This window comes from Delphinus delphis, chromosome 13 (assembly GCF_949987515.2).
Source record: "Delphinus delphis chromosome 13, mDelDel1.2, whole genome shotgun sequence".
NCBI classification, from domain to species: Eukaryota; Metazoa; Chordata; class Mammalia; order Artiodactyla; family Delphinidae; genus Delphinus; species Delphinus delphis.
The window spans coordinates 18,346,086-18,415,162 of NC_082695.1; the positions used below are offsets into that span (position 1 = coordinate 18,346,086).

The following is a 69,077-nucleotide window of genomic DNA, read 5'->3' on the forward strand; positions in this document are numbered from 1 at the left end:
TCCTTATCTGTAAAGTGGGGCTAATAGTCATACCCACCTCACAGGGAGGTTGTGAGGATTAAATGAGTAAATACACATAAAGCACTTGGCATGGTGTCAGCACACAGTATGTGCTCAGTAAGTACTGTTGCTAAGACGTACATGGAGCAATGCAAACGGGGTTGCAGGGACCATAACTCTCAAAGTACAAGGGCATTCGGTCCCTACTTGCAGGACCTCACTCTCCCCTCATTGTCTCTCCCAGTGATTTCTGGAGGCCTTCCGGGCACTTCCCTTGTGTTTTGGAAGTCGTCCACCCACGTTCTCCTGCTCTGAGCCCCATGAGGACGTCCACACCCACAGGCCATTTGATTTCCCACGTCATTCCTACAGTCCACTCTCTCAGAGGTTACACATTGGCAGTCTGCACTCCGTACGTGGCTCCAAGACGTATTTGGATGGGTGGCAGGATGTTTCAAAACAATTTGAGCCAACTTCTAGAAGCCAGGAGATCTCACCTTTAAAGAAAACATATTTTCAAGAACAAAAAGGAAGCCCTAGCACATCTTCCAGAAATGCAGAAATGGGTCTACATTTCTGCTTGGCAGTGGAACTGAGTAGCTGCCACCCTACTGGGTGGTACAGTGTCCACTTGGCCCTAGTCCCCAGGGCGGTCTCTACTAACCCCCCACGCCCCCACCCCTCCAGCCCACTGAGTCCTATGACCAGCCTGGCCTCTGCAAGCATTCCTGTCCCCTGATCCATTCCTTTCTGGCCCTGCTGAATGGGTCAGGGCTGACCCCACTGTTCCCTCCCCGCGAATTCACTACCAATGACCTCTGCTCCGGCTCCCACCCCTCCTCTCGCCCTTGGAGTACTGCTTGTGAAACAGGCACAATTGATTTGCCAAGGACGGGTGATTAACTAGAAACGAGGGCTCGCAGCAGGAGAGCCTCCGAGGCTGGTTTTTTTAAAAAAATAAATTTATTTATTTATGGCTGCGTTGGGTCTTCGTTGCTGCGCGTGGGCTTTCTCTAGTCGCGGCGAGCGGGGGCTACTCTTCGTTGTGGTGTGCGGGCTTCTCATTGCGGTGGCTTCTCTTGTTGCGGAGCACGGGCTCTAGGCACGCGGGCTTCAGTAGTTGTGGCACGCGGGCTCAGTAGTTGAGGTTCACAGGCTCTAGAGCGCAGGCTCAGTAGTTATGGCGCACGGGCTTAGTTGCTCTGCGTCATGTGAGATCTTCGCGGACCAGGGCTCGAACCCGTGTCCCCTGCATTGGCAGGCGGATTCTTCACTATTGCGCCACCGGGAAAGTCCGTCTGAGGCTGTTTTGCTCTCTGAAGCCTCCTGAATTTCTCTGCCTTTGTTCTGGCCCCAGATGGGGGACTCCACAGGCAGTGGGGGGCTGCTGCCGTGCAGATGGTTTACCCTTTATGACAGCCATCGACCCCGTCTCCACCCCCTCCCCTTCTCTTCCTTCCTGAGATCTGCCCCCACGCTCTGGGGACGTGTGTGGGTGACAGCTGGAGGTGGTCACCGGACCTTTGGAGTCTGAGGGACACGTGTCCACACCTGGCAGGTGGCGAGGGTGCATTTTGTTGTTTCCCTACAGTTTGTGATCGCCTCCAGGCAATGCTCAGGGCCATCAGAGTGGTGGAGAGACGGTGGGGAGAAGCTGAGATCTGAGAGGTTCCCTCAGAGCCTCGCCACACTCCTGCAGTGAAACGAGAGCTCTTTAGAAATGCAGACTCTTGGGCCCCAACCCAGACGTGCTGAATCAGAATCTGCAGTTTAACAAGATCCGCCAGGCAATTCGTGTGACCAGAGCACTTTTCATCTTTACCTAGGCTCCGTGCTTCCGTAGTGATTCTTTTTTTAAAAATTTATTTATTGGGCTTCCCTGGTGGCGCAGTGGTTCAGAGCCCGCCTGCCGATGCAGCGGACACCGGTTCGTGCCCTGGTTTGGGAAGATCCCACATGCCGCGGAGCGGCTGGTCCCGTGAGCCATGGCCGCTGAGCCTGCACGTCCGGAGCCTGTGCTCCGCAACGGGGAGAGGCCATAACAGTGAGAGGCCCGCGTACAGCAAAAAAAAAAAAAAAATTTATTTATTGGCTGCACTGGGTCTTCGTTGCTGCACGTGGGCTTTCTCTAGTTGCAGCGAGCAGGGGCTACTCTTCACTGCGGTGAATGGACTTCTCATTGCGGTGGCTTCCCTTTTTGCGAAGCATGGGCTCTAGGTGCGTGGGCTTCAGTAGTTGTGGCACGCAGGCTCAGTAGTTGTGGTGTACGGGCTTAGTTGCTCTGCAGCATGTGGGATCTTCCCAGACCAGGGCTTGAAACCGTGTCCCCTGCATTGGCAGGCGGATTCTTAACCACTGTGCCACCAGGGAAGTCCCCGTAGTGATTCTTAAATGACAGGGGATTTGATTCTCACCATCCACCACCCTCCACCCTGCCCCCTGCCCAGCGCCTGGTGTGTGGTAGGCGCTCAGTACGTTCTTCTAGATTTGAATCCTCCATAAGGCTAGGTTCCCTATGTGGTTCTGAGCCTGGGCCACAAGTTGGACTCCTCTGGGGAGTTTTACACTTTACTGGTCACCAGACCCCACCCCCAGGGAGTCTAACTTAATAGCCTGGGCACGGCTTGCTTGTGCCTGAGCGTGGCCTGGGCTTGCAGACTTGAAAACTTCCCAGAGTTCCTGGCTGAGATCCACCATGTTGTTGCCTACGATAACAGTTCTGAGTGGTCAGAATCACTCTTTCAAATCCCACAGGGAGGCTGGTGTTGGAGACCCACGCACCATCTCTCAGTTTTTCCCCAGTGTTGGGATTGGATAGCCGTTTCCCCCACTGAAGAACAGATACACTTGCTGGCTTGCATTTAGGCTCAAGACATGAAATACGTATCTTTGAATCCAAGGATCACGCTTGGGTGATGGCACCAGGGTGAGATGCTCACTTTGGGAGGGGCACGTGGGACCTGAAAGTTCATCCACGTACATGGACACACCTGCCCTTTTATCCCTCTCTTCTCCCACCTCCCGTAGTCAACGCCTATTCCTTCTTTAGGTTGCAACTTGATGGTCACTACCTCCAGGAAGCCTTCCCTGACTACCCACAGGGTAGGCAAGTTCCTTTGTTACTTGTTTTCAAACAATGGTGCTCTTTTCAGAGCCCACTCGGCAGTCAGGCGCTCAGGTATGTGAAGTTGGGCTTCATGTCTGGCGCCCCCTTCTGGACTGGAGGCTCGCTGCCGTCCTTCCTTGTATTTCCAGTGCATATCACAGGGGCTACGTAAACACTGCAAAGAATGGCTGAATGACTGAATGAGTGAGTGAATGAATAAATGTAATTCCACATACACAGGTGGTTGAGGGCACCACAGTTGGGGGGGAGGGTTCTTCCTTTCCACATGGCTTCTATGTAGATGGGGTTTATCCAATTACCATGAGGTATTCGGTCAAACCTGTGGTGTGCGGTGAGGCATAGCTGTGTTTCTTAGGTCTATAATTTTCCAATAATTAGACTTTCAGGCACATAGGTCTAGTGGTTTGAATATAATTCAGTTATATCTCTGTTGCTACAGAAACTGCATACGTAAGCCCTCAAAAATCTGCTTTAATCGTGATGGGCTACTGTGAATTTGTGCTATTTAGGTAACTTGCAATGTACTTTCAGGACAATAAAATTACATGGCTGGGTTATTTTTAATTTCATGGGGCAGAGTTTCTTGAGCCTCAATTGTTCCAATGCCACCTTTTTTATTTTTGCCCTGCTTGTATACCACCTCTCTGGTGTCATGAATTTAATATTTTTCTTTAAATCTACTCATTAAAAAATGTGAGTAAAGTTATTCATTAAAAAATCAGTAAATGTAGCTCAAAAGGAAAATTTATATGACCACAGCAAATAGAAAACCAGTTATCACTTTCCTCGAATAGGAGGCAACCATAAAATATCGCCGCCCCCCATAAACAATAAAACAGTATCATTAAATGTTAGCTCTGGATACTGTTGCCTGTGGGCTCTGGGCCTGAGGCCTGCTCTTTCTTTGTTATAGAGGGAAATTGGCAAGTGTTGGAGAAGATGTTGAAGACCTGTTAGCACCAAATGGAGACTTTTTCCTAGGTGTCATTAGAAGGGTTGAAAGAGAATTGGAAAGAATAACTTCCTCATGTTGTGATTCCATATGTATTTTGTGCCTTTTTCATATTATCGGGTACTTTTTTATCACGTAAATTCATTTGTATGAGCTCGTAGCTTGCTCTTATAAAGTCAACAGCAAGTCCGATGCTTCAGCGTCAAGTTTATTGTAACTGATTTTGTTTTTCTCCAGGTCTTTCTTACGACATTACCAAGGTCGAGATCAGGGGGGTCTTAGGGTCTTTTGCTCTGCCTAAACAGTCAAGTTAAGAACCACCGACAGATATAGGAAACAGACTTGTGGTTGCTAAATTTGGAGAGGCGTTGGAGGAGGGATGGATTGAGAGTTTGGGATTAGCAGATGCAAACTATTATATATAGGATGGATAAACAACAAAGTCCTACTGTATAGCACAGGGAACTACATTCAATATCCTGTGACAAACCGTAACAGAAAAGAATATGAAAAAGAATATATATATGTATAACTGAATCACTTGCTGTACAGCAGAAATTAACACACTGTAAATCAACTATACTTCAATTAAAAGAAAAAAAAAGAAAAACCACTGATAAATCACAGGTACCTTGGAAGTGTAACTGACCAGGGTTGGAACCTTGGTTTTACCATTTGTTTGACCTGTGACCTTGGGCAGAGCACTTCACTTCTCTGGCCTCAATTTTCCTACCTGTACAATGTGAATAATGGGATTATTCCTCCAAGTGTTGATGTGCAAGCTTATAAAAAAAGTATTGGACATGAATCTCCCTCTGGAGCAGGAGACAGGGTCTGTTATTGGTAGTTAGGGTTGATCCTATATGCTCCGAGCAAACAGCACAGTGTGTGTCTTACTCAATGGCACAGAACCAGTGCTGGCTGATGCTCAAGAAATATCCTCACGCTTAACCAGGTTCAGGGGTGCAGAGGGTGGGGATGCCATTTGCTCACATCGCCTTCTTTGGAAAGTCTTCTTCAATTAGGTGAATTGAAAAGTGTCACTCAATTTAGAGACTGCCTTTGCGGGCAGAATGGCCCTTGAGATTCCTGGGGCAGGGGCTGTACTGGGCTGTCAGTAAGAAGAGCTTCCAGTTGTTTGTTACATGGATGGTAGAAAGAAAGATGGCAGATGTGAGACCATAGAATCACAAACCATCAGAAGTAGGACCCAGTGGCCTCATTTTACAGAGTGGGAAACTGAGACCTGGAGAGAGATGGTGACTTGCTTGACTAAGGTCATCCAGCCTGTTGGAAGCAAAGCAAGAGCTCGAACTCACATCTGTCTCCTGGTGTCCACCCAGTTCAGAGCTCTGTCCCTGACATCTGGTCCAGTCCTTATTTACCTCCTCCAGCTGTTGTCACATAACGATGATCTTGCTTGTCTTTATTCCCAGAACTCTGCAAAGCTTCTGGTCTCATCTCTCCTCTGGAAAGAAGTCCACATTCTCCGCCAGCATCTGCAGAAAGCAAGGGATGCTGGGAGCCTCCATGAGGGCACGTGTTATTCCACTCGGCCCAGCTCTGATCCCAGGGGTGTGAGTGTGCTCCCACCAGAGGGAGGGCCAGGCCAAGCATCCCCAGAAAAACATTGCCTGATGTCTTCCCTCCCGGGTGTCATCTGTTGGAATAAAAAAAAATGTCTATTCTTTAATATTATGCAACATCCATTGTGAATATGGAAAAGGAAAAAAGGTGTCAGGAAGCTTTAAAAGATTGCAATTCCACAACCTGGAGATAACCACTGCTAATACGTTGGCATATTTCCTTCTAGTCTTTTTTCTCTCCAGACCTACGCATTTCCGTTTCCCCCACCCCCTCGTGTACTCCCATCCTGTACACAGAGCTTTATATCCGCTTTTATCATGGATTTGGAGAAAATAATTTTTTATATTAAAATTAACATGGCCATATTTTGAAGTGGAAGGCAAAATGTGCTGGAATTTTGTAACTAAAATATGAAGCTTCCGAGAAAAATGTTCCAGGGGCTTAAGCTCTACCCCAGACCCTCAGAGCTGTGCATTCATTCTTCTTTACCATTTGATGGGCTGGTCTGAGAAGTTATCAGTCTGCTATTCCAAGACAGTGTTTTTATATAATATTCACCAAGCATCATTTACTTAATATATATTTACACATTACATATATATACTTAACCTATACTTATATATATTTATATTATCAATATACATTTATATGTCGTACACTTAATAAGTGATATTCATTGTGTAATAATACAAATAAAATAGCTCTGTTGAGATATAATTCACATACAGTTCGCCCCAAGTGCTTATTTCACTGGTTTTTAGTATGTTCACAAAACATACTATTTTGGTGCAACTATCACCAGAGGCGATTCTAGAACGTGTTCATTACCTCAAAAAGAAACATTGTATGCATTTGCTGTCATTCTCGGTTCTCCTCCAACCCCTGACAACCACTCATCCACTTTCTGTCTCTAGATTTGCCTTTTCTTGATATTTCATATCGATGGAATCCTACACTGTGCGGCTCTTTGTGTCTGGCTTCTCTCACTCAGCCTAATACCTTCAACGTTCATCCTCATTGTAGCCGTTATCGGTACTTCATTTCCTTTTTACGGTTAAACAATAGTCCATTGTATGGAGAGACCATATTTTGTTTGTTCTACTTTTCGGCTATTATGAATAGTGCTGCTATGAACATCTGTGTCTACGTTTTTGTGTGGACATACATTTTCATTTCTCTTGGGTGTATCGCTAGGAGTGGAATTGCTGGGTTCTATGGTTAACTCTGTTTCTCCTTTTTAGGAACTGCTAGACTATTTTCCCAAAGTAGTTGCATCATTTTATGTTCCCATCAGCAGTGTGTGAAGGTTCCTTTTTCTCCACATCCTCTGCAACACTTGTTATTACAGTCATCCTAGTGGGTGTGAAATGGTATCTCACTGTGGTTTTGATTTGCGTTTCCCTAATGACTAACAATATTGAGCATCTTTTCATGTGCTTCTTAGCCATTTGTATATCTTCTTTGGAGACGTGTCTATTTAAATCACTTGCCCATCTTTAATTTGGGTTATTGGGTTATTTGTCTTTTTATATTGAGTTATAAAATCTCTTTTAATATTCTAGATACAAGTCCCTTATCAGGTATGACTTGCAAATATTTTCTTCCATTCTGTGGGTTGTCTTCACTTTCTCGATGATATCCTTTGAAGAACAAAACTTTTTAAATTTTTATGAAGTTTCAAGAGTATTTTCAAGACATGACTTTACTTGATTTAATGTTTCATATTAATATGCTACAATTTGTTTAACACCTGCTGCTGAAGACTTGCGTTGTTTTCAGTTTCTTTGCTGTTCTTAATCATGTTAAGCTGTATGTCTCTGTGAAGAAATCTTTGTCACAATTCTGATGCTCTTCTTAGGACAAAGTCCTGGAAGGGCAACTACTCTGCCTAAGATTGTGAATGCTTTGACGCCTCTTACAAGATTGCTTTCCAAAAAAGTAATGGTCCCGTGTACCTTCCTCTGCCCACCACCCATCCCTATAATGCATACGAGTGCCTAGTCAATGCAGCCTCTGGTACTATTATTTACAAAGGAAGACTTCTTTACCGAATTCACTGAATTTTAAGATGTGTATTTTCTAGCTGGCGTGGGGGAAAAATTTTGGGGTTGATCAGAGGCAAGTCTAGGTAGAAGAGATGGCTAATTAGATCCTGGACTGTCTTCTAAGAGATGAAGTTTCATTACTTTTGCATGCAGACAACCGTCTGGGATGAGAAAGCATCTTTGCAAAGTGCCTTGGGGAACTGCTTCAGTGCTTGGAGCAGGAAATGGCAGCTCTGAGAACACTTTGCTGGCCGGCAGTGGGCACCCTTCAATGTCACTCGATGCTCATTCTTCTTTGCATCATTAATGTACCTCTCCCTTCCTGGGACAGAAAAAGAATCCATTCCAGTGATTCTCAAATTCCAGATTGGAAAATTGGAAAAATCAGATTATCAGACAGTTTGGCAACGCGTGGTTTGAAACGGTCATTCAGTGAATGATTCATTCAGCAAACGTCTCGAGCACCTGTCACGCACTGGCGACGGTACGAGACAGTAGGGACGGAGCTACGCATCAGATTTACGATCTCATATTGACAACCATTTCAGGTTCCAAATATGTTTATTTACATATTTGGAACTCTTTTGAAAATCTGATGAAAATGCTGGACAAGCACACCCCCCCAGAAAAATCTGTGCCCCCACACACGTGATTTTATGTGTTTATGTCCACCTGAGAGACCACCAGTGGATTTCCTAGGGGGGCCATGGATCCCAAGTTCAGAGTCATTGTTATATTCCAGTAAGTGAGAAAAAAAAGATGCCGTGTCATATTTGTGTTATTATAATTATGTAACACCCTGAAGCTTGACTCCGGATCAAGGATTTCCTTCCTCATACTGCCGGATTTGTAGACTTTGCCATCTGAACATCGGTTCCTATGTTCTCTGCTGGGGTCGTTCGAGATGCTCCAGCTTTAGCAGAAAGTTGGACAGACACGGCCCCAGCCCTCATGCAGCCTGCAGTCTGTGGGAGGAACTCCTGTCCTTACTTGACCTGGGCTACCCTGGGGACATTTGCCAGCAGGCTGTTTGTCCTCTGGCTCTCACTGACAGCGTGTCAGGAAGAAACAAGGGTGACAGAGCTGAAGAGGGGACATGCAGGTGGCGGTGGTGTCAGGGTGCACCAGGTATGATGACCTCCAGTCAAGGCAGGGGCTGCGGGTTGCTGAGTCCAGCCTGGTGTCTTAGATGGACATCAGAGCCCAGTTAGGGTTTTGGGAACCAACACGCCTCAAATAGTGGAAACCAAATCCAATGCGTTACATCTGTGGGCATGAAACAAAGCCAAGGAGCGTGGCCACCAAGATCCTCCAGATCTGGGAGGTCCACAAATTACTTTGTGTGCGGTTTTCCACACCACATCACCAAAATCCCGTGAAACCAATGAGGAATGGCAGGTTCTCCCGTCTGCCTCCAAAGGAGCGAATCCAGTCAGACACAGGAAGACATCTTTCTCGGGGGAATAATTCACAGGCTTTCTCTGTCAAATTCCAAATGAGCTCCTGGGCCGCCCTTTCTTTCACCCCAACATCACACAAAAGGAACACGAAGGGTTCTGAACCGGGGGCAGCCAGTTGCTTCAGAACAGGCAATAAAGCAGCCCAGAGAGAAACCTTAGTAATGAAGCCTCGACGTCTTGGTGCCCTGGAGCAGGACCGAGAACAGGCAACCCCGGGAAAATAAAGGAGGGTGTTGATTTCGACCCGGGCCAGCTCCTCCAGTGCTCACGATCCTGTGATTGTGTCCTCATGGGTCACAGGCTTTGAGTAGCCAATGAAAGCTAGGGGACCCTCTCTCCATACGTGACTACTGCGAATAACTTGATGGGGTTTTTGGACCACTGGAACCCAACCGTGGGTTGCTATGTGATCCCTGGAAAGCAAATCTTAACATGTATCGTCCCCTGAGGGAGACACAATGTATATGTACTGTAATTATTGCTGTGAAAGAAGGTATGAACGATACAAATCAGGCAAACTTTCTGTCAAAGGGCAAGACGGTAAATACTGCAGCTTTGTGAGCCATTCGGTCTCTCGCTGCAACTGCTCAGCCCTGTGGTTATAGCATCAAAGCAGCCAGAGATGATCCATAAGTGAATGGGTGTGGCTGTGTTCCAATGAATGTTTATTTACAAAAACAGACAGTGTTTTTGTAAATAAACAAAAACAAAATATGTTTATTTACATAGTTGGCTTATGGGTAATAGTTTTCTGACCCCTGATAATAATAACAGCCAGTGTTTAGGAACACTCATCGTAAGCCAAGATACAAGTATGTCTTATTATATTATAATAATATAATATATCATGGGCTATTATTATCCCTATCTTACAGATGAGAAATTAGTGTTGCAAGTTGCCCAAGGTCACTCGGCTGGTAATTGATGGAGCTAGATTCTGATTTTATTGCTTTGTTCCTAAGAGATGGTCACAAAAGGATATGAAGGATAGGAGGTAGGAGATGATGATGATGTTGATGATAATAATAGTAAACATTTATTCAGAGTCTGCTCTGTGCCAGATGCTATGCTAAGTACCTTATCTGGGTTAACATGAGTCATCCCCACCGCAACTCACTGTCACTATCATTACCCGTGAGAGGGAACTGAGGCACAGAGAGGTTAAGCCACTTGCCTTAGGTCACACAGCTCATCAGTGGTAGGGCAGGATTCAAACTCACACTGTGCTCTCAACCTCCTTCAGCTGCTGTCTCAAAGTCCTTAGGCTACGGGGTTATCTGCTCTCTCATCTGAGAGGACGTGGGCTCTGACCAATTAGAAGGCAGCCCTGAGTCAAGATTCTGGGCCCGCCGCTTGCCTGTTGTTACCCCTTTAGTTCTTGGATCAGAGGGTGGTCCTAGGAGAGGGTCCTGTGTAGCTGGGGTTTCCCAGCTGGCCAGGAAGTATTTTGATATTTACAGAACCAGCTCAAGTCATCCAGCTGTGCTCCTACAAGGTGGGCTGTTCTGAAGACGCATTCCTAGGTGGGAGTTTGTGGACGAACACAGGGAGGGAAGCCCGGGTGCTGGCCAGGAATGTCAGGGGCATCTGGGCGCCTGGAGGACATGCCAGTTGAAGGGAACCTGAGGCTGGGGCTCCTGAGGGTCAGCAGGACCCCCAGCCCATCCTCAGAGGCAGCAGACTGAGTTCTGGGCTTGCCTCTGACTCAGAGGCCCCAGGAGGAAAATAAACTTTCTGTACTAAGAGGAGGAGGGAACAGCTCCCTTTTTAAAAATAGGAGAGGCAGCCCCGTTGCTATGACGAATTTCTCGTGTTGCTCCATGTTTTTAAATTAACAAAAATTTTTTTTATGACCCACATAAAAAGGTACACACAGCCTCTTTGTAAAAATACATGGAAAAATCTTCATCTTACGCCCAATTTGAGTGAGACTCAAGGGACTGTGGACCAAGAGAGCTTGTTTTAAGGCCTCTGAAGGTTCCGGGACCTCTGACGTTACAGGGACCGCACCCCATACCAGGGCAAACCTCAAAATGTCGCTATGGATCCCATTACACATATGCATTTTTGCTAAAAGTATCTGAAAAGGTGTTAAAGTAATTCACATATACGGGGTTTATGAAGAATAATTTTTCGTGTCCTTGTGATCTGTGCTTTTCTATTTCTAAACACAAGTGCCGTTGGATAGCAGGTGACTCACTAACATGTTGTAGACATTTAATCAGACATGTATTAATTTTGAGTTTGCAGTTGCCTTTTGGTGTTCTGGGGTCGATGTGCTAGTGAGTTCAGGTTTCAAATATCTCTGTAGGCCCTTGACAGGTTTGTAGATCTCAAGGTTCTGGGCCTCTAATGTGGGACCATGGAGGTAGGGGCCGGAAGCAACTCCTTGGGTCTCAGTTTTCCCATAAGCAAAATGGGAGTGGTTCACGAAAAGATGTGCACAGAGAGAGAGAGAGGGAGGGAGAGGGAGGGAGAGAAAGGTAAAGCAAATGGGGAAAAATATAAATAATTGGAGAATCTAGGTGGAGGTATAAGGGAGTTCCTTGCACTACTGTTGCTACTTTTCTGCAGGTTTAAAAGGATATCAGAATGATGGCACATATCTGGAAAAGACACAAACCTTAGTCTGAAAAGACACATGCGCCCCAATGTTCACTGCAGCACTATTTACAGTAGCCAAGACATGGAAGCAACCTAAATGTCCATTGATAGATGAATGCATAAAGAAGATGTCGTATACACAATGGAATATTACTCAGCCATAAAAAAGAATGAAATAATGCCATTTGCAACAACATGGATGGACCTAGAGATTATCATGCTAAGTGAAGTAAGTCAACAGAGAAAGATAAATATCATACCATATCACTTATACATGGCATCTAAAAAATGATACAAATGAACTTATTTATAAAACAGAAATAGATTCATAGACATAGAAAACAAATGTACGGTTACCAAAGGGGAAAGGGCAGGTAGGGATAAATTAGGAGTTTGGGATTAACAGGAACAAACAACTATATATAAAATAGATAAATAACAAGGACCTACTGTATAGCACAGGGAACTATATTCAATATCTTGTAATAACCTATAATGGAAAAGAATCTGAAAAAGAATATATATATATGTATAACTGAATCACTTTGCTATATACCTGAAACTAACACATTCTAAATCAACTATACTTCAATTTGAAAAATGAAACATTATATCAAGATGAAAAATGAAGAAGTCCCCCCACCCAAGGTGGGAGGGGGCAGGGTCAATGGATGAAATGGAAGTTTGGGGCTGTGCTCAGATGGAGCCTGGGGACAACCAGGGAACTGAGGGGTGTGGCTCCCTGTCCCCTGACCCCTCTAGCCAAGCACGTCCATTTTCATGTGCCTTATATTTTGGGGATCCAGATTCTTCTGGAAGAAGAGGGTTCTCTAAAGAAAAAGCCAGATATCAGTGGCCGTGGAAGTGCTTGAGGACGGAGGCAGGTCTAAGGACATGAAGGATCTTGTCCAGCCATCTCGGAGGCCTTGGGTTTTCCTAACAGTGAAGGGAAAAGAGGCCAAGTCATTGGCTGTAGATTGTGGGTGAGGCAGGAGGAGGAGGTGGGCAATGGGAGGAGAAACACGTGGAAGTGGCGGAAGACGATGGTGAGCTTGAGTCTTTACCAGCCAGTGCTCAGTAGGTGCTAGGTGCTAATCTAGGTCCTTCACAAGCACTAACTCCTTTGAATCTCAGGATACCCTCCCAGGCAGGCACTGTTACCATCCCTATGTAACAGAGGAGGAACCTGAGGCTCAGAGAGGTGAAGTCACTTCCTCAAGATCACACAGCCAGGCAGTGGCAGACCCAGTGTGGCTTTACTGCTTCCCTGTTAAGAACACAGCAAGAGGGACTTCCCTGGTGGCGCAGTGGTTAAGAATTCGCCTGCCAATGCAGGGGACACAGGTTCGAGCCCTGGTCTGGGAAGATCCCACATGCCGCGAAGCAACTAAGCCCATGAGCCGTGGCCACTGAGCCTGCGCTCTAGAGCCCGTGAGCCACAACTACTGAGCCCACGTGCCACAACTACTGAAGCCCACGCACCTAGAGCCCGTTCTCCGCAACGAGAAGCCACCACAATGAGAAGCCCACACACTGCAATGAAGAGTAGCCCCTGCTCGCCGCAACTAGAGAAAGCCCGGGCAGCAACGAAGACCCAACGCAGCAGAAAAAATAAATAAATGTTCCTTTAGAAAAAAAAAAAAAAAAAGAACAGGGTCTTTGGTGAATGATGCAAGGCCAGAGCAAGGAGGGAGGATGGGGGGAAATGGGCTTCCAGAAATAACTCACAGAGTTATGGCAACACTATGTATTAAGCACTTGCTCTGAGCCCCATGCCATATATACGACATGTATCACCCCGGAGAATTCTCCCAACCAGCCCTATGAGGTGGAGATTATGTTCTCCATTTTACAGAAAGGACACGGGAAGCCCAGAGAGGGCAAGTGCCTTACCCAAGGTCACACAGCAAGGAAGTAGCAGAGATGGGATTCAAACCCAGATCTTTCTGACCTCAAAAGGTTGTGTTCCTACAACATTGTACATCAACTATACTTCAATTAAAAATAAATAAATAAAAGGCTGTGTTCCTGAACTGCCCTAATATGCCGTGGCTTTGGTGTATCTGATCTGTTTCTAGTAGCTCACGTAACAGCTGGCTTTGGGGAGGGATGGGCAGGCATGGGGGCTACCTCAATCCATCAAACATTTCCAGTAGGGGTCAGGTCTAGTGTCAGGAACTGGAGCAACAGAAGTCCAGAGGCTGAGACAGGTGTGCACATGGCAGAATGAAAAAGCAGTGTGATTTGAGAAAGGATGGATGTGTTGGCCAAGTACAGACCCACCTGGCAGAAGGAGTAATCAACTTTCCCAGGTAGGTGGGAAGAGAAGGGACAATCCTGGAAGGCTGACTGAAGGAAGGGACAATTGAGCTAGGTTTTGAAAGATGACCAGGTTACCAGGTGGCTGGGCACAGGGCGGTGAGAGAGACCATTACTGGCAGAAGGGGCAGCTCAGGCAAAGGTGCCAGGATTTGAAACTGCACGATGGGGTCAGAGTTGAAGGAGGGGAAGAGGTGGGCCATGTGGCTGGGGAGATGGGCAGGGGCAAGGTAATAGAAAACCTGTGTGTGTGTATGTGTGTGCGTGCGCACGCCATGTGTAGCACAGGTGAGAGGGTTCTCTGGGAACTGGGAAGCTTGCCTGCTCAGGACTTGCTGTGTGGCTCTGAGCAGCTGCTAACCCTCTCTGGGCCTCTGTTCTACCCCCTGGAAAATGGAAGCTTTCCCAGAATCAAGCGACATGCTGTCAGGCACCACCTGAGAGCTGGGGAACTGCAGGCAAGGGGGCTCCAAGCTTCTCCCAGCCCCATCCTGGAGAAATGGGCCGGAACAACCTTGCCGGTTCTCCCAGCCCCCCCAGGCATCCGGGGTGGTCCCCCCCACCCCCCCTCCACTGCCAGAGGCAAACTGTCTCTTCCAGCAGGAGGAGCTGGGCGGGTGGGGTCTCCATGGCTCACGGGGGAGCGGTGGGCCTTATCGACCCCTCACCAGGACAGTCCCCTCCCCTGGTCTCAGAGTTGAGGCTTCCTCATTCCTTATCCTACCCAGGCTCCACTTAGCGCTGTTAACCCTTCCCAGCTTGGATGAAAGCCCAGGGCCTGGATGCTTGCTGAGTGGACAGAAACCTGGGCTGCTAGCATCCTCCCATCTCTTCCTCCTTTTCAACCCCCCTCCAATTCAACATCTCACCTCAGACAATCTCCGACAGCTCGAGGGACCCGCCTTCACCCGAGAAGTATTAACTCTTGCTGTTACTTGAACCCAAATCAAGTTTGCAATACAATTTTTGGCTGAGGGTTTGACAAGTGTCCAGTGATACTTGGCCCAGGGCTCAACTCTCCTGTCTCGATAACTCTGCAGCCCTCTCAGTGGTTAAGAACCAGGACTTGCCTGTCAGGAAAAACTCTGGGTCCTCAGCCCAGCTGGCCTGGGCGGTTGTTGACTGGTCATCCATCTCTTCATTCATTTAACAAATCCTTATCGAGAAGGGACTACATGCCTAGCACCAGTCTCTGCCCCCATGGAGTTTACCTGTAGAGGGGGAGATGGGTGGTATATTCCCAGCACAAATGATCATCACATTACGACTGAGGTTGGTACTGCTGTGGAGGTCAGGATGCTACAAGAATGGACAACAGGGGTGCTGACCTGTCTCAGGGGGTCTGGAGAAAGTGACGTTTCAATTGACATCTGAAGGTTTGTCTCCTCAAACTCTTTTCAGCTTTGCCATCCCTTTGTTTTCTCCTTCCTGGGAGATGAGGCTGGCAGGAGCCCAGTTATGGGGGATTTTGATCAACCAGATTACAGACATTGTACTGGGGAGCCATGGAATATTGTTGAGCAGTGGAGGGACTCTGAATGAAATGGAGCATCAGGAAGGTGGCTCTAGCAGCATCCCAGGGGAGATTAGAGGGCCTGTATTTGGGAATGTAGGCCTCTTAAGGCCCAACAGAAGGGGGAAAATCCAACATTTATTGAGTGCTGTGCGCCAGACTCTGTTCTAAGCATGTGGTGTGTATCAACTGATTTCATTTTCCCTGCAGTCTGAGGTTGGTTCTTTATTACTCTCATGTGCAGAGTAGAAAGCTGAGATTCAGAGAGGTTAGGAATTGCACAAGGCCACACAGCTAGCAAGTGGAGCAGGGACTCAAGCCCAGATCTGCCTGCCACCAAGGGCAGTGTTCTGGTCTTCTCTGGAACAGCCCTTGTATTCATTTCCTATTGCCGCTTTACAAATTACCACAAATTTAGGGGTTTAAAACAGTACACATTCTCCCACAGTTCTGGAGGTCAGAAGTTCAAAATGAGTATTAAGGGGTTAGAATCCGGATGTTGGCAGGGCTGGCTCCTCCTGGAGGCTCTAGGGTAGAATCCATTCCTTGTCTCTTCCAGCACACAGGCTGCCTGCATTCCTTGGTTCGTGATCTCAGATCTCTGCTTCCTTTATCACCCTACTGCCTTCTCCTCCCTTTTATCTCCTGCCTTCCTCTTCGGAGGCCCCTTGGATTATACTGGGCCCACCCAGATAATCCAGAATAATCTTCCCATCTCCAGATTCACAATTTAATCACATCCGTAATTTAATCTCACGAGCACTGAAGGAACCAGAGAGGATAAATGACTTGCCCAAGGCCACACAGCCCAAGGCCACACAGCCCAAGGCTGAAATGGAGTTCTCATTCGGTGTGGCTTGTTCATGCCTTAAAGAAAGTCCAAAATTGGCACAGTTTGGTTTTATAGAGAATCCTGCATGTCACAGAAAGCATCTTTGAAGGCTCCCTTTGGTTTGAGAGCCTCTCTGGTGAATCTGCTTTAGCTGCTGATGATCAGGAAGATAGAGGAATCATTTAGCTTTAACTAGGATATTAGGGATCCATGAACAGTAAAGATCAATCAGAAATAAATACAAAGGAGTGTGGGAATTGAGATACAGATTAGATATACACTAGGATCTGCCAATTGCTGGAACAAATGGGGCAGAGCTGGAAGCAGCCCCTGTGCCTTCTAGTCCAATGGGATGGACTTTTGTTGGAGGACAGAGTGGGATGAGAAAGCCAATACGACCCCACCCCACTCCCGTCCAGGGCAGGCATTGTTAATCAATCACTGTGCTCTTCCCAGCCAGGCCTGGATATGGCCTCAGATTCCCTTAAACAGAGAGCTCCAGGACTCCAGAACCAACCAACTGGAGTTGGGCATCAAGATGAAGCCTGATCGGGCTTCCCTGGTGGCGCAGTGGTTGAGAGTCCGCCTGCCGATGCAGGGCACACGGGTTCGTGCCCTGGTTCGGGAAGATCCCACATGCCGCGGAGCGGCTGGGCCCGTGAGCCATGGCCGCTGAGCCTGTGCTCCGCAACGGGAGGGGCCACAACAGTGAGAGGCCCGCGTACCGCAAAAAAAAAAAAAAAAAAAAAAAAAAAAAGATGAAGCCTGATCTGCATGCACCCCTATGTTCATAGCAGCACTAGTCACAATAGCCAAGGCATAGAAACAACCTAAATGTCCCTTGACAGATGACTGGATAAAGAAGATGTGGTGTATATATACAAGGGAATAGTACTCAGCCATAGAAAAGAATGAAATAATGCCATTTGCAGCAACATGGATGGACCTAGAGATTATAGTAAGTGAAGTAAGTCAGAAAGAGAAAGACAAATACCATATATCACTTATATGTCGAATCTAAAATATGACACAAATGAACTTATCTATGAAACAGAAACAGACTCACAGACATAGAGAACAGACTTGTGGTTGCCAGTGGGGAGGGGGTTGGGGGAGGGAAGTATTGGGAGTTTGGGATTAGCAGATGCAAACTATTATATATAGAATGGATAAACAACAAGGTCCCACTGCACAGGGAACTATATTCAATATCCTGTGATAAACCGTAATGGAAAAGAATATGAAAAAGAATATATATGTATGTATAACTGAATCACTTGGCTGTACAGCATAAATTAACACAATATTGTAAATCAACTAGACTTCAATAAAAAAAAAAAAATGAAGCCTGATCTGCCACCTTGGAACGACACAGTTTCTATGGGAATAAACAGAGGCATCTTTGCAGGCCCTGAAGAGCACCACGTCTCTCTCAGGCCCCAGTATTCCTATATCAGGCCTTAGATTTCAGAATTCTTTTTAAAAAAAAACACCAAAAAGTCAAAAAACTCACCGAAAGGCTTTTCACTCCAAGGAAGAAAACGCCAAACTTTGCCGCCATGTTCAGAATGGTGGCCCAAGACTGTGGCTTCTGATTGGTCGGAGCAGCGCGACTCCGCCTGTTCCTCGCCGGGCCGGGTGGGGCTGTGAGCTCCGACTTCCACCTCTGGGCCTCCGGCCTCCGGCCTCCCAGGCCTGGCTGGCTGGGAGCCCAGCGTCCTCCCTCAGCCTGGTGTGGCTCCCAGCTGATAACACCTGAGCCTCATCATTATAGCCTTGGGTTGGCTCGGGAGGCGTGAGGCCTCCGGGGGGGCCTGCAGTAGCGGCACCCAAGGAAGGAGGAAAAGGCAATATCCATTAATCCATCCAGAGGCCGGATTCTCCCAGCTCCCCTTTCAGTATCTCCCCTCCCCCACCCCCAGTGTGCTCCATCTTCCTGGAAGGCTGCTTCCTCCCTCTCCTTCCCCCCTCCATCCTCTACTTCCTCCCCCTTCCTTCTCTGACCCCCGCCCCCCCACCCCCGTCCCCTGCTCCCTCATCCAGAACAGATGAGGAAACTGAGGCTCAGCGAGGTGAAAGGACTTGCCCACACAGCTTCCAGGGGTGGAGACAGGGATTCAATCAAATCGGGTCTGTCTGATCCCAAGGTCTCTGTTCGTAACTACGATTCTGTGGATTGACAAGGTGACCTGTCCTGGGATCCAGAATGTATTCTTAGTGGCTTTTCCATTAAGAATACAGACAGGGCTTCCCTGGTGGCGCAGTGGTTGAGAGTCCGCCTGCCGATGCAGGGGACACGGGTTCGTGCCCCGGTCCGGGAAGATCCCACGTGCCGCGGAGCGGCTGGGCCCGTGAGCCATGGCCGCTGAGCTCTGCGCGTCCGGAGCCTGTGCTCCGCAACGGGAGAGACCACAACAGTGAGAGGCCCAAAAAAGAATACAGACGTTTTCTGTATCAGTGGTTTTTAAACTTGAGCCAGTGTCAGAATCCCTTGGTGGCTTGTTAAGAGCCTGCATTTCTAACAAGTTGCCAGGCAAGGCTGCTGCTGCTGGTCCAGAATCCATGCTTTGAGTACCACTGGTCTGTTAACAAACCTTTAGATGGTGATGTATAGGATCCCCCTTGCATGGTGGAAATGTCCTCTCCTTTGGACCAGGAGACTTGGTTGGGGCTGCTGCTCTACTGCTAACTGTTGGGTGACCTTGGGTGGGTCCCTTGCGTTCTCTGGATCCAATGTTCCCATCTGTACAGTAAGGATTTGCGTGGGCAAGCCTGGCAGAGTGGGGAGGAGAGGAGTTTGGAGTCAGGCTGGGTCTGACTTCTGACCCTAGGAAGCTGTGTGACTTTGGGCAAGTGACTTAACCTCTCTGTGCTTCCAGTTATTATCTCTGAAATGAAAGCATTAAACCAGATAGTTTCTAAGTGTAAATCTCACTGAATTAAGGGTTGAGGATGGTGGGGAGAGAAGATGAGGTTCTCGGGCTGGTCATATGGTGAAGGACATGTTTCCCCACTTGCCAAAGTTCTGGAGGCCCAAGAAGAGCAGATGCCCCTTCTTCCCCCTCCCTCCCTCCTTTCCTCCCTCCCCCTTCCTTCTTTCTTTTTTCCCTCTCTCCCTCCCTTCCTTCCTTTTTTCCTTTCCTTCTTTCCTATGCCCCCTCCTTCCCTTTTTCTCTGTTACCTTTTCTCATCCCCTCCCCTCCCCCTCCCCTTCTCTTTTCCTTTTTTCACAGGTTATTTTCAGCAGCCCCAGCTTTGGAATCAGACAGACCTGGGTTCAGTCATGCCTCTGTTGGCATGATCTGGGCGCCCTTGGCAAAACGACTTTCTGTCCGTGGCCCCAGAATCCTCATCCGTAAGGTGGGCAAGTGTCACCTCCTGCAGCGTTGTTGGTTCACTACTTACTCCACGGAAAGCACCTGGCACAGGGCAATGCACACAGTGGGCCCTTCTGTTCGTTCTTTAGTTTGGAGGCTAAAGGCGGGGCTCTGGAGCCAGGTGGCCTGGTTGGAATCCCAGCTGTGCCACCTACTAGCTGTGTGGCCTTGGGCAAGCGACTTAACCTTTCTGTGTCCCAATTTTCTCATCGCAAAATGGGGGCAGAAACAGTGCCTGCTTCCTTCCTTCAGAAGGATTAAGTACCAAGTTTCTAGCACACTGCCTGGCTGTCAGCTATTTAGATAATTCACTGATGATGGTGATGTCGCCAGGCACCATGCTTAGCGCTGGGGATAGAGCAGGGGACAAAACACAGACCCTTCCTCAAGGAGTTCCTAGTGCAAGGAAAAGAGACACCCTAACAAGCTGGGACAACATTGCGTCAGTGCTGTGATGGGGGGAGCCCAGAGCCGTCCCCCAAGGGGCAGGGAAGTCTTACCTGGGAGGTGGCCCCAAGCTGAGACATGAAGAGAGAGTGGGCGACTCTTTGAGTAATAAACATGTTCATAGGAAATTTGTATAATAAAGTAATTGGACAAGTGTGCAATGGCGTGCTCACTATAGTCGAAAAGTTGAAAGTAACCTAATCATCCACCCTCAGAGTATTGTATTGATTAAATAAACTACGGTACATTGAGTAAATGAAATAATTAGCAACTTTTAAAATATGGTAAGGTATATATACATATACACATATATTTTATATATGTAATCATTGACTGCAAAAGCAGGTTACAATATGGTACACAGAGCATGACTGAGCCATTTTACATTTATATATAAAATATATATGTGCATGTGCTCAAACCAACATGTTAATGATATTTATCTCTGGGGAGCTGGGTTTAGGATGAAAGCAGAATTTATATTTAAACAACACAAGGTCTGAACATCGTTAAAGGTTTGACGTAGTTTGTTAGTTTTCTAGAAGTGGTACATGAATGTATGTGTATTCCAATGATGGATAAGAATTTTGCTTCCCTGTAACATTTACTAAAATCAAATATTACAGAACATTTTAATCTTTGTTCATTTGATACTTAAAAAAAAAACCACATTGCTATTTTAATTTAAACCCCCCCCCCCCAAAATAAAAGGAAGCAGGAGGTCATCAGGCCACGAATAGGGGCAGGAAGCAGGAAGGGCATCCAGGTGGAATGATGTACAAACGCCTGGGGTGAGGAGGTGACCCAAGGTGGTGGGATATCCGGCAGCTAGTCTTGCTTGTACATAGTCTGTCTGGAGCTCCGGAGGCCCTTGCTGGGAGCAGACGTGCTTCCCACAGCTGCCCGGGGCCCACATGTGCTCCTGGTTTGTGCTCAGACGGTGAGCACAGCTCCCAGCTCCCAGAGGGGCGGGTCGTCCCCAGCAGGCCTCGCCATCAGCCACCACCCACGACAGGCAGGCTCCCCTGACAGCCCCGCTCCACGCAGCTGGCCGCCCCCGCCCTCCGGTCAGCCCGGTTTCCTGCCCCTCCCTCTCTCCTCCCTCCAGCTGTTTCTCTGGCAGAGGCCTGTCCCATTCAGGACAGCAGCCCTGGTGAGCAAAGAGCGCAGGAGCCTCCGGGGGATGAGAATGTTCTAGGGGGGCTGAACTCTGGGCTATTTGAGGGGCCCTTGAATGAATGGATGCACTGCTTTCTGGGCAAACGGCCACAGCCAAAGGACAGTGTGATTTCAAGAAAGAAGTTGGGGAACACGGGTCTCCTGCACAACCTCGAGTGGTCTGAAGTCACCGAACGCTTGGGAACACCTGGGCAGAGGAGACCGGCCACAAGGTATCACGCTCCGCTCTGACATCACCCAGAGGCGCCAGGAAAGGGGAAATGGTAATAGAGAGAGAAGTTCTTTGGTTCTTGGTAAAATGTAATTTTTGTCAAAATGGAAGTAGCTTTATTATGATTTTTAGATTTCCAAAGTAATGCATGCTAATTGTAAAAAACCAGCGAGGCCACCATAGTCGTAAGAGCAGCGAGCTCAGTGTTTCCCTTCGGTTGATGCTCACAACCACCCTACAAGGGAGGTGCTTTCATTGTCCACATCTTATAGGTGAAGAAACTGAGAGTCAGGTTGGGGGGTGCGGGGCTGGGCGCTGAGATCCAAGTGACATGAGAGTCTGCATAGCCCACCTTCTTAGCTGCTGGACTGTCCTACCGCTCAGCTATGGAGAGGAAAGAAGGGGTTCCTATCCCAGAGGTGAACCTTCGGGTGCCCCTCTGTAGAACTCTCACTCACCCTCTCACTACTTGACCTATGATGTTTGTTGAGTGCTTACAGTGTACCAGACACATAGGGGTATCTAGATGTGGACACACCCATGCTTTTCCAACATCTCGTTTCGTACCTTACCTTGTCCTTAACCACGGATCATGAACCTGCCTCTGTATTTTCTATGTTCCTCCAATATACATTTTAATGGCTGCACAGAGAGGGCGAGTTGGGATTTATTAATCATTCCTCCATGTGGTTGCTTCTTCTTCCTCTTTTTTTTTTTTTCATTATTATAAACAGCACTGCAAAGGCTGCTCCTAGGACATCATCTCTGCGTGTTTGGGCCTATGGATACGTTTCCTAAGGTGAATTCGCTGGCTCACATGTTTGCGTGTTTTTAAGTCTTTTGAGGCTATCGCCCTGGAAGGTTGTGCCGGCTTGCACTCCCCCGGCACAGTATTGGGGTGTGAGTTCTCACAGCCTCACCCACACTGGTTGCTACCCATCTCCTAAAACTTCCCTGACGGGAAAGGTGAGAATAACATCTGGCTGCTTGACTTTGCACTCCTTCATTCATGCTGAATAACCTTTATAATCTTATTGTTCATTTTATGACTATCCTGCTCAAGTCTATTCCCATTTGTTCCTTGCTGGCATGTTTGTCTCCTTTCTTATTGATATTTAAGAGTTCTTTGTATATGAAGGATATGAACCCTTTGCCAGTGGTATCTGTTGAAAATATTCCACTCCCCTCTCTGCTTTCAAATTAGCACATTTTAAATGGGTGAGCCATTTGGACCAGCGTTTGGCAAAGTTACGAGCAAACAGCACATCATTATACTCAAGTAACTGTTACTTTATGTCAGTCTGATCATTCAGACCTATGTGGTTCAGAGAGGCCAGCGAGCAAGTGGCTGAGCCGTGGGCCTACCTTCTCTCTCCATGCAAGGGCCCAGCCCCCAGCTTCCTTTTTGTCATCCCTGACCTCCTTTTCAAGACCTGTAGTTCTTGCTGTCGAATTACACTGAGTCGAATTAGACTCAGGACTTCTCAAAGGGCAATCCTGGGACCACGAGCATCAGTTTTTTGAGTCAGAATCTCTGAGGATGGGGTATAGGAGTCTGCATTTTGAATCAGCACCCCCAGTGATTTTGACACACCCTAAAATCTGAGAACAACTGAGCTAAGTGTCTTTTCTTTTTGTCCTTTGTCCAAGTTTCTGGGTTCTTTGTTGCACACTGAGGCTTCTCTTTTTCCTTTCTAAGCAAATATCTATGCTCTTCTGCGAGTCTGCATGCCCTGTGTCAGCAGCTGAGGCCAGGAGACAATGGTGGAGAAGAAGCAAAACTTGGTCTTGTACCACAGAAAGTCAGACCACATCATCCAGCATTCGGGCTTTGATGTTAGTTTAAGCCACAGAGCCCTTTCTTCTGATGAAAATATATGGAGAAGTGCAATTTGAAGACAGATAAAAGTGATGTTTTTCTAGTAGAAACAGAAGTGGAGGACTCCAGACGGCAGCTCACTGAACCTCACCCTCACTGCCGAAGGGCCTCTCGGAATCCTCATGGCTCTCGGGGGCAGGTTGAAAACTGCAAAATCTACTCCAAATTGTTCAGACACCAAAGTTCTTAACCATTGCTGAATTTGCTGTGTGACCTCAGGCAAGGTACTCTCATTCTCTGGCCCTAATCGTCTCATTTGTAAATAAGGAGGTTGAATGTTGTATTAGGGCAGTAGGTGCAGGAACAAATAGACCCAAGCACGTATAATGGCTCAAACAAAACAGACGTTTGTTGTAAGGCAGGTATTTGTGAGTGGAGGGTTGTCCTCTTCCACACGGTGATTCAGTGAGCCATCTCACATTCCGACTAGCCCTTGGACATCATCGCCAAGGAAGGAAAGCATGGAGGGGGCATGTTTGCTTCTTAACTGTTTTCTGCCACACACGAGAACTAGTCATGTGACCAATCTAGTTGCAAAGGAGGCTGTGAAATGCAGCTCTTGGCAAGGGTGGCTCTTTCCCATCTATGGCTGTGTACTGTGGAAGGGAGAACGAATTTTTGTGGACAGCTAGCTGTCTCTGCCACAAATACGGTGACCTCTTGGGTCTCTTCCAGTCTCCGATTCTAAATTTTCATTCGTTAATCTTAAAGTTAACATGGTGATGTTGGACCCACAAATACTTTCCTATCCTCAAAATAATCCCCATCAAATAGACTGAGTAAATTCCCACATTCCAGGCCCGCTAAACATGGATTTCCTTGAAACCTAGGCAACTGCCATTCTCTTTCCCTCCTAGAGAAACGAAACAAAAATAACAATGTTGTTGAGCAAATCACATGGATGAACCAAAGGTTTTTGTATCCACTATCTCATTGAATCTCCCTATAACACTACATGGAAAGGCTTCATGATTAGCATTCCCCTTTTATAAAGGAAGAAAATGAGTCTCAGAGAGGTAAAGGGACTTGCCCAAAGTCACACAGCTCATAAGCAAAAGAACTGGGATTTGAACTCAGAAAATCCAACTTCTGTCCTAGGGTCCTGCTGCACATTGGAGTGCATGTGTGCAAGGCTGCGTGTGTGTGTGCCAGTGCATGTGTGCGGTTAGGGTAGGGGTTTTCCTCGGGCTGTATTTCCCCAGGGCTGGGTATAAGGAAGTGGAAGTGAAGGAATCATTGTCCAAGTGCCCAGAATGGGCCAAGCTTGCTGTTTAGAAGGCAGCCGGGGCGTTGTCTTGGGCCGAGGAAGCCCACTGTGACTAAGTATTATAGTCACTGGCCAGAAAAAAGAGAAGGGGGTGGCGTGTGAGGACACAGCTGAGGCTGTGTGTGGGTCCTGGACGCCACCGAGGCCTTAACTGGGCCAGGCACATAGCAGGTGCTTGTGGACGATTTCCTGCGTGAATAAACCCACCGAGGAGCGAAAGCTGTACCTGTGCGAGAACCTAAGATGGGTCAGCCCAGTCCCTGTTTTTAAGGCCTTTGGGGGAGGGGAGGCAAACTTGTCACATAGACTTTTATTCAGTCACTCAACAAACATTTATGACCCCCTGCTCTGTGTCTGGCACTCCACAAGGCAGGGTGATGAAAAAGACAGGATTCCTGCCCTCGTGGGACTGTGGAGGGGCTGTGAGGGTAGTTACATTGGCCCCCATATTAGATCTGAGGGAAGTGAGGCCCTGATTGGTTGAGCGACATTCCCAAGGTCACTTGGTAGGATTAAGACCCGGGGCTCTGGTTCCCAGGTCAGGACTCCTTATGTGCCCCTGGCTGAGGGCGAGGCCCTAGCTTCGGGCCTGGGATGCAGGGTTGGTTTCTGGCTCCCAGGACGTGCTGTTTTCAGGCAAAATTAGGACACCAGTTAATTTACAATACTTCTCTTTTGGAACCTCTATATTTTTGCAGCGTTGGGCACAAGCATGATAGAGGAAGAGTAGAATTTCTTGCCCTGCTGGGTGGAAGCCAGAGGCCATGTTAATTCTACACGGTGCTGTCAAAGAAAGAAACATTAATGTCAGGCTGCCATCGGCTGACAGCATGACATGGCATGAACTCCACAGCCACCTGCTCTAGGGTTCAGACCCCGTCTCTGCCCTCTAACCTCCCTCCCCCTCTGAGTCGTCATCTCTAAGGGGGGGATACTCTCAGGGTCTACCACTTCACAGCGTTGTTGGGGGTTAAACGAGTTAATATACGTAAAAATATACACGAGCACAGCACATGGCCAGCTCACTGAAGGCGCTTCTATTTTAATTCCCGGGGAAGTGGGCACTGATATTCACGTTTGTACACAGGGGGTGATGTGGGCATCTTGTGCCCTGTGACCTCGGGTTCCCAGGACAGGAAAGGTCATTTCAGTCAGTCTCCTGGCTTCATGCCTTGCCCCATGGGGGAGTCCTGGGCTCCGTGGGCAGTTGTCCCACCCACCATAGACACACTCTGGCAACCTTGAAAGTATCAGCAGCTGACTCAGCAGAAGGGTCAGCTGCTATCCACGCAGAATGTCAGAATCGGTTCTGCTTTCTTGGGGTATGTGACTTGGGTCCTCTGATCTTGGCCCTGGGATCCCACTGAGAGCAGCTCTTGTGCAAGGAGGTGGATTGGGTGGGTGGGGGGTGGGGCATCTGGTGCAAGAAACAGTGGCTAGCGTGCTCAGTATTTCCTCCTGGAGCTCAGGGGTCAGAGACACAGGAGGCCTGGTGGGGTGTAGCCAGGCAGACCTGGGTTCTGGTCTCTGAGCCTCAGTTTCCTCTTGTTTCAGAGTTGTTGAGTTCTTCAGTGTTCAGTCAGTGATCTGGGGGTGGTGATTAGGGCCAGGGGACATTAAAAATATGCCCATCCCTTGTTATCAGAATTTGTTTGAACAGTTTCCAGAATCTATGAATTCCGGGGTGTGGGATGAACGAATTGCTCAGATAGTCAGTGTATGAGCCTGTTGCTGCTATAACAACCGCTGCAAACTTTGTGGCTTAAAACCATACACACTTATGATCATACCTTTCTGGAGGGCAGAAGTCTCAAATGAGTTTCACCTGGGCCTTTCTGACCAAGGCCTTTTCGATTGTTGAAGACACTCCCATCAGTGCCTGCCTGGTGCATTCAGCGCCCGAACTACCACGGGAGCAAAGAGGGGGTAGCTTTGATCGGGGCAGTCAGGAAATAGTGTCTGGAGAAGGGAGCATGCACCTGGGCTGGTTCCAAGGATGACTGGCCTCGAGCGCCTGGAGGAAAACTTGGCCAGAAATAAAAGATATTTCTGGCTGGGAGAGCAACGTGAGCAGCTTGACGAGCGAGGAACATCTGATGGGGCGAATGGAAGCGGGGAACGGCCGGAGGGAGCCTGGATGGTCTGCAGGGCCTTGAAGGTCCCATGCAACTTGCTGCGTGGTCCAGTACGCCCCATCTCACCGGAACAGCATCTTGTTGTCCCCAGACCTTGCCCTCTCCAAACTTGGTGCTTAAACTTGAACATTTGGACGAGTGAAGATTCCAGACAATCTCAAGTGAATTGAGTTTGAAATTCCAACTTGGCAGAAGTGGCTTCATCTCCTGGATTGTCTGGTCCAGAAACCAGGTCGGAGGAGAGAATATTTCTTTGCATTGGTGGCTTTCTCGGCCACCCAATGTTGGGTCTCTTCTCCTAGCACAGCCAGGACCTGCTGACAGCTGTAGGCACGGAACTTGGGAGAAACGAGGTGTTTCCTTCAGGGTTAAAGAGAGTTGACATAGGGTGGCACCTGTGGCCAGCCCGGGATATGTTTACTGCGGGGAGAAGGACTTGGCCGCTGCCCGCTGGAGCCAGATGAACCGGGCTGGGCATTGAAGGGCCTGCTGGCCCCTGCCATCGCCTGGGGGTAGAGCTGACTGATGTCAAGAGCAGGTCTTCGGGGAGTTCGGGCAATTTTCAGTCTCTTTTATGACAGATGCGACTCACAGGGGGCCTTCTTCAATGGTCAGGGATCTGGGTCAGGAAGAAAAACGACATCCCTTGAGTAAGAAAGAAACGGCCACCCGGGGTAGAAGTGGGACTCTGCCAGCTCACGGACCTGTTTTTTTTTTTTTTTCACGGACCTGTTTTGAAACCCACCTCTGCCCTCGCTGGCTGTGAGACCTCGGAGAGGACACTTAACTTCTCTGAGCCTCAGTCTGCTCCACTGTAAATTGGGGGTGATTAAAGGGTTTTCCTCACGGGGTGGAGGGTGTTGGCTGGCTTACGTGAGATGCAGAGTGGCACAGAGCTGGGGCTGAAGACCAGCTGTGGCCTGAGCATGAAGGGCTGCCTCAGGTGGTGGGCGGAGCAGCGGGGGTCCTGAGCTGTGAGAGGCTAGAAATGCCAGGTGTGGACGGTGCCAGGGTCGGAGCTTCACCCCAAGCTTCCCCTCCGCTTCCCGGCTTGGCCTGAAAACACGGCGGGGTCCGGGTAGAGACCCCAGATCACAGGTCTTTCTTTTCCTGGGACCAGTGGGGCCTGACTGGCTTAAATGGGCCTTTCTTTTTCTGTGTTTCCCTGTCCTCCTGTGAAAAACCTCTGACATGAGGGAAATCAGAACCCGGGCCCTGGGGAAGGGTAGGGCAGCTTCCCTGAGCCTGGCTGGGCGATGCTGCTCATCTGCCCCGTCCCACTGGCCTGGCCCTGGCTCCACGCATCCTGTCTGCTCCATAATCTCGGCCCTCTCCCAGCTCTGGCAGCTCACACTTTCCAGGGGGCTGGGAAGCCAGCAGCGCCCCCAAATTCCTCCTTCCAAGAGCTTTTTGTATTGTTTCCACTGCCTGAAGGGACAGGTAGCTTTCATTCGCCGAGACCACGCTGGACTTCTGCCCAACCCTGCTTCCCACCGCCAAGATCCTCTTCGGGGGCCAGTCATTCCTCTGCTGGTGTCACACAGACCCATCAGAAATGTGGGAGATGGGGCAAACTGTCCCATTTTACAGCCGAGGAAACTGAGGCCTGGAGAAAACATGTGTGCTCACCCCTCATCCATTCCCTAATTCACAGCCTCCCTCTCTGCCTTGGGAACACGTCCCACCTCCAGTGGCCCTGGCTTTTTGTGCTTTGATGGGGCCCTCAAAGTAATGGTTCGGTTTGGAGTAAGGCAGACCTGGGTTCGAATCCTGAGTCGCTTGATGACCAGCTGGGTGATCTCGGGTCGGTTCCTCTCTCTCAGCCTCAGTTTCCCCACTTGTAAAGGAGAGTGTTGGCAGGTTCTGCCCTGAGTTGTGTGGTGAGAATTAAAGGAGATAATCCATGTAAAGGGCTTAGCACTGGGTCCCGCACTTAGTGGGTCCCTGCAAAGACTTCTGGGCCCTGAAAATGGGGTACGTGGCAGGTCCTTGGTAAATACTTCCTGAAATGAGATTGAATTCTTTAATCACCCCCTTCTGCTCCAACCCCCAGACTGTTGGCAGTCATTTCTTTCCTGTGAAGGATGAGGCTCAGAGATTGAGGCTCAGAGAGGTTAATTGGCTCCCTAAGGCCACACAGCTCACAGCGAAAGGAGTCAGGCTCCTGAGCCTTGCCCTTCGTTTACCTGGACACCACAAGGGCTGTTCCTATTCTCCTGGTCCCTTCTCCAGAGCTCACCTACCCGCCTCCTCTGTGATTTCCAGGCCTTTCCGCTGATGCCACAGACTCTCCCTCCACCAGTCAGGGTTATCTCATTCATCTTTGATAGCTCGATCAACACATGAGTCTCATGCCCCATCCCTCAGAAGACTCTTCTCCTCCAGACGTTCCACTGAAAACCAAAGGGATCAACTCCTTCACGCTGAGGCGTTTGCAGCCGGTGACAGCTCGCAGGAGAGGGGTTTGTGAGGCTGGTGCCTTAAGCCAGCACAGCGTGTCCACAGTGGTGGACCCTCTGGCTTTTGGACACGGGGGAGGGGAGCCTTTGGCCTGGGATCTTCCTGGAGGTCAGTAAGCGGCAGCCTCCCCTGCTTCAGGAACCTGAGGACAGGCAGTGACTGAGTCAGTTCCATAGACGTCTGTGTTACCACTTCCTCATACCTCCACTGGGACCTCTCTGTTCCTCCCTTTTCTTGTAGAATTGCGTTGACTTTTTTTTTTTTTTTTTTTTATAATGGGACAAAGCTGCATATCAGCGGAGCTCAGAGAAACCGAACAGGCCTGGGCGGCCGCGAGGGTGAGTGTTGCAATCTTGGCACACCCACGTCTACACTGCCTGCCTGCCTGCCTGCGGCCTTCTGCCAGAGCCCACAGGCCGCGGTGACTGAGGGTGGTTAAGGCTGTGTCCTGTGACCTGGATGAAGAGGCTGGGGTCCCTCTCACCTTCTGCTGAACTGGTAAAACTGTTCCCTCACTCGGGCATCCTTCCTTCCCTGTGTGGGCATTGGAGCCGGTGCCGGGAGACCAGGGGGAGAAGCATGGCTCGTCAAAGTGTGTTTGGAGAGGCAGGATGGCACGATGGTCAGAGCTTCTGGAATCCGACTGCTTGGCTTCAAATTCCTCGCCTTCCTAGTTCTGCAGCCTTGGTTTCCTCATCTGTGAAATGGGAACAACACTGCCTCACAGGGCCTTTGGTGGGGGGGACATGGATCTAGGGGAGGGCACATTTTATTTTTTTATTTATTTATTTTTTGTGGTACACGGGCCTCTCACTGTTGTGGCCTCTCCCGCTGCGAAGCACAGGCTCCGGACGCGCAGGCTCAGCGGCCATGGCTCACGGGCCCAGCCGCTCCGTGGCATGTGGGATCTTCCCGGACCGGGGCACGAACCCGTGTCCCCTGCATCGGCAGGCGGACTCTCAACCACTGTGCCACCAGGGAAGCCCTATTTTATTTTTTATCTTTGTTATTTTGGTATTTGCCGTGCCATTTGTTTAAAGGAAAGAACCTGGGGTTGGGGAACTTGGAATTGGGCGTTCATGTGGGGGACGCACTTAGCTGGGGTCCCAGAACTCGGTAAGCGTGTGGCGTTCACGACTCTGTCTCTAGGTGTCCATGTCCCCGGCGATGGGGCAGATTTAGTGAGAAGCTCTGCCCCTTTCTGCTTTCTCGCCGTGGCGCTTTGGCAAGTTGCTGTGCCTCGCTGAGAGCCGTGTTCTTGAAAACTGGGGCTGCGTCAGCTCCATCTCTGGTGGTTGTAAGGATGCAGGGCTGACATCAAAGGCGGCCCTGGCCCTGGGGCAGCCATCAGTTCTGGAAGCGCCTGAAAGGCCTCTTCGGGTGTCATCTGGCTCCCCCGGGGCGGGGGCGGCAGTGGTCTCCGGCTGGTTTCTCCCCTAGGATGTCATATGGAAATGCTGGGGGCACCCCAGACACTCAAGTTCCTTAGGGGGCTCTGAAGCTCATGGGGTGCGGAGCAGGGCCACCGTGGGGAGCTGAGTAGAAGGCCAGCTGCCTGGCCCCTGCCTTCTCAATGCACCTCCTGCTCCCGGGACCCCTCCACCCCTTCTGGCTCTCCCTCCACTCCTCTCCCCTTCCCCCTCCTTTTTTCGGCAGCCAGTGCTCTGAGCCAACCGACATCTTCCAGAGCTGGAGTGGATGGAGCATCTTTGGTCAAAACCAAGCACTTACCTGCACCCTGAATCATGGGCCCTCGTTAACCCTTAGTGAGGGAATGAACACATGAGCCGCAACAGCAGAGGGCCAACCCCTGATATTTTGGGGGACAGCATCTGGGGCATCACTTGAAGTCCCCTCTTTCCCTTACGCAAAACCAACCCTCACTAAAGTTATTTTGAGGTCGTGTGCCTTATTTTTAAAACACACATAATTCCTTTGAGGGCATACGCTTTGTAAAAAAGAAAGCATGGGACTTTTGTGTTCAACACCGTAATATTCCCGTCCATTTAAAGACCAAAATTGTGTCCCTTGGAAATCTTTGGCTCATCTCCAGGGAGAGGCCCCTCACCTGATTCCTATCTCTGTAGTTCATTTGGAGAAACTTGGGGTAGAGAATGCATGGATCGTCAGGTCTGACGGGGGACACTCACAGACAATTTAGTCCTCTTCCCTTGCTTCTCCACTGTGTAGGTGAGGAAACAGAGGCACAGAGAGGTTAAGTGACTTGCCCAAGTTCACACAGCTGGTAAAGGCAGAGCCAGAGTTTGAACCCAGATAGCATTAACCACAACACTTGCATTCCCAGAAGAGGAAACTGAGGCCCAAACGTGATGTCAGAGAAAGAAGCCTGGGTGTCCAGGCCATTTCTTCAGCCGTGCTGGCTCCTGAGCTCAGGCAGGGTCTGAGCCCCATGTCCTCAGTGCTGGACCAGAGGGCATCTTCAGGGTCATCTGAAATATCTACAGGTTCGAGGCTCAGAGAGGGGAAGAGATTTGTGCAGATTCTTTGAAAATTAGGAGCAGAGTTGGGCCTGGAACTCAGGCCACCTACCTCAGCGTGGTTTCCCTCCGGGGAAGATTCAAGGATGTGGGTTTGGACGGGAAGACAGAGCTGCTCTGTGGGTCTCAGTTTCCCCTGATGTCAAAAGGGGGGTTGAGAACCCCGGCCCACTGGAACCTGTCTGTGGCCAAGTTTTTACCAGCCTGCAGAGAAATGAAAAGAGAGAACACAGACAATCGAGTGATTGTTTTATTCATAAAGTGAAGTATTTTCAGCTGAGAAGGATGAGTCCATGTCTCATCGATTTTTGTCAGTATTAACATACTGTTTGTTTTCTGAAATGGTGAAGATGGTCAAAGACAGTTTTAATTCTGCCGTGCCCTTACTTGGCAAACCTAGAAAAGTGGTAAGTCTAGGACAGTCTCAGAAGCGTTTGGGAAATGTAACTGGTTCAGGAGTTCGCTTGAGCTCAGAGGGTCTCTTGGGCTCCTTTGAGGTGAGGGAGGGCACGGGTGCAGCTGAGGTGGGGCGCCCAGAAAGAACTGAGAAATTGGGCGTGGAGATGAAGGCTCTGGCTGCCAGTGCCAGGGCTGGACTTCCAGAGAGGAGGACGTACCTGGCACACCATGGTTTCCCCACAGGGGCAACAGGATGCAATGGTTGCATGTGAGGCCTCCGTCACGACTCAGAGTCCAGGCAGTGGGCGGGGAGGGAGAGGACTGGGGGAGAGAGAATGAAAGGGGGAGATGCTGATCATGGGTCAGAAGGACACAGGAGGGGGCTGGGAAGGGGCGCAGGGAGCCTGCTCTGGCTGGGACAGAGGGCGAGATTTTGGTGGGAAGGGGGTTGAGTGGGGAGGAGTTGAGAGGGGGTCGTAGGGCCTCTGTCGAGGTGGTGGATACACAGGAGAGGAATGAGTAAAAGACAGTCCCAAGAGGCTTGTTGTGGCTTCTGAGCTGGATATCTGTCTTAGGCAGGGGCTCCCCAGAAGCAGAGCCTGAGGTGAGGATTTGGTGAATGGGAGGTGGTGAGGGTGTGTCTCAGGCAGGGCTGGGATTTGGTGAGGGAAGGGAGGCAGGGTCATGCCATTTCAGGGTTGGATCTCATCGTTATTGAACATTTTGATATTTTGCTCATCGTGCCTTTTGTGCATTCGCTTCGATTTTTCAATGCTGCATGAAAGTCTTATTTATCCTGATTAGTGGGTTTTGGGGGGCACACCCTTAAATGTGCATTCAAGGGTCGGGCACAGGGAGGATGTCAGCAAGAATATGGTCTCAGGTGGAGACTAGCCTCAGCCTGATCCCGGGGGGTGGGTGGACTCTGGAGCCTGAATTGTACCCCATGGCAGTCGGGGAGAAGCAGCTCCTGCTGGGCTGAGGGCAGTTCTCAGGAGAAGGGGGCAGCAGTGAGCTGTGCTATCGAGCATTCTCTACAGCTGTGGGATGGGTGTCCCCCTCTGGTAAAGGGGATCTGGGCCACCAACACCTACTACAATATTCTTTGTGGTTCTTTGAGAGATGGCAGTACAATTTGAATTATTTATAAGTGCTTATGGCTGCTGGACTGTTTCTTTGAATGTGACTGTGCTAGAGCTTCCAGGGCACAGCTTCTATTCCTGTTATAGAATGGATGAATGAATGAATGCTTGCAGCAGGGAGGGTGTCCGGGCTTGGGGAGAGGGGAGCAGGATGGTGGGCGGAGCTAGTGTGGCTGTGGCCCTCCCCTGAGGGGTGGACTCATTTCAAGTTGCTCGTTCATTTCCTTAGAAGGTGGGAGCTGGGGAGAGGAAGGCCAGAGTGGAGTAAGTATCTATGATTCTGGCCATGGAAAGAGGAGCAGAGGGAGGAGGAACCTGGCTTTGGGTTTCTTAGGACTTGGAATTACATCTTTGTATTCCGAGCTGCTTGCCTGCTACCTGGCAGATAATATGGGCTCCGTGAGGTTTCCTGAATGTATGAATGAGAAATATGTAATCTGTGAGCAGGTATTTACACCTCAGTGTGAAAGAAGCTCTGAGAGGAGGTTTTTTACACTCACACTCCCTTACGGCTGTACCACATTCAGGTCTGGGGCAATGCCAGGCAATCGTACGAATCGTAGTCATACCTGACGACACTAATAATAGAAACAGTGATAGATTCTTTACTGAGAACTTAACGTGGACCAGGCATTGTTCTGGATGCTCTGTATTCCTTCTCTTATTTAATTCTAATACCAACTCTGTGAGGTATGTACTATCACTGTTCAATCTTGCAGATCGGGAAACTGAGGCACAGAGAATTTAAGCGACAAAGAAGTCTCACAAGTCGTCAGTGGCAGAACTGGGATTTGAACTTGGATGGCCCAGCTCCAGAGCCTGCCCTCTTCGCTATCACGCTGAGCACGGCTTTGGGTTCAAGTCCTGGTTCCTCCGTTTTTTAACTGTGTGACCTTGGGCAAGTTGCTTGACCCCCTCTGAGCTTTAGTTTCCTCAGTTGTGAAGGGAGGGTAGTGTCAGGGCTCTTGGGAGGCTAGAGCAACGTGAGGGATGGGAAGGATCCTGAGGGCTCACGGTGATGGTTCCCACGGCTCAGCAACACGGTGGTTTCAAGGGTCCCCACTTGTGGCTACAAACTGCGGGGGCCCTTGGAAACCTACACCAGTGAGACGTTGCCAGGATTCTTGGCAGGAGGGTGAGGAAGAGGGATGAGGGAGACAAAGGCTCTTCTGTCAGCCACTTGGGGCCCGTCCCAAGTTGGGAAGATGTGAGTCCTATAAGGGAGAGATGAGGAGTGCCTGGGCGTGGGGTGGGCACTCTGTTGCCCGCCAAGATTTGCTCTTCATGAGAAATGGGTGGAAAATTATTTTGGATCCTTTCCTGAGGGGCGGGGATGGCCAGGGCCCATGCATGGAGGGGAGAGGTTTCTCCACACCCCGGGAATGCGATCACGGCCATATCTTAAAACAGGATGAAAGCAGAAAACAGCTTCAAGCCGGCATCTGCTGTGGGCTGCTCAAGGCGGCCAAGCCAGCTCCAGAAAATGGCTTCCCATGGGCTCAGGCTCCAGGCTCTGAGCTCGGGGTCGACCCCAGAAATCTGCTGACTGGTCCATCACTACCCTGTTCTGTGCCTCCTCCAGCCTGAGTGCCTTCTTCTCTGGGAACCTACAAGCTCCAGATCTACCCTTTGGGGTTGTTGAGGGCGCCTCGGGCCTAAATCTGTCTCCCACACTCTGCAGATAGTTTCATACACTGCAGCATTCATTTCTGATCCCAGTCTACATGGCTCTGAAGCTTTTTTTTTTTTTTTTTTGATGGATTAAATCACAGCACAGCCAGTGAAAAGGAAGGGCTTAAGACTTGTTTTCTCATCATAAAAGAAAGGGTTTGAGAGCCCCAGACACTATTAAGAGTAAGTGGGGAATCACACACACACACACACACACACACACACACACACACTGATTTCATGTAATACTGTAACACATACATGATGATGAACTCTAACAGTAAGAGACTGGAAACAAGCCAAGTGCCCGTGCCCAGGAGACTGGATAAGTAAATGAAGGCAAATCCAATAATGGAATACTATGCAGCCATCAAAAGGATGGGTGCTTTTTACACACTGATATGAAATCATCTCCAAGGTACATTGTTAGGTAAGAAAGATAAGTTGCAAAATAGTGTGTGTAACAGACCAACTTTCATGTAAAACAGGGAAGAACTTGGAATATATATTTGTATTTGTTTAAAGACACTCTGGAAGGAGACATAAGAAACAAAAGGATTTGGGTGCAGTGGGGACTGGGTGTATGGTGGCAGGATAGAATGAGGATTTGCATTCTAACCTTTTTATAATTTTAGATAGTTTTGAACATCACCAATTCGATGGAGTTGTGTAGCCTAGTCAAAAATTTAAATTAAAAAAGCCAACTTAGAATTGTGAATGGATGCCCATTAGGCTAAAGCAAGTGTCACTGTGAAGAGATATTATAAATGCTAATGTCCGTGGCTTTCATCACCGTTACCTCTTTGGCCACCACAGGAACATATTTGGGATTTTAAGTCTACTCTACCTGACTCCAGCTTCCTCAATGTCACAAGGAGAAAGTTCCTCCTGGTCTCCTTGAACCTGGCTTGAGAGGGTCCTGTTTGAGGTTTATGTAGGACCCACTCTTTCTTCGGCATCCGTGTCATCCTGGTGGCTGACATGTGCTCCCAGTGGCCCCCTGTGGCCACGGCCGGTCCAGCCGATGTCTCACTGTGGATTTGCCATCTCATTCCAAGAGAATCCTTGACCCCTCGATGAAGTGTCTGTAGGAAAGAAATATGTCCTCATGGGCTAATATTCAGTGGACACAGAGATCCTCTGGAGAAGGTAATGACTGAAAACCCATGCTTGTAGGAGTCGTGAGTGTCCTTGTCAGCATCCTTTTACCATAGAACAGGGTAACAGACAAGCAAGCCCAGGGCAGTGAGCGTCACGACACCCCAGGCCCGTCTCCAGCTGGTGGAGAGCGTGGCTGGGTTCTAGCATTTGTCACAGAGAATAATGTCCTGCTCTCCGCTGCCTATAGTATCAAGACATCAGTTCAGAGAAACGGCATCAGCGAGAATGCCTTGAGGGCCACACACTTCAGGCCCTTTCCCAGACATTCTAGAAATTTCTTCCCATTAAGCCAGCAATGCATAACCCTGGATGTCTAGACCAAAGCAAATAGTCACTCCTTCCCTGGCACGTCTGGGGAAAGCAGCTCCTACTGAATGGCCTTTTGGGGCAGAGCTGCCAGCTTACAGGAGAGGGTATTGTATTCAGGCAGCCAGTGTTTGGAAGCCTCTCCTGAAACATCTGGAACCTCAAGCCTGCATCTACCGTCAGCACATCTCTGAGGATGCTGGCCTGCACGTCATGCTGTGTCCTCTCTACACGGAACTCTGGACAAGGTCCTTCTGTTCCTGGTCCCCGAAGGTTTTGCCTTCCCCGAAGTAGGTTTGTTTTGAGCCAAGGGGCACGTGACTCCTGTAACTGGTTTTTCTTTTCCAGACTAGCAGTCTGTGAGTCCACTGTGTGGCCCACCCAGGCTAAGTATTTAGGACATTACTTATTGTCTGCATTTTTCCCCTCAGCCCTGGCTCCGTTTTCTGTCTCCACCCGTTTCCTTTCCTCCTTTCACTCTCACTTTTAATTTACGTTCCCTCGGATACCTGAGCCTCTTCGGAGCTTTATCCCACCCTTGGGACCAAGCCGGTACCTAAGCAAACAAAAAATTTGACAAACCTGCAAGCAAAAGCAGCCTGTGAACACCCCTCCCCCTGCCCGGGGAAAGAGCAGTCCCAGCTGTAGGGACCAGCAGGTAAGGGGTTAAGAATGATGCAGAGGAAGTGCTGGCCAAGGTTAAAGTGAGGAAGTGGCCGCTGCCAGGGGAAGGAGGTGGCCGGCTTATCCTGTGTGACTCCAGGGGGCTGACCCAGGCTGAGGGGAATGTGGCAAGTTGCTGGAGTTCAGTTTAGTAAAAAAAAGGAAGAGCTTTCTAATGACTTGATGGGTTTTTCTAGAAGTTCTGCTGTGGGGATGGGGGAAGAGAGAGAAGGGCAACCTTCTCTGGAAAATGGCAGAACCCAGGGAGAGTTTTTTTTCTGATGATTTTATTTCTGAGTGATGACTCGAGGGCCTAGGCGATGCCCAAGAGGAGGTTCTAAGTGGATGGTCCCCCATTTTGAGGTGAAACCAAGCCTCAGAAACCAAGCAACTTACCAGGAGGGCTCCCCTTCCTGCTGCCTGTGTGATGATGTCTTGTGTCTTTCTACGCTCTACCAGGCACCGGTTTTTGCCCACTCTGCTCTCTATAGCATCCCCACGCCTAGCACAGTGCCTGGCAGAGATCTGTCAAATTTAACTGAATGAAAAAAATAAAAGTTTTTTTTTTTTTAAATGATGACAGAGCTAGAATAACAAAGTCGATGTTATCTGACTCCAGAAGTAGCTTCCTTTAAACATCACCGCCACGGGGTGTGTTTGTTGGGGCCGGGATTTTCACATAGGCAGGGCCACCTGCCTGTCCTGATTTGCCTGGAACGTTCTGGTTTTAGCACCAAAAGCCCCATTTCTCAGGACACCCCCAAACTGGGATGACTGGTCAACCTATACACCCTGCATTTGTGATCCCATGTAAGCTTTACACTGGCCCGCTTTGCAGATGAAGAGACTGAGTCATGGCCTGAGATCTCAGGGGTCAGGCTGGCCTCGGCACCTGGCTTTGCTGCAGCTGTGTGAGGCTTAAGGCCTCCGCTGCCCTGAGCCAGTTTCCTTTTTCTGTAGCATGGGGGTGGCAGACCCCTCGAGCCTATAGCCTCTCCAGCAGTGGCTTTTAAGGATTCTGACATTTCCTCTGGGCTTCAACTGTCTGTTTTTTCCACTGAGGGTGGGGGGCAGTTTTCCCAGTGAGACCCTTTCTCGGGCAAGGCTGAGTTTCTCCCTGGGAAAAGGTGACAGCACGGTTATAGGGTCAAGGGGGAGGGCAGCCTGTCCCTCCTCCCCCCAAGCCTGGGAACAGGGTGGGATCTCCTACATACTCCACCAATGCCAGCCCTTCCGTCAGCTGCCTGGGCTGGAGCCAGGCAATTCCAGGGGGCCAGAGCCTGCCTGAGTGCCCCGGGGGCCCTGTGCCTGGTGTTGGCAGCCTGGGCGGGGCGCGGCTGGGGCGGCTCAGGCCTGCAGGATCTCCCAGGGGTCCTCCCGGCTGGACGTGCCTCTGCAGCCCCCTGCCTGCTCTGGAGCCTGGTGTGTGGCGACTGCACTGGCCAGAGGTGGGTAAGTCGGGTCACTGAAGGCTCTCTGAGGTGGGGTTGTGGGTATGTGAGACACGGCTCCCCTGCCTGCCCTGTGCATGGGGGAGTCAGCGGGTGCAAGAACAGAGGGCCTTGCACACAGTGGAGTCCCCAGCCAGCAAGTCGCAGGACATCAAGGGCAGTCACGGTGACTGAAGGTGTGGGCCCCCGTGTCAGAACAGCCCAGGTTCAAATCTTACCTCTGCCTCTTGCTAGGTGTGGGATCTTGGGCTAGTGGCTTTGCTTTTCTGTGCCTCAGTTTCCACATCTGCAAAATGGGAATGAAAATACCCACCTTAAAGGTTTGTTCTGAGTAGAGGCACTGGGTACACAGTTGGCGCCTGACAAGTAAGGGCCACTGTTATCACCACCTCCCACCCCCAGCCTCTCAGTGGTTTAGATTCCTCCCCTACCAGGGCTGCACCTGGGAACCCGGGGAAGAAGGAGGGAGAGGAAGGAATGCGGCCTGAAGGCTTGTCACGGCCTAGCCGTGAAAGAGGCCAGCTTCTAAGGACGCTTAGAAGCGCTGTGATAAGGGCAGGAGAACATTTTCAACAGCTGTGTGGGTTGCAGCTGGGGTGCCCTGGAGCACAGGCTCTGGAGACCACAGATCCAAGTTCAAGTCCTGGCTCCACCAGGGCTGTCTGGTGATCCTGACCAGGTTCCTTTCAGAGCCTCAGTTTCAACACCTGTTAAGTGGGGATAATAACCATCCCCGTCTTGGGCGGGGAGCTGGTCAGGCTACGGGGAGATAAGGAAGGCAAAGCATCCAGCCAGACGTCTGGCACATGCCAGCAGGATCATTCTCTGTCTTCTTACCATTTGCTCTCCGTTCTGCCTGTCTTTTTGTCCAGTGCGTAGCGAGGCTGGGGGGAGCAGGACAGGAAAAGGTTCCTCTGACCCCCAGCACAGCAACCTGTAAGAGCAAATGCCCAGAGGCCTTGACCGCCACGCATTCAAGGGGCACTGGGCTCCTGGGGGCACAAGTGAGTGGGTCGTCTTCGAAGGACTTGGGGTCCAAGGTTCCCCCTGTGGCCCCTCCCTGAACCCAGCCGGCGGTTTCCCACGAACCCTGCCGCCCTGTCCTGGGTGGGTGCGTGCATGTCGCTGACCTCCCTCGGGCTGGCGAAGGGGAACAGAGCTCAGTGCTCACAGCCAGGGGCCCTCCCTTCCTCTTTTTTGCAGCTTATCTCCACCCAGCCTCCTGATCTGGGCTGCCTTTTCCCCTTAACATCCCTTCCCTGAAACTTAGTAACGTCAGGATCAGGCAGGCGCGCACGCGCACATGCCCCCACGTAGATGCTTTTAGCCTTGTTTCATCAATAGTGAGATAACAAGAAACAGGATCTATGCTATGCGCTCTACGTATGTCAAGTTATTTAATCCCAGAATAGTTCAGTGCAAGAGGTATTACAATTTTCCCCACTTTGCAAATAGGAAGACTGAGGCAGAGGGCAGGTAAGTGATCCTCCACTGCTGAGATTAACCCCAGGCAGCCTGGCTCCCCAGCTGGGCACTCAGCCCCTCCACCATTCGGCCTCAGTGAGAGCCTGAGCTTGATGAGCTGGATGTCTAACCTTCCCCCACATCCTATCTCAAGGAATAGCTAATGATTACATAATAGCAACATTTCTGCCTTTTGTCTTTCAAAGCTCTGCAACCCCCATAATTCCTCCACACTGCACCCCTTTCTTTGCTTTCGTACTCTCTCTTTCCTCCACTCCAAAGTCTTCCTCTCTCAGTCCAACCTGTCCGTTTTAGAGATGTGGAAACTGAGGCCTGATCAGAGAGGGAAAGTGCTTGCCTAAAGTCACACAGCAAACCAGGGACACGATGGGAGGTTCTGTCAGTTTGTTCTCTAAGCTCAGCCCTCAATGCCCTCCTCAGGTTTGCTGGAGTGGAAGACAGGGAGGGGGGGGATCAGGTTGCATCCTTGAGATGTCCCCGCCACCCCCATCATGTAGCATAAACTATTCTCTCCCTGGCTTCTCTCCACACCCACAGCTGCTCCAGCCTTGCCCCCAACCAGCCTGAGCCAGTGAATGGTGGTGGTGGTGGGAGTGTTGGCCCCCAGGCCATTATTACTTTTACTGCAGTTAATTGTGGGGGAGTTAAAAGTAGAACTCTAATGGTGGAATTCAAGGCCTAGCAACAGGGTTTACCAGGCATCAATTTTGGGGTAGGGGATGCCTTTCTGAACCCAAAAATCAGACCCCAGAGGCTGCTCTTTCATCTGCACCCGTGTTCTTCACTTACCTGCCTCTCACACCCATCCTAGGATTAGCATACCTTGTAAACTACTGGTCTGGCTGCCCCTTGGCATTTCCTCCCTCCTGTCTCTCCCCATCCCCAGTGACACCCAAGGATGGGGAATCAGTGTTGCCATGGTGACTAGATTTCGTCTGTGGCATCAGGGATTCTCGGGCTGGGGTTGGGTCTCAGCCCCTGGGACTGGCCAGTGTGACCTGGCTTCTTCCATGAAGACTCATTTTGGTGTATCCTGTCCCTACTCCTCTGCTCATCCAAGATTTTTCTTGGAGCATTGGCAGTTGCCATGGAAACGGCTCTTGAGGCAAACGTGCCCATGCCGGCTGAGGAAGAATTCCCTCAAGAAAATGGGGAGATTGCCAGACTCCCCGGCTCTGTGATGGGGCCCTTGATTTCTGAAGCCTCCAAAAACTGCCACTTCTGAGTGGACCTGGAGCTGGTGGGGGATTCTCACTCAGTTCATCAGGTCTTTTGCTAGCCTCTTGCCTCCAGTCTCCCCTCTTCCAATGCAGTCTCCGTATGAGCCACCTGGGCTAGAGCTGGGGTTGTTTAGAAAAATGGACACCCCTCTGCTTAAAAACCACCCATGGCTCCCTATTGCCCACAGGATAAATTTGGTACCTTGCAGGAGGTCTCATAATCTGAACCCCTCTTCTTTTCTCAGCCACGTCTCCTGCCATCCCCCCAAAATTCCCGCCCCACACACACACAGACACACATGCACAGACACCCACACACAATCTAACCTCACGTTACCCAGCCTCTGTACCTTTGCACACAGTTTCCTCTGCGGAGATGCCTTCTCCCTCCACTGCTCCATTAAGCAAAGGCGTTGTACCCCTCAAGCCTCAGCTCAAATGTCACTTCCTCCCAGAAGCCTCTCCTGATTTCCCTGGCTACCTTCCCTTTGCTTTGTACAGAGCCAGGGCCACAAACTCAGCCAGCAACAAGGTCAGGCAGGAGACACCGTCGGAACATTCTCCACTTCCACAAAGAAATCCACACTCTCCCATTAAAGCTGAAAGTGAGAGTGACTGTTCATCTTTCTCTTATCTTGCTCTTGTTTCGACAACAGTAGAGAGCCAGGGCAAGCTCCATGGTGAATCACAGCAGACTCATTGCCCCAGAGTCAAGGGGTTGAACATAGGGAGGCTGCCAAGAACCCCATCCTGTCTGTGATGCAGGCCCAATAGGGCTGGTTTGCTGGAAGTCTGGATTTTAGGTGACATCTCAGAGCACTGACTATGCCATGGTCCTGCACCCACCTCCCTTACTTGGGGGCACAGACTCCCACAGTCTCCAACAAGGAGTGTGACACTTAGAAGGTATTCACTAGCTGCTTATTGAATGGATGTTTGAATGAATGGATTCACGCTGTTTCTTGAACCTGCTGAACCTGCTCCTGCCTCAGGGCCTTTGCACTTACCCTTCCCCCTGCCTGAAGTGCTCTTCCATCAGATAGTGATATGTCTCCCTCTCCCTGTATTCAAGTCTGCTCAAAGGTCTCCGTATCAGAGAGGGCTTCTCGGAACACTCTGCCTAAAATAGCACCCCGCCCCCATCTCTATGCCCCACTCCTCTTTATATTTTAGTTCATAGCATATATCATCATCTGTTATTTTCGTTTCATTTTTCCAGCACTTACATACTGCTTCCAATGAACCAGGCATGCTTCTAAACATTACCAACGTAAACTCATTTAATCCTCGTAACAACCCTCTGAGGAAAGAGCTATCACCCCCATTTTTCAGATGAGGAAACTGAGGCACAGAGAGGTGTGGTGACTTGCCCACAGTAACGCAGCTGGTGAATGGCAGGGCGGGGGTTCAAACCCAGGCAGTTTGGCTCTAGAGGTGTTTGTCCTCTTTATTACAAATGTGTTTATCTGTTTGTTACCCAATCCTCACCCTCGAGAATGCCAGCCCCTCCAGGGAAGCAATGTGTCCATTTTGTTCCCTGCTGTAGCCCCTGGATCTGGATCTGGGCTTGGCACACAATAGGTGTTTAATAAATATTTCTTGGAAGGATGGAGGAAGGGAGAGAGGAGGATCAGAGAATTGGAGGGAAGAATCCTTGGCCTTCTGAGCTTTCCATTAGCCCAATGTCAAGGCCATCTTCTTGGAAGTTTCTCAGCCTCCTGGAGGGTTTGAGTCAGCCTGTCTGGAAGGGACCGCACCTCGCCCTCCCTTCCCCTCCCTCACCCTCCAAGAGGGCTTCTGTTTTCTGACCTCTCCCAGGCAAAGGTGCCAAACCGCACTCCTGGAACCCCAGGCCCACGCTGCGCACACTTCCTCCCGTGACAGGGCCATGGAGGAGAACGTTCCAGGCCAGAGGCAGGAAGTCTCCGAAACAAAGTGGCCTGGAGTGAACAGGGCTGTTGGGCAGACAGTGAGGGGCCTGGGCGGGGCTGCTCTCGTCTAGATGTGCTGGGGCCTCAGGGCTGCTCAGGCGACAAGCAGATGGGACATGGGAGAAGGCTGGAAAGGGGTCTGTGACCTGACGCTGCAGCCTCCTGGTGTCTCCAATTTACCCAATGTTCCCTGACATTCTGGGAATTCTAGAAAAGGCTGTGTCCTGCCAAGTTCTCCTTGGATCCTAAAATAAAGGACCCCACCAAGAGGGTGGAAACATATTTTCCAGTTTTACCGCTGTGAGATAAATCCCCCCCCTTTCCTGTAATATTACTAATTACTGGTATTAATAGTATTGGTAACTGTGATCATGGCAGGCACAAGGCCAAGCACTTTACCAGCCTTGTCTTATTGCATCCTCACAACTCCTAGAGAAAGATGCTATGGATGAGGCGCCTGAGGCTCAGAGAGGTGAAGCAACCTATACAAGGTCACACAGCCTCTAAGTGCTGGAGGTGGAATTGAAATCTAGTTCTAAGTCATATGGAAAATGATTCCAGGGAAAACCAGGAGAGGAGAAGCCCAAAGTCCAGCCTAGAGCTCCTGGTTATACCCATTGCTCAGTTTCTGGGTAACTTTGGGAAAGATCATGAAACTTGTTTGAATCTCAGTTTTCTTATCTGTTAAATGGGCATAAGGGGGAATTGGCATCGTCTGAGGCCCTACGAGCGGCTGGCTGTTTTGCTAGGTGCTTCATATAATCATTTTCCTTCATCTTCACAGTATGTTGGGCCATCTGTATGTGCCAGGTTAGAAACGGAAGGTTGGAGATGTGGAGAATGGGCCCGAGGCCACATAGCCTGGGCACCTCCTTGTTATGCTTTAATGCCCTGTGCAGCCGGAAGTGGGACAATGCTTGTTTTAACCGAGGGACTATAGTCAAGTTGAAAAATGCTTTGCAGAAGCTCTGGCAGAGGATGTGGGGATGCCAGGAAAGGAGAAGGGGCCGAGACGGGGAGGGAATGGCAGTAGCCACCGTTTCCTCATCCGGCCCCGGGCGGCATCTGGTCTGGAAGGAGGAGGCTGAGAGCAACCGCTGGCTGGCTCCCAGCCCTCCTCTACTTCCAGACACCATCCAGGCTCATCTTTGAGCTCTGTGAGTTTCCTGGTAACACAGCCCTTTGCGTTGGTTCAGAATCTGCAAACTGGATATTTGGCCTGGCTTTCTCCCCTCCCTCCATGAGACAGGGATGCTACCGGATCTCACAGGCACGTCACCATCTGATTTTTCTATACAAACGTTTGCTGAGCACCTGCTGCGCACCAGATACCACGTTCACCTCGTCATTTTGTGATATGCTCACGGTAACCCTAGGAGGGAGGTAATAATATCAGCCCCATTTTACCAATGAGCACACTGAGGCTTGGAGAAGAGAGGTAATATGTCCACAGTCACTGAATGAGGAAGGGCCTTGAAACCTGGTCTGGCTGACTTTCAAGTATGGGCTTTTAGCCACTGTGCAGCTGGGAAGGGGGAGGGGGGCGAGTCTGAGACAACACTGTCACAGTCAGTAAGGACCCCAGACTTGGGGTCTTGGTGGTGGGGACGCTTGTAAATTAACCTTTAACTTCCATCCCAGAGATCTTAATCCTGCAAGGGGTCCCAAGAGCTCGCTTCATCCAGATCCCTGGATTTTCTGAAAGGAAGGTTTTATTATTGCCATTTTATAGGCAACCCTACTATAGCTCAGAGAAGTAAAGCAACTTGTCTGGGGTCACACAGCGTGGAGCTGAGCCATGCTGTCTTTTTATGGGCACAAGGCTAGGAATAGACAGACACTTGGCCCATTCAATTATGGCATATTTTAAAGCTGGAAGAGAGCCTTTGATGCCATCAGCTCCAACCTCCTTGTTTTATAGTTGGGGAAACCAAGGCCCCAAATGGTCAGGGATTAATCTAAAGACATTTGCCAAGTAGATCCTGTAAGGTATAAAAGAAAGAGCACTGTATTCTTAATCTGGGTTCAAATCCTACCTCTGCCTCTCACTAGCCATGTGACTCTGGGTAAGACCCTTAACCTCTCTGGCCTTGGCTTCCTCAACTCTAAAATGGCCATAATAATCCCCCTGGGTTTGTGTGAGATGATACACATAAGGTGCTTCTCAATGTCCTGGCATATATAGTAGGTGCTCAATAAAATATTGATATTTTGGTGATTATTATAATATTTAACCCTGGCATTCTAGGGTCAAAAGCTCTTTACCAGAATGTCCAGGAGTGACTTTCAGGGGCCTGGTAAGGTTCTCAGAGTAACAGAGAGAGAGGGAGGGGCTGCAAAGAAGGGCTGCAGAAGCAGATGAGGCCGGTCTTCAGCTTCCTCGCCCTTCTCTCCCACAGCAGGTTGGGGCACTAAAGATGGGGACCGTTCCTTTGGCTGCTCCCTTCCACGCATCTCAAGGTACCCAGAGGAGAAGCCATGCTCTGGGGCGGTATCAGATGCAGCCTGGCCCTCAGGGCTGAAGGTGGGCTGTGCTGGCCTGGATTTAGGGGGACAGGGGCTGGAACTATGACAACTCGCAGGGCACCCAGGAGCCACTCAGAGTCTGGGCTCCAAGCCCACGCCATGAGCAGAACACTGAGGGCATTGCCAGCACGGGGGAGACGGCGACCACCACTGGCAGCCTCCTCCGACCACATCCTGAGCGGCTCACGTAAAACCCCTGTGCCTGCTGCCTTCCAGATACTCTGTGTACACAGCTTGGGGACTATTGACGTGAGTAGACTCAAGGCTGACTTCAGGGGATTAAGCGAACGGGATGCCGGGCCTCCCAGTCCAGTGGGTTATAAGCATGGGAGAAAATCTGTTTACAGGCCACCTCCAGGGGCTGGGGCACTGTTTACGGGGGAGAGACCCAGGCTATTTCCCTGACCGCTTTGGATGTAAGCTGAGTGGCCGGGAGAATTCATAGTGTTTGTGCATTGGACCCACGGTGGGGGCCAGAGTAGCCTTTTGGCCTGGAAAGAGAGACATATGTCCAAACAAAGAGAGACATACGTCCAAACAACATACGTCCAAACAATCTTGGACATATGTCCAAAGAGACACATCCATCCAAACAATCTTGGGGGTCTTTTGTGGCTGGAATAGCTGCTGGGTCTGCAGTAAAATAGTGGGGCTGGGTTTGCAAGGAAGAGTCCGCCCTCTACCTGGGCCAGGAATCTGCTTCCGAGTCAGGATTCTCTCTGGGGCTGGCGTCCAGCCTCCGCTCAGTCCTAGGGTAGGCAGGGGCCAGACTGCTTGGGCCTCCGGGACACCGGTAAGGAGTTAGCATTGTTCTAAGAACAAAGGGGAGCTGCCAGGGGCTTTTAAGCGGGGAGAGCTGTGATGCGGTTTGCATTTTGACATGGTCTCTCCAGCTACTAGGTGGAAAATGAAATTATAGTGCAAGTGACATGCTGGTTAGGGATCTCTAGCACTCACCCAGGCGGGCAGAAATGATGGACAGATTTGTGAGCTGTTTAGGAAACAGACGTGTGGGTGTCGGAGGGGGAGACACGGAGAGTCTGGATTCTGGGTCAGGGTCTCAGCGGGAAACAGATGACCCACTCACATGAGGACTTGATGAGTTCTTAGGCAAGGGAGGACTTAGAAAGTGTGGACAGTCTAAATGATGTATCCTTGTATCTTAGACCCCAGGTCCCTTCCTGCCCTTAGGTCGAGGGGTCAGGGAGGGACTGCTTCCTGGGACCCAGGTTGTGTAGCTGTGACCGACTCATGGAGACCCTGCAGGGAGGGCACTGGGACAATAAACACCCGACCTGCTTTCTTCCTGTCCTGCAGCCCCTGCTGGGCCTTCACGGATGGAGTCAACTGGAGGTCAGAGGGCAGGGAGTTAATAATATTATTCCTACAGCTCAGCCTGCAGGGCACAGAGCAGGGAGCAGTGAATTTGAGGACAGCACATTGGGGAGAAGGCATGGATCATTCTAATGGGGGGGGATCCAGGCAGCGGAGTGGACATTTGGCGGTGGCGGGGGTGGGGGGCAGTCTTCCTGCTTCAGTGCTCCCATCAGGCACTGGAGGTTTACTGGGGCCTCTGGGCAAGCAGGTTGCCCACGTCGAAGGGCATAAGCTCCTTGCTTTTTCCCGCCGCTGCAGAGTCCTAAGCCCAAACGCAGCCCCAGCCCGACCCCAAGAAAATGGGGCAGGTTGTTAGGCAGCCAGCACCTTCGATCCCCACTACGGTGACTCAGCCAGAGCTCCCGGGTGTGGGCGTGGGACCAGGGAGGAAATTTTCTCCCAACACAGAGCTAATTCTGTCCCAGCGCTGGCAGCCAGGGCTGTGGCTGGAACAGCTGCTGCTGTGTGGTTTCGAGATTCCTGAGCCCCTCGGGGCTAGGGATCCAGGGCTGGTAACCCCTGAATCTCTCTTGGAGCCGGCTGTGGGGCTCGAGGCCCCCCCCCCTCAGCCCTGAAGGATGAGGGACTGGTGGATGGGACCAGACAGAGGACTGTGGCAGAGGCCAAGGCATCAGGACCAAAGCTGGCTGGCAGGGCCTGGGGGAGGTGGGGACACTGCCGAGGAGGGACATTTGTGACCGGGAGAGTGGTGCCTGGAAGGCCCCATTATGTTTCACCTGCTGGCTGAGGCTGTGATCTTGGGCAAGTAGAAAGAGCCAAGGTTTGGGGGTCAGAGGGTCCTTGGTTCAAACCCTGGGCTGATGCTTAAAGGCTGTGTGAGCTGGGGTGAGTCACTTCACCTCTCTGAGTGAGGCTTCATTCGCAAATCTATGTCACAAGCTGAGGGCCTGAGGGCGGAGTGGTGAGGCATAAGGTGTGTCGAGCACCAGGCTGGCTTCTAGGCTCTGGGATACATCACGGGCAAGACAGGCTAAGGCCCTCTTCTCTGAGGCTTAGGGAGGGTCAGTCCCTCTCCTGGACCTCCGTTTCCCCGGCTACAAAACAGAATGCCCTCTGAGGGGCCTCCCGGCTCCTGAGAGCCTGTTGGAGGCTCTGAAAGCTGGAGGAGAGGCATCCGGGGCCGCCCGGCCCGGACTGTCAGGGTGGGCCATGGGGGAGGTGGGAGACGCGGACAGGAGCCAGGGCAAACATGGGGGGAAGAGTTTCCAGTTTCCCCCATGGGCTCCCACGCCCACGGGCCCTGATAAAGCCCCTGCACTCGGCCTGGGGCCTGCAGCCAGGAGACGGTTAGCCATAGGCTGGAGACGCAGCAGCCGGAAGGCAGCGGGCTGGGAGACAGGGTGGCAGCCTGCGGTGTAGCCCGCTAGGCACATAGGTGAGTGATGCCGGAAGGTGAAGGGTGGCTTGGCCTCTCAGGCGGGAGGGTGGGGAGAGAGGGAGGGAACAGGGAGACAAAGAGAAGACAGGGAGACTGCACAGAGAAGTGAGAGGCAGGGCGAGACACAGAGACAGGGACAGACAGAGAATACAAGATGAGACAAAGGGAGAGAGACCAAGACAGAGACTGACGACGGAGAAGCAAGCAGGGAGAGACCAGACTCGGAAAGAAAGGGAGCAAGTCCTTTGCAGAGTCTGGCAGAGGGGCGTGGCAACGACACGGAGAGGAAGCTGAAGGCCACATCTGCCACCCAGATGGCTCTCAGCCCTGCTGCCCCCTGAGCCCAGGGGACACAGGCTAGCAGGTGGCAGCTGGAGGAGGTGGGGCCCTGGATTCCTAAGGACCTGTGTTCAAATCCCTGCACTGCCACTAACCAGGTGTGTGACTGCAGGCAGATGACCCTTCTCCCACTGCTGCCTGGCCTCAGACATCCCCTCGGTAAATCAGGACGGATGACAGTGACCTTGCAGGGTTAGGGGGAGGTCCAGGTGGGAAGAGCTGTGCCCATGGCACCCTGGCCTCCTCTCCAGGGCCAGGGGGCAGCAGGCTCCACACATCCTTGAAGAATGGATGAATGAATGCGCCCCCCTCCGAAGGGCTTTTCCTGCAGCACCTGGGATGTGACATGCTCCCCTTAGGGCCATTACCTAGAGGCACGGGGGCTTGGGGGAAACCCAGGGGAGCCTCGTCTTGCCCCACCTGGAAAATGCACACCCTGACCTCGTGGGGACTCTTGGGAGGTTCCACTGGGGCAATGACTAGAGGATTCTGGAATGTCCCGAGGAGGTGAGGCAGTGGACAAGGAAGGAGAGTGGGTTCGGCAATTCATCGGGCTCTGAGCTTCCTCCTGTCTGGAATGACGAATTTGACCTATCTTGCTTACCTGAGCTATCTGTGTGACCCTGGGCACTTAACCTCTCTGGCACAATGTCCTCTTCTGTAATAGTGCTTAGAACCATGCCTGGAATTTGGTGAGGGCTCTATACACGTTTGCTTCATAAAAACTAAGCAAAGAACATCTGTCTGAGGTTTCTGCTGTCTGTGGTGGGAGGAACCAGATGTGGCCTTGAGCTCTCCCACCTCTTCCCCAGCAAAGGTCTGTCTGCCCTGGCCAGGTGGGCAGGGCAGGACCATCTGTGCAGGGTCTTCTGCCTGGTCTCTCTGGTCTCCGGCAGGAGGAATCGGGCCTTGGCCGCCGCACAGCCACCTCTGACGGGGTTGATGCTGTTCCCTTTGTGGGCTCATCCACGTTCATTCCCAGCCTGATGGAGAAGGCTGGCAGGGCGGGGCTCTCAAGGCCCCGGGCAGGGACAAGGCTGCTTGTTTGGTCCTTCCCCTGCCCAATGTGGCTTTATGAGGGATTCAGTGACCCAGGCACGGGCTGGTCACTGCCCAAGCCTGAACCCCGGGGGCAGGAATTTGGGGTGTGTGTTTGTTTGCTTTGGGTTTTTCTGGACCTCAGGAGGGGAGGGAAGGCTGACATATGACACCCCTCCACCCATCCCCATCTGCCTCAGAGGCCTCTGAAGCCCCCGCCCTTGTCTTATTTTCATTCTTCTCTGCATTCATTTCCTTTTTCCCCTTTTCCTTCTCCCTCTCCCTCCCACCCCCGCTCCCAAGGAGCTATTCTAATCTGTTCAGCGTGTATCTCGTTATTTGGCCCTGTTCTTGCAGAACGTGTGTTACTGCTCTTGGAGGCTTGTTTTCAGTGTACTTACGTGCTATTTGGGTAGGTGGTTTTAAATAGCTGTGCTCTTTCCCTGTGTGTACACTCGCTAATCTGTTGCCTCTAACAGCTGCGTAGCTCTTTGCCTCTCCCACACCGGACGTAAGCAGCTTCCAGCTTCCAGCCGTCAGCAGACACCCCTGCGCTGCCCGAGACGCCTGGCTCTTTGACCGTTTGGGGGCACACAGCCTCCCCGTGGGCTCTCGCTACTGACAGCCCGCACCTGTGGCTCTTTGTCGGAGGACTGCCCTCGGGCACTGGGAGGGCCTGGGACTGCGCCCCTCCTAGGACAGGATGGAGGGATATATATAGCCTCCTGGAATTCAACCTCCATTGTTCCCTGACCCCGGCATGAACCAAGCCACCTTCCCCAGGGATTTTGCCTGGCGTTGCCCCCTTGTCGGACCTCCTCCCTTTCCTAATCCTACTTCTCCACTCCCTTACTGGGTTTTCCTGGAACACTTCCTTAATAATCACCTTTGCAGGAAGGCTTACATGAGGTTTGCTTCTGGAGAACCAATGCTAAGGCATGCCCCTCCAAACACCGCACATGAGCTGGGGGTCACGCAGGGGTTCACGGGTACCCGCAGCAAGGCATGAAGCCTGTGCCAGCCCCAGGGGGTCTCCATCCCAGCTTTCTAGAACCTTTCCACAGTTCTCATTCACATGTCTTTGATGATCAGTTTGTCTAATACCCCGGTTTGGAGGTTTCCCTCCTGTAAATTACCTGTTTATATCATTAGCCCATTTTTCTGCTGGGGTTGCTGTGTTTTCGGATTTGCAGGAAGGCGTTCCCTGTACATTCCAGGTGGCAATCCCAGTGCAGAGGGAGCGATCTGGAGGAACAGCAAATAGCAATGTTAAGTTCTAACAATAATGACAACTATGTAGGTGTTATGGGCTGAATTGTGTCCCCTCCCCCAAATTCATATGCTGAGTCCTCAATCCCAGTACTTTGGGAATGTGACTGTATTTGGAACAGGGCTTTTAAGTGGTGATTAGGGAAAAGTGAGGTCATTAGGGTGGACCCTAACCCAATCTGCCTGATGTCCTTATATGAAGAGGTGATTAGGACACGCACACGCACACAGGGAAGACCATGTGAGGACACAGCAATATCCCGAGGACCCACTTGGTGCCCGCATCCTGCTCTGACCTGAGATACGGAGCCTGAATAAGACCCAGTCCTCCCCCTCAGGTAGCTTGCAATCTAGTCAGATGTGTGAAGCCAGTAATAATCATGTAAATACCGCGTGCCCCGCAGTGGGGAGCAGGGTGCCGCGGAGCCAGAACGGAGGGTGTATTAGTGTCCTAGGGCTGCTGTAACAAATGACTGCACACCGGGTGGCTTAACACGATAGAAATGTAGATTCTCTCGTGGTTCTGGAGGCCAGAAGTCTGAAAACAAGCCATCGCAGGCTGTGCTCCCTCTGAAGGCTCTAGGGGAGGCCCCTTCCTCGTGCCTTCCAGCTTCTGGGGCTCTGGGTGTTCCTTGGCTCGTGGCTGCATCCCTCCAGGCCCCACCTCCCTCTTCACATGGCCTTCTCTGTTTCTGTGTCAAACCTCCTTCTGTCATTTCCTCTTATAGGGACACTTGTCATTGGATTTAGAGTCCACCTTAATCCAAGATGATCTCATCTTGAGATCCTTATGTTAATTACATCTGCAAAGACCCTTTTTTCCAAATAAGGTCACATTTGCAGGTTCTGGTGAACGTATCTTTTTTTTTTTTTTTTTGAGATGAGTTTGAACTTGTAGAGGAAATTTAAAAGGGAATAGAAACTCTTACACTCTGAAAAAATGAGTGATTTTGATTGTTGGCAGATGCCACGTAGCAAATGTGTTACTTCGCTTCGGGAAGCTTTGTCTCTCCACAAAGTGGAGCTCTCAGACCTCCCAGGGCCTTGACTCACATTGGGTCTTTCTCCATCATCCTCACCAAGCCTGGGACAAGCTGAAGGGCCTTAATGCGTGCTCCCAGCGGCCCTGAGAAGTAAGCAGGGTAGGGGTTATCATTCCCATTTTGCAGATGGCACAACCGAGGCTCAGAGATGGGGAAGAAACTTGCTCCGGTGTCATAGCGGGTCTTCTGCCTCCCCTACCACCTCTTCCCTGGCATCCCCTTCTGGGGACCTATGGGAACTGTCCCAAAGAAAGGACTGCCAAGACGGGCTTGGGGAGTCTGTCTCAGGAGCCTCAGAGCAGATCAGCTCTAGGTCCTGGTTCCAAATGGGTGTGAGTTTGGGATCACACGAAGACTCCGGGAGCCGCGTCAGGACAGCTCATCTGTCCCCTGGGCTCCCTGGGGAGCCGAGGGCAGAAAGAAGGACAGTCTGGCTACAGGCTCGCTTGCCCGCCTGGGCTGTGATGGACAGTGTCAGCTTTGGCAAACGATTCCCATCTGTGCCCCAGACCTTAGCCAAATTGTCCTGAAAACTGGGGAACATGGGTTCCTTGAGGAGCTAAGAAAGGGGAGCAAAGAGGAGGTTTCCCGGGAGGGTGGAGCTGGGGACCCTGGGGCATCAGCAAGGGTGTGAACAGACATGGAAAGATGTGCTCCACTTTCTGGAAAGCAGGATGGTTAAGAGCAGGGCACAGAGTCCCAGCAACCTGGGTGTGAACTGGCTGCTAGCTGACTGTGCCTTAGCCTCACTTCCTTACCTTTACCTTGGGAGTAACAGCAGTACTACTGCTGGGGTTTGTTGGGGACGTATGAGCGAATGCCACTAAAAAGCTTGGTACAATGTTTGGGCTAGAGTGTGCCCCGATTTATCTATCACAAGGAACTAAAACCAACATAAAGTATAGCTAGATGTAGACATCAGAGCCAACCCAAACCAACGCAGGAATTGCAGACCAGCAGGACGAATGGGCTTGCTGCCTCTGACCTGCAGATGTGACTCTGAGCTTCCTTATGGCCACATCAAAAAGGGAAACGTGATCCTTTGTAGAACTTTGTTTATTAAGATTGAGGAAGCAGCCTAGTTCCTCAGAGGAAATAATGTTTTTCCTTACCTTGAATTCTCCAGGGCATTTCTCACTGGGCAGGGAACTTCATAAAGGGCACCTCGAGAGAGGTAGTGGGTAGCATCACTGTCCAGGACTAATACAGCATCACAGATGTGATTTCCCTGTGGTAGCTGCTTGTAGGGACCTTGAAGGCAAGGCAAAGGGAAACCGGGGAAGGCAGCTCCATGGGAGGATCAAGAATGTGATGAAGGTCTGGGCTCTCAGGGTTCAAAGCTGAGGCTTAGAGAGCTCAGAGAGGTGGGATTGGGACTCCTAATCTCTCAGGGAAGCAGGGGGAACCCAAGAGACTTTTCACTTGGGATCCTTGGAAGTCAGGCTCTGGAGTCAGATTTCCCAGCTGTGTGGCTTCGGGCAAGTTGCTTCACCTCTCTGAACCTCAGTTTTCTTAACTGCAAGCTAATGTATCCTTGTAAGGCTATGGCAGAGCACAATAGCATATAAGGAGTGCTCAAATAAATGTTAGCCATACACATATTATGTATGTATACTTATACCCTTTTTTCCTATAGAGGGTTTAAGGAATCTGAACAATGAGAATTTTACAGCTCTTTACCATTGGCAAAGGAGTCATTGTCATTTCTTATGACCCTTCCAACAGCAATGAGGGAAGGGTTCTTACCCCTCTGGAGAGGTGAGGAGACTGGAGCTTAGAGAAGCAAATTCTTGCCTGTATCGCCCTTGACCTGCCCTTGAACCCAGAGCTGGGGAGACAAGTGGGCAAGATGCACAGGTCCTCTGGCCTTCCTGGCTCCTCCCGCCATTTTAGAATGGCAAAGGCCATTTTAGAAGGGAGTTAAGAGTAGAAGACTGAGGGGGAAAAATGATGATAATAATAACAACAGTAATAATGACAGTAAAAACATAGTGCTTACCCCATAAGAGACCCTGTTCTCAGTACTTTGCATGTGACATTTAATCCTCTCAACCATTTGAACTATTACGATTATACCCATTTTATAGATAAGACAACTGAGGCACAGAGAAGATACCTGAGCGGCTCAAGGTCACAGGGAGTTCATGAAGGAGGAGGATTTGGATGCTGGTAGCTAGGCTGGGCCCCAGGGTCTGTGTCCTTGACTGCTCTGCTCTACTGCCCAGGCTGGGGGCAGTACAGGACAGGAGGGATGTACGTCGGGATAGAGCAGAGGCCGAGGCTGAGGGCAAACCTGTGACTGGTGCCCCCGTGCAGGGAGATCCCAGGGGCTCAGGCAGGGGGGAGTGGAGGGGAAGGGCACACACCTATGGGGGACACTGACATTCCTTGGGGGATGAGGGGTGAGGAGTAGTCGGACAGACATGCCGGGGGATGTCAGCACCGCCCTGTGCAGGCCCAGCCTGGCCTCCACCCTGCTCAAAGATGAAAAGACCTGTGATCTCCGACCCCGAGCTGCTTCCAGCCCAGCGGGAGAGCCAGACGTGATGTCACATTTCTGCAGCTGCTTCAGTGCCAATTGCTGGGTCCTGAGACCTTGCTACTCTTCGCCCTCCTCTGGGGGCTCAGATACCGCCCCCCCCCCGCCCGCTAATGAGGGGGGAATGCGGGGGCGGGGGAGACGGCCTGGCATGCCCTCCTTCCTCCCTCCTTCCTGTCTTAACTCACAACTGCCCTTTAAAACTCAGCCCCATACGGGTTTCCCTGGTGGCGCAGTGGTTGAGAGTCCGCCTGCCGATGCAGGGGACACGGGTTCGTGCCCTGGTCCAGGAAGATCCCACGTGCCGCGGAGTGGCTGGGCCCGTGAGCCATGGCCGCTGAGCCTGCGCGTCTGGAGCCTGTACGCCGCAACGGGAGAGGCCACAACAGTGAGAGGCCCGCGTACTGCCAAAAAAAAAAAAAAAAAAAAACAAACCTCAGCCCATAGCCCACCTGCCACAGGAAGCCTCCGATGCCCAGGTTAGGGGATGCCCCTCCGCGGGGCTCCCTGGGGGCAGCCTGGCCTTGCTCAGGACACAGCACCACCTCTGTCTTGTCCCTTGTGACTGACCGTGAGCCCCTGTGGAAAAGCAACGTGGGAAGCCACGGCCTCGTCCCTGGATCCTGCACAGCCCGGAACAGGGAACGCGGACATGCTCATTCCTTCCTCAAGGACACACTCGGTGGCTGTCATGAGATCACGATTTCGCAGCGTGGAGTGGCGGGCAAGATCCCACATTCTGCAGACCTGGTTCAAATCCAGGCTCTCCCACCCCCTGCCCAGATGTCTTGGGCAAGGGTCTTCATCTCCTTCAGCCTCGCTGTGGCCCCTCCTGGGTCAAAGTGAGACCATCTGAATCACATGCTCAGCACATACATTATTATCGTGAGCACCTGTCACGTTTCCCCCAGTTGTGGGAGTCGGGGGAGGGGACAGCTGCTGCCTCCTCGTCTTCTCTCCGCGTCCCACAGGAAGTCCTTGGGGACCCCTGATTGGACACTTCTGGATTCTTCTCCCAGGCTGCAGAGTGGGATGATGCCCACTCCTTTGAGCCCAGAGTCCTCAATGGAAATTTCCAAGTGGCTTTTATTTAATAAAAAGCGAAAGATGACTTTTATGCAATAAAATACCACCTCGAGCCCATCAAGCAGCAATGATGAATTTATATGGAGAAGGGCTGGACTTATTGATAATGAAGTGTCGATTGCCAGTGTCGCCAGGCTGAAACATCTTGTTTAGAGCCCATTTGTCAGACGGGGAGAACATGGGTGGTGGAAAGTGCATGGGCTCTGGGTTGTCAGCGCCCTGGGTTCAGATTCCAGCTCAGAATTCAGCTGTTTACCCTTGGGTTGCAATGTAATCGCTAATATTGAGTGTGCCAGCACTGGGCCAAACTCTCCACATTCCTGATCGCCTGTGATTCTTACATCCTTTCTGTGAAGTAGTGAGTATTCCCATCTTACTGATGAGGAAACCGAGGCTCAGAGAGGAGAAGTCGTGTGTCCAAAGCCACGGAGCTGGCAGGTGGCCAAGGCTGGGTGTGAACGGTGCGTGAGACCACCTCCTCCAAGACCTCCCAAGCTTGCGAACTCTCCAATCTTTGTTCCTTCTTCCATAAATTGGGAAAATACCCAACAAGGTTGTTATGGGGATTGTATGAAGTACCAGTTCAGCTGTCTGGCATATAGTAGATGCTCAGGGAATGTATTTGTGTCTGTCTCATCGGACCGTTGTGACACCAGGGCCCAATTCTTGGTAACAGAGGGCCCAGAAGATGCCCGGTGAGAAGGATGCTTCTCTCTGAGCCTCAGTTTCCACAGCTCCAAACCAAGAGTAGTATCACCTGCCTGGAAGAACCTCTGGGAGGATTTAATGTGATGAGGAAATTATAGTTCTTGGCACAGAGTAGGTGCTCTGGGCAGTTCCTCTTCTTGTCTCCTGTGTCCCCAACACTGCCTGAAATGGTGTTTTCTGGGTCCTGCCCTGGCAGTGGATTTGTATCAAGCCATCCATACTCTCTCCCCTGCACCCATCCCTGAATCGGGCTCTCGTCTCTGGATGTGCTGGGATGGGGGGGTCGGTGGAGATGGGGGTTGGGATGAAGGGTTCAGCTGTTGACCTGGGTTCAGGGGGCTCCACCACTTCCCAGCTGGGTAACCTCGGGCACATCACTTAGCTTCTCTGAGCCTCTGCTTCCTCCTCTGGAAAGTGGGAGTAACAGCGATACATTCAACCTCTGGCTCTGGGTCCACCCAAACCTCTGGTTCTTAGATCCAGAGCCAACTGCTCTTCCTCATTCTTCCCTGCAGGTGTTTCCAGCTGTGTTTGGGAACTGATTGGCTAAGGACCCACATTGGAGAGCTTTGGGCATCGTAACAGTGAACGGTAAGGGACACGGGATCTGAACTCATCTCTCCAAAGGGCATCAGTGTGGGACGAGGATGAGGTGGGTGCACTGTCAGTGCAGCTGTCCCTGGGTTTTGGAAATATGGTCGGAACCAAGTTCGCAGCACTACGCACCTCTCCTTTATTGCGCTTAGCATTGTTGCGATTTGTCCATGATTTGAGGAGTTTTTTGATGAATAGTTGTCTCCCACTAGACTGTAAGGGAAAGGGGAGGGTCCCAGAGAGGCAGCAAAAACATGGTGGTCCAGAGGGACCATAGACTCTGAAGCTGGGGCCTGACTCCTGGCTCTGCCTCTTCCCAGCTGTATGACTTTGGGCACATGACTCAAGCTCTCTGTGCCTCAGTTTCCTCATCTGTAAAATGGGGTTTGTAACAACCTTCATTGAGTTATTATGAGGATGAAAAGAGTTTACATACCTCAACCCTTTAGAATAGTACCCGATATACAGGAGGTACCTGAGAGGTGTTAGTCCAGTAAATAAAATAGCAAAGCCACCCGACTGGCCTTGCTCACAGCCAGGGAGGACACGGTCAGTCGCACTGGCTTTAAGGTCAACCTCTTAAAGCCAGTTCTCATCAAGTTCCCCTAATGACCCCTGCCTAATGACCCCTAATCACCCCTGCCTAATGACCCCTAATGACCCCTGCCTAATGACCCCTAATGACCCCTGCCTCCGCTTGCAGAGAATGGCGGATGAGGATAACATCACCTCCCTCACCTATGAGTACGTGTACTCTGATGACTTCGACCCCATCGTGGTGTTGGAGGAGTTCTCTCCCCTGGAAGGCAGGGTGGTCAGGATCTTCCTGGTGGTGGTCTACAGCATCATCTGTTTCCTCGGGATCCTGGGCAACGGCTTGGTGATCATCATCGCCACCTGCAAGATGAAGAAGACGGTGAACACCGTCTGGTTCCTCAATCTGGCCGTCGCGGATTTCCTGTTCAACGTCTTCCTCCCCATCCACATCACCTACGCCGCCATGGACTACCACTGGGTGTTCGGCACAGCCATGTGCAAGATCAGCAACTTCCTGCTCATCCACAACATGTACACCAGCGTCTTCCTGCTCACTGTCATCAGCTCCGACCGCTGCATCTCCGTGCTCCTCCCCGTCTGGTCCCAGAACCACCGCAGCGTCCGGCTGGCTTACATGGCCTGCATGGTCATCTGGGTCCTGGCTTTCTTCTTGAGTTCCCCATCCCTCGTCTTCCGGGACACAGCCCACGTGCACGGGAAAATATCCTGCTTTAACAACTTCAGCCTGTCTGCCACCAGCTCTTCCTCGTGGCCCACTCATCCCCAAGTGGACGCTGTGGGCTTTGGCCGGCACGTGGCGGTGACCATCACCCGCTTCCTCTGTGGCTTCCTGACCCCGATGCTCGTCATCACCGCCTGCTACGTCACCATCGTCTGCAAGCTGCGGCGCAACCGCCTGGCCAAGACTAAGAAGCCCTTCAAGGTCATCGTGACCATCATTATCACCTTCTTCCTCTGCTGGTGCCCCTACCACACGCTGTACCTTCTGGAGCTCCATCACAGCGCCATGCCTGGCTCCGTCTTCAGCCTGGGTGTGCCCCTGGCCACTGCCATCGCCATTGCCAACAGCTGCATGAATCCCATTCTCTACGTCTTCGTGGGTCAGGACTTCAAGAAGTTCAAGGTGGCCCTCTTCTCCCGTCTGGTCCATGCTCTGAGTGAGGACACAGGCCACTCCTCCTATCCCAGCCACAGAAGTTTCACCAAGATGTCATCCATGAACGAGAGGGAGACCAGCATGCTCTGAGCCTCGCCTGGAACACCCCCGCCCCCCGTGGATACTCCCAACCTTGGAGGCTCAAAGCTATGCCTTCTCGAGACCACGGCAAGAACATCTTGGGCACCCACAGATGCCCGCTGTATTTTGCATGGGGCTGAACTGTGTTTTGAACTGGGAATCCAGGGCTCAGAACTCCTTTCTTCCAGGGGCACGGCGGACAGAGCAGGCTACGGCGCTCAGCCTTGGAAGAGGCTGGAAGATCCCGTGCATCCTGGGAGACCAGCCTTGACTGGTGCAAAGCAAAAAAGGGAGCATTCTCAAAAGCACTGCTATGAACTGGGATGGGCATAAGACAGAGGGATCAGTTACCTACCTGAGTGCTTCCCAGGAATGACAGAAACGCTTTTCAAGGTCCATTCCTGGTGTGAGCAGAGGAGGTCAGAGCAAACCCAGTGTGATGTAGGTCACGCCTCGCTCATATCCCTCTGTCAATAGCTGGCCAGAAATCCTGCCACTCAAGCCATTCCTCTGGGTTAGGGTGTGTGGAAATGCACACACCTTCTCCAGGTTCCCTGGGAAGAGAAGGTGACATGTGAGCACAGGAACTCCCGGGACCATGCATTTGACTTTCAGATCGGCTGAAAAGACAGGCAACAGGTCCTGAGGAGCCATGGGGCTCTTTGTGAGGGCAAGAGAAGCAGGGCTGTGATGAGGACTCAGGGGTTTGGGGGAAGGAATGAAGAAAAAAAAGACCTTTCAAAGGGTGCATGACATGTATCAACTCACCCTCGAACCTCCCAGGGCGATGGTGCTTTGGGCCGTAGCTATTTTGGGGGTGGGGGTGATGCCAGCCCCTTGCCCCAAGCCCTGTTCTTACTTTGCATTTGTTACCCTGGGCTGGTTCGAGGTGGGCAGCTTCACCAGCAGCCTCTACCCCATCACAGGGATTCCTCCCTCTTCCCTGATCCACTGGTTCTTGCTGGAGATGCTCAGAAGAAAACACTCCAGGGCAGGAGGCAGATGGGAGGATGGTGGGGGACATCTACTCCTTCCCAACTTCCTCAAAGCCTGGCTGGAGGCTAGTCCAAAATCAGCTGCAGGAAGCAACCTCGGAGCACCTCACGGGCTGAAGCTGAGTCCGAGGGCTCAGTCCCCGAGCTTGAAGCAGAATCTGGAGCCTGGCTCACTGGACTGTGCTCCTGACACGCAGGGCCGAGGGGGGCCCACAGGCCTAGGGCCCCTCGTATGTGCAGTCACATTGTCTTTTCTGGGGCCCACACCTCCCTGTGCTGCAGTGTCATCGTCCCATTTACAAACGACACAGCTGAGGCTCAGAGAAGGGAAGTTACACACCCAACGTCACACAGCTAGCCAGGGGCCCAGTTACCCGTCTGAACCCAGCTCCGTCTGGTCCCAGAAACTGTTCTTTTATGGAGAATGTATCTACTGAGAATATTCTAGACTATCCTGGTAACCTACATTTATTTAGCACGTCTATGTTAAGCACTTTACATGTGTATCTCATTTATCCCTCACAGCAGCCCTGAGTTAAGTACAATCATCCCTTCCCTTTTACGGATGAGGCGTCTGGGGCTCAGAGTTTGAGTAACTCGCCCGAGGGCACCCAGCAGGTCTCTGTTAGAGTCTGGCTAGGTTTGAACCTAGGTCTGTCTGGCTCAAATAAGTCGGCAGAGGCTTGGGGTTTTGACCATAAATATATATGCATCCCTCAGCAGATGAATGTAAACATCTTAAGGGCTTTAAAGGCAGCTTTGCAAATAGTTTTCAAAAACGATCCAACGTGGCAAAGAAAATGTACTTGGCTCCCAGCTCCCTGGGCATCCGTTCACAGCCACCCACCCTGGCTCCTACCTCCTGTGTCCCCCCCCAGCTCTCCGGGGGAGGGCAGTGGGGAGAGAGGCCTGACGGGAGGGCCCTTTGGCCTCCAAGTGTCCATATTCTGCTCTCTTCCAAGTTTCTTTGGTGCGAAGCCACTTCAACAAGATACAGTGAACAGATGTAACGTCAACACAGCACGGGCCGCGAGTTCCCGAGGCCATGGGCTGTTTGGAATCACACCTCATTAAGAGACAAACTGTTCCTTCCCTTGTTGGGTCAGTGTGTTGGTGAGGCAGCTCTGAACTGACCCCGCTGGGGCCTCCGATGGTTTTGAGCAATCTGAACTTAGCTTGAGCTAAGGGAGCTTTAAATATTGCCCAGCGCCCCCTGTCACCCCCTTTCCCAACTTCACAGGGGAAGCATCCAGGGCGCAGGATGGAGTGGGACGTGTTCCAGGCCCCAGAGACAGTCACCAGCCACTCGGGGAGGACCGCGCTGTTCCCTGGGGCTCAGTTTCTCGTTCCTTCCGGGCTGCGTGCAGGTCAGGCCAGGCTGGGGAAGCCAGGAAATCATTTTGTCATTGGAAAAGCTGATGAACAGGAACAAAATGAAAGCCAGCTGTTTTCCTCCTCGGAGCCAGGGTTCGCTCTTTCTGGCTGCCCCACCAAGTCTTCCTGTTCTGATTGTAGTTCCCCATCAAATGCTTAAGTGCAACCATAACACCCTTTTCAACCTTGTCCCTACAGCTTCTGAGGACCCCACAGGTCACACATACAAAGGCCCTGCAGTTCACAAAGCACGTGCATCTGAATTACTCCACAGGCAGCCAACACGCTTTGTGCCCGAGAGCCCTCCCTCCAGGGCCAGGACCTGCCAGTGGAGCCTCCGTGCTGCTTCCTGGGTTTGGTGGGTGGGTGGAGGGGGCACGGGGCTGTGGGCAGAGGGACAAGCAGAGAAGATGCTGTTTGAGGGTGGGGGAGAGGGAGGGAGGAGGGAAGCACAAAGGAAACAGAGAAGGACAATGAAGAAAAGAGATCTGGCATTTATCAAGCATCTACCATGTGTCAGGCACAAAATCTCATCAAACCCTCAAAAACGGTCCTGTGAGAAGAGAACCATCAGACCCGCCTTGGGGGGTGCAGAAAGGGAGGGTCAGATTGTGGACCTCACTTGTTCAGGGTCACACAGTAGTAAACGGAACTGGGTCTGCTGCCTGAATTCCCAGCTTCTTCAGCCCTTGGGAGGATGGAGAGGGAGGGGGGAGGGGAAGGGAGAGAAGAAGTAGGAGCAAGACAAGAGGGAGGGGCTCAGAAGGGGGGACCCACCCAGGCGCTGTCTGAGGGAGGAGTTTGCCTTAAGCCCTTAAGCTTGGAGGGCTTAGGGGCCAGGATGGGTGGGAGAAGAGAGCATCCAATCATGAGAGCCACAGGGCCATTCAAACTCAAACCACCCAGGTATTTCCCATTTTACAGATGAGGGAACTGAGGTCCTAAGAGCTGCCCTTCGAGAAATCTGCAAAATTAGGTGGTGCTGGCTTGGATGGAGTGGTCATTTATTCCCCAACTCCTGCCTCTGGCCTCCGTCTCCCATTCCTTCCTGACATGCTGTGATGCTCTGGCTTTGGAAAATTGCTACTGGGGCTGGTATCCAAGACCAGGGGAACCAGGAAGCTGCTCGTCAGACCTTGAGGTAGGGGGCTCGCTTGCTTCCCCTCTCTGAGGACAACATTTCTCTTAAATAAAGAAACTGAAGCAAGCCTGGGGCTCCATGCTGGGGGGTTCTGACCCTTGCCTTCCCCGCGCAACTCGTGGAATACCACCTGAGGCTCAGAGAGGTGACATGTCCTGTCCAAAGTCACACAGCTATGTTGTGAGACAGCAGGAGAAGCCCTGAAATTCCCGACCTCCCATTCCCCAAATTTTGAACTTCAAGAAATCCACATCTCGAAAAATATTCCCTCCAACTCATGTAATTTTCCTAGAAACCAAGGATATGAGACAGGTAGTGACTTACCCAAGACAAAATGGCAAGCCATGGCAGAGAAGGGACTGAAACCCAGGACTCCTTACTCCTAAGTCCATGCATCGGGCCACCCAAGGACAGATGCTGCCATTTACACATTCATCTAGCCATCCTTTCACGCACCCATCCATTTCCATAACCACCTGTTTATAAATCCACCCATTCATCCACTCCACAAGCATCTATGTAATACGTCCTCTTTGCGAGGCCCTGCAGGCACTGGAAATGCGCGGGATGATCAGTACATACACCATCTCTGTCCTCCTGCGCACATTCATTGGCCAGTGGTGACAGCCAATTAAAAAATATATACCCCAAATGGAAAACAACCATAGTAAATGCTACCCACATATTATAGAGGGATGTGACCCTGTCCAAAGGCCAAGGAAATTTCCTGGGGGAAGCGACACCTGAGATGTGAAGGGTGGGTAGACACTGATTCAGTGGGTAGGTGATGGAGAGTGTTTCAGGTGGAGGAAACAGCATGGGCAATGGCATCGATGTGGGAGGGAGCAGAATGGCTCTGAGCGATTGAAAGGGGATGGAGGCTGCAGCAGAGCGAGTAGAATGAATAGGGACCAGATAGGATGGAGAGGAGACAGGGCCAGACGGTGGGATGGGGGTGAAGGGGAAGCCATGTTTAAGGGAGTAATGTGCTCAGACCTGCCTATTAAAAGGATGCCCGATGCCCAGGGCTGCTCTGGGGGACAAGCTAGAGAGGGGCGAGAGGGGAAGCGGGAGACTGCTGCGGCATCCAGGTGAATGCCCTGGTGCCTGAACTTTGGAAGCCAAGGTGGAGCTTGAGAGAAATGGACTATTCCAAAGCTAGTTAAAAGCTACCCAAGCTTTCTCCAGGGACCGGTTAGCGGGAAACCAACCCAGGGCTCGTTTCAGCTGCACAGAGACCTCGGTGCATTGCTTTATTGATGGAAATTAATTGTAAATATTATTCAAATGTACCTCCCAATGCACACTTATATTTCTCAGGGGAGCCCTCTGAGCAGTTAATAAAGCCCTATAAATAATACATATATTAACCTAAGAGGAATGGAAGCATATTAATGCAGCAATTGTGGGTGGTGGCTGAGGGGAATTTAAGCAGACAACACTCCCAGTGCTTGAACTTGGGGTTTAACCTTGGAGGTCACCGAGTTCTGCCCTGGGGGATCCTCCAGACGCCCTGCAAGCACTTTCCTGTCATTAACTCATGGAATCCTTACAGCGATCTTTGTGGTAAGGACCATTACCATCTGCCTGTACAGATGAGGAAACTGAGGTTCAGAGAGGTGAAGTGACTTGCCCAGTGTCACACAGCTAGTAAGTGGTAGAGCTAGAATTCAAACCCCAGTCTCTTTGGATCCTAAAGCAACTTGCAAACATAAACTGTCCTCTGAAGAGACTCCTCCCTGGAGAACGATGGCAAGCATGTGCTCTCTCTCCACTGTCAGATTTTGAGGCGGTGAGAGTGGGGGAATCTGAGAGATAGGTTTTTCGTTTGGAGGGAGGAAGTGGTGTCTGGGTGGCTTTGTCACTTCCTCCTGAGCCTGAGAATCTTAGGGTTGTTGAGTTTGGAAGGAACTCTGCTTCATCAAGTTCATCCCTTCCCATCCCCCCATTTTGCAGATGGTGAAACTGAGGCTTTTTTGTAATAATATTGGGACCTCCTTCCTACCTCACTGACTGCTGTGAAATGAGATGTGTGTGGAAATGCTCATGTGGATCATTTTTAAATACCATTATTCTACAGACCTGGACATTCACCAAGCTACCCTCTTCACTCTTAGTTTGTTGACAAGGGCTTTGGTGCTGGTCTGCCCTGCAGGACCCCTGCCTAAGATCTGGGAGTCACTGGGAGTTTCCAGCAGAGTCTTCCTTCCAGGGGAAACAGGAGATCTTGGAAAAACCTGGTACAGGGCAGAGACATGCTGTGTTTGGGGCATAAACTTTACCCTTCAAAATTGTCCTGGGTATGGGTGAGAAATGTTCTCTATCTTGAGGTAGATGGTGGTTCCATGGCTGTCTTCATATGTAAAAACCCATTTATCTGTACATATAAGACTAATGCACTTCACAGTAATTAAGTTATGCCTCAATTAAAAGTATTTTTAAAAATAAAATAAAATAATTCATGGCGTCTGCAGGAATGACTTCCCACTTGCATTGGCAGCATAGACAGACCCAGGTTTGGGGGCTTCCCTCTGATTCAAGGGAGCAACTCAGAGGGGGGTAATCCCTGCAGGGTCTATCCAAAGAGGCAGGACCTTAGGAAAGACTGAGCATACCCTGCCCAGCTCTGTCCCCTGACTCAAAGGGCTTCTGATGGTTAAGGTCCAGGATCACATGGGCTCAGGAGTCAGACTGAGTGGGTTGGAACCTCAGCTCCACCATTTACATCAGCTAGGGTTAGGGCTAAGGTTAAGGCTCTATGACCTTGGGCAAGCTACTCAACATCTCCAAAGCCTCAGTTTTCTCATCTGTACAATGGGTATAATAGGAACTTGCAGCTCACGGGGTTGCTATGGGGATTAAAGGAGATGTGGCATGTAAGCATTTAGCAGGTGTTGGGCTCACACTCACTGCCCTCTTTCATCTAGACATGCATCCACCCCATCATTGGTCTCCCCACTTCCAGCCTTGCCCCCCGACAACCAATCACTGCAAAGCAGCCAGAGTTAGCATCCATCCGTCACGGAGTACAATAATCCAAACCTTTTACTGTGGCTTACGAGGCCCTAGAGGACTGACATCACCTCCTCCATCTTTATCTCGTGATGCTCCCCAGTCAGGCATTCCTCTCTGCGTCCCCAAAACAAAAGAGGCAGGTTAACAACGGCAACAATGCTAACACATCCGAGGCTGTTCCCACTTCTGGCCTTCGTGTCTGCTATCCTGGGACCTCTGTTTGCATGACTGGTTCCTCCACCCCCTCCAGATCTCAGCTCCAGTGTCACCTCCTGAGAGAGGTCCTTCCTGACCCCTTCCCCCACTTAAAGTAGCCTCCATCCCCATTCACTGTCTATCAGATCTCTTGTTTCATTTTCATCATGGTACCTCCTGTCATCCGGATTGATTTGATTTATTTGTTTAGCTGCCTTAAGACTGTCCCCCTACTGGGCAGTGAGCTCCATCAGGGCAAGGACCGTGCCCATCTTGCCCACCTGTGTATCCCCAGTGCCCAGAGTGGTGCTTAGCACAGAAAAAGTGCTCACAGGATTTTGTTGAACAGATGAAAAAATAACATAAGCTGATGTTATTTTTATCATCATCATCATCTAATTTCATGACAATCATGATTACATCATTTCCAAAGTACTTTCACATTTTTTCCCATATTGATGGAACTTGGAAAGGGTAGGACTATCCCCCATTTCACAGACATGGAAACTGAGGCCCCAGGTCACCTAGTTTGGAAGTGGAGAAGCCACGGTTCTTTCCCTTGTACCATTAGGAGCGGTCACAAATGAAGGAGGCTTCCATGGAGTGCTTCTACCTCCCTTGGTTTTTTCCCTTCCCTTTTGTCTGATTAATTGCAGCCTGAAACTAAAGGAACCAGATGCCTCCCTCCTCCTCTTTCCCCTCCTCCTACTGTTTTGTAGTTCTTTTCCGGACCAGGACTCTGTTAAGGATTTGGCTGGTACAACCATGACCACAAGCTTCCACTTAGAAATCATGGATAGAGCAATCAACTGGGCCCCAGGTCTGTGTTGGGCACTGGGTGATACTACAGCAGGAAGCACAGCCAGATAATGACTCCCTGATGCCCAAGTGTCCCTGGAGCCCAGATGTCTAGCTTTGGGAGAGGTGGATCTGGATTATCTTCTCCCTGGCTTCCATCATACAGATGTTTGACACACCTATAGAGTAAACATCTGGATAATAGAATGAGTTTCTGGTTGGCTCCCAGATGCTGGTGCCACAGAGCAGGGACACACACAGGGAGGTGGGAAAGGGGGCTCTCAGCCTTGGCTTGTGGCTGCTAACAGCCTATGAGCCCCTGGTTCACGGCAGGCAGTTTACGATGCTCAGGGTCCAGCGCTTTACTGGGAAGGTTTGACTCATGACGGGATTTTAGGCAATTCCACATCCATCATCCCATTTCATCCTCATTAGGAGCCTGAAGCGTAAAAGCGTCTTAACTTTGGAGATGAAGAAGCTGAAACTCAAGAGCTCAAGTTTCCTAGAACCACACGGATATCCATTAGGGTACTTATTGCCATCTGGAATCATTTCATTTATTTCTGTGTCTAACTGCCTTAAGGCTGTTGCCCTGCTGGGCGGTGAGCTCCATGAAGGCAAGGATTGGTGTATATCTTGCCCACCTCTGTATCCCCAGCACTCAGAGCTGTGCTTAGTACACAAAAAGTGCTCACACTATTTTTGTGGAATGAATGAAGAAATAAGCACAAGCTGATGTTATTTTTATCATCATCATCATCATCATCGAGTTTATGACAATGGCTATTACAATTCACCATTTCCAAATTGTTTTCACCTTTTTTTCTATATTGATGAAACTTGGGAAGTTTCATTGATTTTTATTGAGCACCTACACTGTGCTGGGCTCTGGGGATATGACAGCAATCACTATCCTCACTTTCCTGAATCTTACAACATATTAGTATGGAGAAGAGTTGAGATTTGATCCCACGTCTGTATTGCTCAGTGGCTCATACTCTTTCACTAGATATGCTGCTGCTTGTGTTTAATAAATGAGGTGTGAAGAAATTAGTACAGAAGGGAGAGAAAGGCTTTCTGTTATAAAGCCTTGAACCTCCCAGGAATTAGAGAGAGAAGACTCACATCTTGGCTGGGAGTTGCTGAACTGGGATTGATTCTGGGGGCCAGGATGCATCTGTCAGCGACTGCTCCCCCATCTCTGACTCCTCAAAATAGAAGAGTGATTTGATCCAATATTCCTTCCCTCCTTTGAAAGAGCATCAGGGAGCTGGCATTGCTTAGCCCAAGCGAATGGCATGCTGAAGGTGGAATTGCAGGAACCGAGAAGGTTGAAGGAACAAGAAATTGGGAATGGAACAGGGGCTTCCCTGCTCCCCTAACAAGCTCACCATAGGGACAGTGGGTTTTCAGCTTGTTGGAATCTTAAATGTCACCCCTTTCTTGTTCCTGGATTTCCCAGGTGTGTCACCTGCTTATAAACCTCATCCTGGTCCCCTGGCCACAGCATCTTCAAGGATGCAGATAGTTCTATGGAAACGGCTTGCTCAAGCTGAACACGTCAAAACTGACAAGACCCTTATGGTCAGTCTAGTGGAGCCGCTCCACTGGATCCCTGATGGGACTCCACAGTCCATCGGAGGTGAGCCAGGGCAAGAACCCAGATGTCCCCACAGCCGGCTCCACTGTTCTCTGCTCTTCAGTGTGGTTGTCCATCCCCTTCAACAGCTCCATCTTTTTCTCACATTTTGGTTCAGACACATCAATCTGTGTCCACCACATATTCCTTTATAGAGCATTAATTGCTCAGTTGATTTCCTAGCAAACCTAGTAAAAGAACCGCAACTTATCTAGGCAACCCCCTATCGAGGGACATGTAGATTGTTTCCTTTTTAGAAGTGTCATTGTTGGCCCTTGTTGTTTTTGTAACTCCCTGACGGATTCTCCCCCGAGAAGCTAGGTATAGCTGAGCTTCTGAAGCCTGACCCTCAAGCCCGGGGAAATCTGCAGGTCTGACTAATCTGAGCTTTCCGCACACCAGCCCCACCTCAGGTCTGGACCCCACCCTCTCCCTTGGAGGAGAGGGACACGCTCTTTGGAGGCCTTAAGAGGAGGTCAGCCAGCTCAGGAAAGAGAGGCGGGTGCAGTAGACAGTGATCACACGCATAGTCTCTGGAATGAGGCCAGGTTGATTGGGCAAATGACTTTTCCTCTCTGAGCCTCAGTTTCCCCATCCATACGATTCGGAGTGTGGGGAAAATGTCTTGCAGGGTTGCATGAGGATTCAATAAAATAATCCATGTCAGGAGCTTATCACAGCATCTGGACAATGTTACATGCCCCCCAAAGTTGCTAGCTCTCGCTGTTGTAATGTTTTATTCCATTTTTTCCCTTTTACTGGAGCTACCAGACTGCACTTGCTTTGTTATCTCTGGGGGCCGTGCCTAATTCAGACCATTGTTTCAGGAGGCCGTGCAAATCTGCTTAAATTACGTGTTGGGGTTGCACCTCGAATGCTTGCTGCA

The 69,077-nt window shown here is 50.7% G+C and overlaps 1 protein-coding gene across 2 annotated transcripts; it reads left to right on the top strand.

Moving 5' to 3' along the window:
* The first annotated feature begins 21,336 nt into the window (after nt 1-21,336).
* On the top strand, nt 21,337-60,464 carry CMKLR1 (chemerin chemokine-like receptor 1). 2 transcript variants are annotated; one of them, XM_060029411.1, is made up of 3 exons: nt 21,337-21,705; nt 57,161-57,236; nt 57,943-60,464. In XM_060029411.1, the coding sequence occupies exon 3, from the start codon at nt 57,946-57,948 to the stop codon at nt 59,041-59,043; it is 1,098 nt and encodes a 365-aa protein (XP_059885394.1). In that variant the 5' UTR covers nt 21,337-21,705; nt 57,161-57,236; nt 57,943-57,945; the 3' UTR covers nt 59,044-60,464. The 2 variants fall into 2 exon arrangements, with proteins under 2 accessions (XP_059885394.1, XP_059885395.1); XM_060029412.1 differs by having other exon boundaries at nt 21,337-21,654.
* The last annotated feature ends 8,613 nt before the right edge of the window (nt 60,465-69,077 follow it).

Excerpts from the sequence above, each read along its gene's own strand:
- CMKLR1 (XM_060029411.1), top strand. The coding sequence starts at position 57,946 with ATGGCGGATGAGGATAACATCACCTCCCTCACCTATGAGTACGTGTAC.